Source organism: Anolis sagrei, chromosome 2 (genome assembly GCF_037176765.1).
Source record: "Anolis sagrei isolate rAnoSag1 chromosome 2, rAnoSag1.mat, whole genome shotgun sequence".
Lineage (NCBI taxonomy): Eukaryota > Metazoa > Chordata > Lepidosauria > Squamata > Dactyloidae > Anolis > Anolis sagrei.
In genome coordinates this window covers 206735330-206807418 of record NC_090022.1, presented here as the reverse complement: position 1 = coordinate 206807418, position 72089 = coordinate 206735330, and the positions used below count along the sequence as shown (strand labels likewise).

Here is a 72089-nt window from a genome sequence, read left to right as displayed (position 1 = left end):
GGAATAGATTGGCTTAGTAATGAATCAGGAAAAGTGGAAGATGAAACTTGGAATATATTTTTTAAACAACTTACTAGAAAAGAACTGAGGGAAATTAGAAACCCAATGCTGAGCAACATACTGAAAGTATGGAATAAATACAAGGGGAGGTTAATAAAGGAAGGATCAATTATAACCCCAATAGTGATGGAAAAGAAATTCCCAAAAAATTTAAAAAAAGCAATGGATAAAAAGGTAAGGGAAATAAATTTAGATAGAATAGGGGATTGGATGAAGGCGGAAATGAAGAGGGAAAGGATGTTGGAAGAGTTTAAAGAAATAAAATTATCATGGTTTCATTGTATACAACTAGAACAATGGTTAATAAACTGGAAAAAAAAATAGAAACGGAAACCAACTCAATCAATTTGAACAAATAATACAGAAGGGAAGGGCAGTAGAAGAGCACGAAAACTTGAGAGGTATAATTAGCAAAATCTATAAGATACTAATTGAAATGAAGGATGGGAAAACGAAAAAGAGTACCCTTAAGGAGATTTGGGAAGAGGATTTAGGGATAAAAATAAGTGAAATAGAGTGGCAACAGTTATGGGGACAAAGACATTTAAAAAACCTATCGATACGTGTTAAAGAAAATTATTACAAGTTAATATGGAAGTGGTACTTAACACCGGTAAGAATAGCATATATGAATAAAAACAATTCAACAAATTGTTGGAGAGGATGTAAAGAACCAGGAACATATATACATATGTGGTGGCAATGTAAATATGTAAATAATTTTTGGGAGAAAGTATTTAGAGAAATAGAAAGCATAATGAATATGAAAATAGACAAAAGTCCTAGTATAGCCTTATTATCATTATATACCAATAAGCAACTGAAAAAGGAGGATAAAGAAGCGATAACAAACTTACTAACTATAGCAAGACTGCTCATAGCAAGGAATTGGAAAAAAGAAATGAATATACGAATAGAGGAGTGGTACAAGGAAGCATGGAAAATGGCATTAAATGATAAACTGACATGTATATTAAAGGTTAAAAAAGGTATATGGAAACAAAGTGATTTTGATGCTATATGGGGTAAATTTGTGGTAAATGGATTAAAAAATAAGGAAGGAAAATTACCGTCACAAGAAGAAATGAAATTTTGGACAGATGAAATGTAAAAAATGTGGCTTGAGACGGGTGGAGGGGAGCACAGAGGTGAAAAAAGGGGGAAAAAAAGAGAAAAGGGGAGGAAATGTCAAAGCAAAACAACAAAACAATATGTTAAAGAGGTTGATGTATAAAATGCAACAGTATGTAATAATTGTGATAAATCAATAAAAAAAATTAAAAAAAAAATTCTATGAAATTTATTGGGCTGCCATAAATTGGCAAGTAAGTTGAAGGTATGTACCCACACCCATGCCGAAACCACTCACTTTTTGGTCAACAAGACTGTTTCATTCCACGCTCTAGATCAGGGGTCCTCAAACTTTTTAAACAGGCCAGGTCACAGTCCCTCAAACTGTTGGAGGGCTGGATTATAATTTGAAAAAAAGTATGAATGAATTCCTATGCACACTGCACATATCTTGTAAGTACTGCAAAAAACATTTAAAAACAATATAATAATTAAAATGAAGAACAATTTTAACAAATATAAACTTATTAGTATTTCAATGGGAAGTGTGGGCTGGATGAGATATGACTGTTGTTGTTGTTGTTGTGTGCTTTCAAGTCGTTTCAGACTTAGGTTGACCCTGAAGGAGGGCCAGTTAAATGATCTTGGAGGGCCGTATCCGGCCCTCGGGCCTTAGTTTGAGCACCCCTGCTCTAGATTGTTATATGCACATCTCTCACTTGCCATAGCTTGAAAAGAAATGAAGAAACAGAAAAGTGCCATTGGACCAAAACTCTCAAGATATTATTTTTGTTGACATGTTTCTTGGCATTTTTTTTTTGTCCAGAAAGAGCATTCTCATCTCTCAATGGGGCTATTTTGCTCAAAACAAATGGAAGATGTTCACCCCAATGTCTTTTCCAAGGGCCCAGTTATGTAAGGCTTTGATTGTCACCTCTGGCAAGGATCTAAGATTTGTTTGTTCTAGCTTCCATTAGCAGAAAGGTGAAGAATGAATTTGTCAGTGATGTCGAAACTCCAGCCTGCAGAAATACCGACTGACTTGAGTTCAGCAACCCTTTTGTTCACCTTGGGCTACCAGACATCCTTGCCGATCCTCGCATCTTATATATCCATGGAAACTGCAGTGTGTCCTCCATTAATGGCTAATTCATAAAAAACAAAATACATCTCCAAAGTAAACCATTTACTTTACAGCTAACCAATTATTTGAACATACTGTTAGGAAAGAGCTCAACACACTGCTTTATAAAGAGCACTGCACTGAAAATATCAGGAAAACAGCCTGAAGCTAATTTGAGGGATTATTAAAAGTCCAAATGTATTGTGGAGAAGTGCTGCACTTCCTGTTCAGATTTCATTTGCCACTGTGGTATTTTGTTTAGTTTTTATTTGCTGCTTGAAAGATGCACCTATTTAATTTATTTTAGGGTTTTGTTATGTAGTTGCCTTCTTAGTTTTTTTGATCTGCTTGGTAGAGCAGGAGATTTTAGTAAGAGCAATAATCTATACACATATTAAAAGTGAAAATGTGTGTGTGTGTGGCTGTGGTGTCCACTTACACAGACAAGCTCCTACCTCCACAAACAGCTAATGCTCTCACTACACAGGAGACACCAATGGTCCTCCCTCCAATGGCATTGTATGTTATAGCGAGCAGCATGAACATGTCCAAGAGCCCTGCCATTGTCTCCTCCAACACTATACTGCCCACCACCCAAGTGAAGCATTTCATTTGGGAACAATTTGATCCTGGATTTTCCGTTTTTCCTCCACCACAGACATCCCAGTATTTCTTACACTCTCCATTAGTGTGGAATTTGCACACCCCCCCCCCCCCCCCCGCCTTTCCCTTAACCATTTCCTATTCTTTTCTATGTCACACAGCAAACAGAGGAATTGATCGGCAACCAAACATACTAGAGAAGTTTGGGGAGAATTCACCATGATTTCTAGGAGTTGTAGGTACTGGGATGTATAGTTCTCCTGCAGTCTAATAGCACTCTGAACTCCACCAAAGATGGATCTGGAACTAACTTGGCATACAGAACCCCCATAACCAACCAAAAATATAGGAGGTCTTTGGAGAGATTTAAGGGAGTTGTAGTTCACCTACATCCAGAGTGCACTATGAATGCTATCAATGATGGATCTGGTCCAAACTTCGCATGCATACCCGATATGCCCAAATTTAAATACTACTGGGTTTTGAAGGGAATTGGCCTGGATATTTTGAATTTGTAGATACTGGGATTTATAGTTCACCTGTAATCAATGAACACTCTGAACCCCGGCAAGGATGGAATTGGACCTAACTTGGCACACAGAGCTCCCATGAGCTTCAGAAAAAATTCTGAAGGTCTTTGGGGGAAATTTACATTGATTTGGAGAAGTTCACCTACATCAAGAAAGCACTGTGAACCCAAACACCGATGGACCTGGACCAAACTTGGCTCACATACCTGATATGCCAGCATTTGATTACTGGAGGGGTTTGGAGGGAACTCACCTTCCTTTTTGGGAGTTGTAGTTCACCTGTAGCCAGAGAAATTGTGATCTCCACCGATGATGGACCTGGACCAAACCTGGCACACAGAACCCCTATGACTAACTCAAGCTACTGGAGGGGTTTGAGGGGACTGACTTCCATAGTGGGAGTTGTAGTTTACCCAACAGCTAGAGAGCACACTGAACCCCACCGATGATGCATTTAGAGCATCTTGCCCAACATAACAAACTTGAAGTACTGATGGAGCTTTTTGAGGTTAACTTGGAATGATGTGAATTGTAGTTCACCCACAACCTTAGGCATTTTGTACAATTACAAAAAAAAAAAAATTCAAATAACCTGGGCAACGCTGGGTACTCGAGCTAATTGTTAATAAAGTTTATTCCCTGTAAGTAGAGGTAAATGTACATTCTATTAATTACATCAGTGACCGCTGAAAAGAGAGCTAGTAGAGAACTAACTATGACGTTTGGTGGATTGTACAGTATGGCTCTCGTAGCCATGGGGGAACCATGGAAGTGCAAAACTGCAAGTAATAGCTAACCCTATCGCAATGAACAACTTCTGGCAAAAGCCTACCATAGAATTGCATTGAAGGGCCTAGAAAATGCACAGCAAGAACACCTTTCTAGCATTTCTAGTTCCTCCAGCATTAGTAACACCCAGAAGACCACAGCTTCCCAAACAAAGTTAGCCGAAAGGTCTGGTTTCATAAATGGCAGAGGTCAGTTCACCTGTTGTGAAGGGGGAAATGAATTCACTCTAGTTTTATGTTCACTTCTCCCACAGCAGCTCCAGGTTGTCTAGGACTTCCCTTTGTGCCTGACCTCTGTCAAGAGTAGCATCCAGCACCTGGATGGCAAGAACATAGAGCAACTGAGAGAACAACAGCCATGGAAATGAAAATAAATGTATAAGATCCAGCAATGCCGAAAATACACATTACCATAAGGGGTTTTTGTGTGTGTATGTGTGTTAGGAGTGACTTAAGAAACTGCAAGTCGCTTCTGGTGTGAGAGAATTGGCCGTCTGCAAGGATGTTGCCCAGGGGATGCCCAGATGTTTTTGATGTTTTACCATCCTTGTGGGAGGCTTCTCACATGTCCCTGCATGGGAAGCCAGAGCTGACAGAGGGAGCTCATCTGTGTTCTCCCCAGATTCAAAACTGTGACCTATCAGTCTTCAGTCCCGCCGGTACAAGGGTTTTACCCACTGCGCCACCAGGGGCCCTGCCATAAGGGGGTGAGGACCAGTAAGGCAATGTTGTCTTTCTTCATATAGTTAAGGGATTTTAGACTGAATCTAGACTGAGAAATAGAAACGGATATTGGTCTGCTGATGTCTCGTGGTTTAACATTTAGACATTATCAGATGTTGTGGGATGGGGAATTTGTAGGAGTTTGTCATTCTAAAATGATATATTGGTGGGTGTTTGTTCACATTTGTGACAAATATTTAAACCGCTCAAAAACGTAAGCATTTTTTGAAAGGTTTGAGATCAAATGAACCTAGTGAACCCTTGACTCTATATCACATCCTGGCCTTCAAAAAGTCACTGGCTTTCCCACTTCTTTCTTGTTAAGATCTCCTACCTTCTATGCTGGGCATCAGATCCAGTTTCCTTGGTCTTTTCTCCACCTTTCCATCTATAATATGTTTCCTTTAGCCATCTGCCCTCCTGGACATCACGCCTAGCCATCTTGTTCTCCAGATTTCCAGTAATGTTTTTTATTCAAACCCTCTTATCTTCTAAGTCCTTTACATGAGTGGTGGGTAGACCAATAAGCATAGTGACTTTATTTCAAACCATTGCACCCTTGGTGGTGCAATGGCTTAAACCCTTGTGCTGGCAGGACTGAAGACCAATAGGTCGGAGATTCGAATCTGGGGAGAGTGTGGATGAGCTCCCTCTGTCAGCTCCAGCTCCCCATGCAGGGATGTGAGAGAATCCTCCCATAAGGATGGTAAAACATGAAAATATCCAGGCGTCCCCTGGGCAACATCCTTGCATACAGTCAATTCTCTCACAACAGAAGCGACTTGCAGTTTCTCAAGTCTCTCCTGACACAAAAAAATAAAAATCTCAAATCAAATTATTTTTGCTGGTCATGCAGAGAAAAGGCCACCATTACCATCCTCAGCACCAAGGTGGGTTGGGAACTAGTACTTTTACTTAAGTCAAATTTTACTTCTGAAAATGTGATTTGGCTTAAAAATAAAATATGCAATTTGTGTGCTTTTAAAGTCAAAATATGAGGGTTTGGGCTACAATGTCACTTACTATCAAAATTTAGCATAGGGTGGCAGGGTGGTGTGTGTCTGTTTATCATGTCAGAAGCGAGTTGAGGGTGTGTCTGTGTGTAAATACAGGAAAGAGCTACAAAGCTTTGCAATGGTAATCAAGGAGATAAATTGCAACATTCACATTTGCCTCCAGCAGACAAGAGTCCTTTCTCCCACCCTGGACCTTCCACAGATATATAAACCTCACATGTCTAGTTTCCAACAGACCTCACAAACTCTGAGGATACCTGCCATAGATGTGGGTGAAACATCAGGAGAGAATGCTTCTGGAACATGACCACACAGCCTGGAAAACTCACAGCAAACCATAGGAAAGACAGTTGTTAAACTTCCTCCACCTCTGCTCTAGAGCCCTTTCTGCAAAGTATCATTATTCAGTCACCTTAACTTTCCTGTCTCCTAGGAACTTCCTAACCCTCACTCTTCTCAATGAAACATTTATCTGTCCCTAAGATTTGTGTGAGGTTGTAATCCCAGCCAAACTCTCAATTTTCTCATCCCGCACACAAACGTGACAGCAGACCCTGATAGCAATGTTCCCTAGGAAGACCAAATGCTCGCACTCTTTCTAAGATCTACAGAGATACTTGCAGGAACACCTCAGCAAGCAAGAGTCCAAAAGTGGCAGGCTGATTCTGGAACCTCAACCAGTGGCTGATGCCAGGTGAGAAGCTCCCCCATGGGCATATAGAAGATTGGGTGACTTGGAAGGCGCTGAACAGACTGTGCTCTGGCACCAAGAGATGCAGAGACAACCTTAAGAAATGGGGCTACAAAGTGGAGCCACAACATGCGAGTATGGAGAAGAGACCAAGAGAACCAAGAATGGAAAACCTGAGCCCTGCCACATGCACAATGGTGGACCTTCTCATAGCGACACCAGAGGCACTCCAAGTGGCCAGCTTCTGGTCAAAGGATATTTAGTATAATGTCAAATTTTTAACTTTGTGGGTTTTTTTAATTCATTATAATGTAGTCTTAATTCCCTTCTGACATGATAAATACTCTGAATATGCAGAATACCACACCACATAACCACCACAAGGATAATATGATATAGAAATGTATTGAGTTCCTGTTATGGGCCATGCAGCTGAAGTGCCAAGGGCATATCAGTCATTTCCTTCGGTTTTACTGATAATTTGGCAGCCTTACTTGCACGCACATTACTGTAAAATCAGCTTGCTACAGTGAGCCTCTCTTCATTTTAAGGAGTTTCCATGTGACTTTTCTCTAGCAGCTTCTAAGCAAGTGTTATGGCCCTCCAATGTAGTCCCCCAGCTCCTAAAATTCCTGGCCAACATAGCCAGGATAATAGGGAGTTGTCGTAAATAAAATTTGGCGGGCAAAAAAGGGAATTCCTACATCTATTTAAAGAAATGGCCATAGAAGAAGACTAAAATTCTCCTAGCTTCCTTTTCAGTCAGCTGTGAACCTTCATTAGCCAGTTTCAGAATGCTTCATGCCCAGGAGGGGTATCCTCAATTGCACCCACCATGCACTCGCAGGCACATACGCACGCACACAGCCAGGTGGTTTTAAGCCACCTGTTTCATGGTGATGAATGAATCATTCTCTCCACCGAAGCTGAAATAACTGGGTTGTATTTACTAAGCTCCTACTGACTTCCAAGCAAGCTTTTCTCACAGGTGTCTCAGTGGGCAGGACAAACACAGTGTAGTGTCTCTTATGCAATCTTGACTCAGGGCGGGATCGGCATCCAACATGGCTAGCATAAACAGTTTCTTTAGCTTTCAAAAGAGGAGGAGGAACTGGTATCAACAGTCGGGGAGGACAGGTTTTGTCTGCTTATGGGAGTGGACAGCAGGGCCAACCATAAGACTCAACTTCTTGGCTTTCCTGGCCAAAATGTGGAATGCATACTCCCAAGCACTGTTTCATCCCTGGAATAACCCGATTTCAGTCTTGTTTCACCTTCCCGATAGTCTTGAGGTGTAAATCCCTGTTATTTTCAGTATGTAATCATGGCCGAGAGATTTGCCTGTGGCAACAAGAATGGGCAAGGTGGAGAAGTAGAGTTCAAAACCTTTGAGCTTCAGGCTAGTTTTCAATCTATGTGTCATAGAAGGTCTATGATTAACTGAATCCTGGAGGAAGCCATGCATTCTGTGGTGCTCTGCTGTGTAAGCAGAGAGTGTATGAGGACCAGGACATCCGTAGGGATTTGTCATGGGCAATCCATGGTTCTAAATGATTCTAAAGTACTTACAAAACTAGGGGGCGCTGGTCCTTTGCTTCTACAGTTTTGCTAAAGTTCTGGTGGTAAAAATTACAGAAATCTAACAAAACTTTCAAAAAGGCGGTTCGTAATTGGTTCTGTCATAAAAATCACCAATAACAAAATAATAATGAAATTTTGAAAGTGTTGTTAGAGTTCTGAAATTTTCACCACTAGAACTTTAGCAACACTGTACCTTGCTTTTCAGCCTTTGCTATTGAGGCAATTGCCTCCCTCTCTTTAATGGCAGGTCTATCTTTGTGGCTCTGACAGTTAACAGCAACCAATGGAAATACTGGGCAGCCTAGTTCTGTTTCTACCCTTGCCGAAAAGTAGAACTGTCTCTTTCCTGTGCTTTGTAGATTATTTATCCCATTTCCACAGTGCTTCTGGAGATATTTGGCCCAATCATTTAATAATAATAATAATAATAATAATAATAGTAATAATAATAATAATAATAATAGGGACCCTGGTGGTGCAGTGGATTAAACCGCTGAGCTGCTGATCTTGTTCAGCAGCTAGGCAAGGGTGCAAATAGCTGTAATTAGTCCTCCTCCTCCTCCTTCTCCTCCTCCTCCTCCTCCTCAGCTTTTATTTACCACGCTGTCACCAAACTATGGGATCAACATGCACAACTTTACTAGAGCTCATTCCCCTTTTAGACCATGAGAGGCAGATCTTTGTGATACGTTAGTAGAAATGAGTGTTGTTCCATGCTCTGGGTTCAAGAAAAAATGATCGAAAAAGGCAAGAACCACAACAAGCAATAAACTCTTCCCAAGAGAAATTGTGCAGCTGCCTCACACCATGCTAGCATAGACATTGGTATTTCATAGATGAAACTAGGAAGTTGCAGTGTAGTTGCAACTCCATTTTTATACTCAAAGCTGCCTCTGTCCCACCCACATGACACACATTGTTAAAGCCTGTTCTCACTGCTGTGCACCTGTAGTACACTGTTTGCACTGCCTTCTAAGTAAGCAATTCCAGGATTAAATCAGCTTACTTTTAAAAATGTGTTTGTTTAAGGGCATGTACAGGGTTACAAGAACGCGTAATCTCATGCCACAATCCCGGTTGCACAATGTCGTAGCTGCAACTCACACACAACCCACAGCCCGCCTCTGAGAAGCTAGATCCATCTAAACATGGCACGTCTCAGAGGGAAGTGGCTATGTGTTCACCCAAGCGGCAGCTATTATATATTGGGCAATAGTATTGTTGGGACGAGGCTGAAAGGGAAACTGCACTGGCGTTTTGTGGCTGCCTGGTGCATGCGCGGTAGAGCCGAGGTGCAACAAATGGTTCCCAAGAGAAATTGTACATTCAAATCACAAAGGAATGAACAATTCCCCAGAGATAATGTACTCTGCAGTCAAAATGTAATTAATGGTCCCCAAGAGAATCTGTGCAACAGAGGCAATGAATTACTCCCATCTAAAGATATTATGACTACTGGCATCAAGATGTATCTCCAGCTACCACTGTCATTTATGTTACCCCTAGAACAAGGAGGCAGCAGGCCGAGGCCTCACCTACATTACCATATAAAGCAATTTAGGAATGTAGTTTTACTGCATTGAACTGCATACTACGGCTGCTCACATAATCCAGTTCTATGGAGTTAAACATTCTGAAATATGGCAGTGTAGATGGGGCTTCTATGTGATATTGGGGCCCATTTTGCAGTTTCTGAAGCCCCCTTTCCCACCAAATACCACTAAAGCACTTGCCTCCATTTTTTCAAAGGGGAAAAAACTCCATAAAATCGCCTAAGCCATTGTCCTGTGAGGTCCCGCAGGGCTCAGTATTGTCCCCCATGTTGTTTAACATCTACATGAAGCCACTGGGTGAGATCATCTGGAGTTCGATGCCATCTGTACTCAGATGATGTCCAACTCTATCACTCATTTCCACCAGATGCTAAGGAGGCTGTCCAAGTCCTGTGTCGGTGCCTGGCCACTGTGATGGTCTGGATGAGGCTGAGCAAACTGAAGTTGAATCCAGACAAGACAGAGGTCCTCCTGTTCTGTCGCACGGCCGAACAGGGTATAGGGTCACAACCTGTGCTGGAAGGGGTTACACTCCCCTTGAAGGCACAGGTTTATTTATTTATTTACTTCATTTATATACCGCTTTTTTCAGCCCTTGGGTGACTCAAAGCAACTATAAAGCCCTAAACGGCCCCAGCCCAATTTACTTGTCCGAATGCATCTCGCCCTATGAACCATCGTGGAGATTACAATCCTCACCTACATCCAGAGAGCACTGTGGACTCAAGCAATGATGGATCTGGACCAAACTTGTCACGAATGCTCAATATGCCTAAATGTGAATACTGGTGGAGTTTGGGGAAAATAGATCTTGACATTTGGGAGTTGTAGTTGCTGGGATTTATAGTTCACCCACAATCAAAGAAATTCTGAACCCCACCAATGATAGAATTGGGGCAACCTTCCAACACAGAACCCCCATGATCTGAAGGGACTCGTTGGTGCAAGCCTCCCTCCAGCCTCACACACTCTCCCTCGCCTGTGCATGTGCACCATGCTGCCATGTGCCAAGCATGCCCGCTCTCCCCTCCCTGCTTGGAGTCTCGGGAAAAGCCCTCCCCTTGCCTGAGAGGCTGGCTGAGAGGCTGGCCAATTCCAGGGGAGGAGGGCTTTTGGTGGGATGATTCCCCATCTGTTTCCAAAAAGGATGAGAAGGACAGGCAGAGAGATCTTCGGTCTTCTCTGCCAAAAGGGTTCCTAAGAGAAGTCAGACAATTAAGAAATGTTTATCATTGAATTCCAGATGGACAGGGCCAACAGGAATGTCCAGAGGGCATAACTGACTCCTGACCTGTGGTTTTGAGAAGGAAATTCCCCTTGGCCCCAACTGGCCGACTGGTGACTCCAGGTGGTTTTTCGTGTTCTTCTGCAGTACAAGGTAAGCCCAGTTGGCCTGTCAGAGCACATTCCTTGGCCTGCATAGGGTCCTTGCCCAGCCCTCCCTACCCTCTAGCAACAAATGAGGGTGGCTGGTAAACGTTCACCACCATTGACATATTTCCGGAAAAGTTCTGAAGAAGTTATCCAAAGCACTGGCAGGACCCATTCTGGTATATGTAGGGGTGTGGTGGCACAGATTCCTTTCTTCCCCTTTCAGTTTGCTTCCCCTTTCACTGATTTTCTCATTTGTGAGACTGGTTCTGGGTACTTCTGCCAAATAAAATGGGGAAGTCCAATAACAGTCAATTTATTGTATTCACTAGTAAAGGTAGCAATTATTGATGGGTTTCTTGTGTCCTTTTGTCTTCGCTATGTGTATGGCTTATGTCTCATCTACACAGCCGTATAATGCAGTTTGAAACTGCTTTGTATGGTCATTGTAGACTGAACATGGGCAAACTTGGGCCTTCCAGTTGTTTTGAACTTCAACTTCTACAATTCCTAACAGCCAGTAGGCTGTTAGGAATTGTGGAAATTGAAGTCCAAAACACCCGGAGGGCCCAAGTTTGCCCATGCCTTGTGTAAACTCATGCAATATAGTTCAATGCAGTTAAACTGCATTATATGGCAGTGTAGATGGGGACTCAGTTTCATAGAGAAGACACAAATGCTGTGTAGAAGATTTACTTTCACTATAATCTAGGAATATAATTTCTCACTAAGTACTGATGAGCAATTCCAGTTATTTTCTTCCTGCTATAAGAAAGCAGTTCCCAAGTTATGAAAAAGATAGGTTCTATAGGTTTGTTCTTAAGCTGAATTTGTTTGTAAGTCAGCAGATAGATAGATAGATAGCATAGTGAAGGGTGAACACCCCTATGGTATTGGTTTTGCTTTCTCTTCCCCTATTCAGATGATTTCATCTCACTTTCCGTTCCTGTGACCATTGGATTTTGGAAAAAGTGGCTTGTTGTAAAAACAAGGATTAGTGATATAACTTCAGTGGACACACCTTTTCCCCATGATAACCCTTTCAGGAGTGGGTTGTTGTAGGCTTTTCCGGGCTATATAGCCATGCCTCTTGAGCATGGCCATATAGCCCGGAAAAATCTACAACAACCCAGTGATTCCGGCCATGAAAGCCTTCGACAATACATCTTTCAGGAGTGATTTTCCCTTCCAAGGGATAGATTTCTCTCACTTCCTGTTGTCTCGCCCACGTTCCTAACTATAAGTATATTGTAATTCAGATGTTTGTAACTTGAGGATTGCCTGTACTATTCACAATTCAGGATTTATTCTTCACCACATTTGCATGTGGTTGTGCTGTAAAGAAAACTGCATTTTCTGCATATAAAAAAGCATTTTGTGCATGTAAAATAAACTTTCAGTGTAGAAATATCAATTCTTGCACTTTATTTTTTTGGTACAGGAAATTCTGTTTTCTATGAAAGTGGCACAGTGGGTTAAACCCCTGTGCCGGCAGGACTGAAGACTGACACGTTGCAGGTTTGAATCCGGGGAGAGCGCGGATGAGCTCCCTCTATCAGCTCCAGCTCCTCATGCGGGGACATGAGAGAAGCCTCGCACAAGGATGATAACACATCAAAAACATCTGGGCGCCCCCTGGGCAACGTCCTTGCAGACGGCCAATTCTCTCACACTAGAAGCGACTTGCAGTTTCTCAAGTCACTCCTGACACGACAAAAAAAGTGAATTTAACACATGATAATTCCAAAATTATAGCATTTTTGGTGCGAAAAACAGCATTTTCTCCATGATAAATGTTTCAATGCTGGGGGGGGGGGGGGGGACACATTTTATGCCAAAAATATTTTCTGCACAGAAAATGCTGTTTCCTAACAATTCTCACTTTTCAAGATTTTGACCTTATGATATATGACTTCCTTATTTGTTGGGTCAAAGCAAGGAATAGCAAGACCATTGTGTAAACAACAACAATGGTGAAAGTGCACAAGCCCCTTAAGCAGCAGACACACCTGTTAAGATGCTGTATGCAGCCCTCTGGGAGCCTTCTGTTGCGCTAAGCGTATTTCAGTCAAGTTCAGTGCCGAAGACACAATAACATTGCACCCAGGCAAGAGGAAAAACAACAGAAAAACTTTACTCTTATCAGCAGAGTTAAAACATAAACTTGCAATGTTACAAACAGTGAAACAAACTTACATAGTCTTTGTAAGCAATACAGAATAAGGCTTCTTCATCTTCATCCAAATGAGAGAGCAGTAGAAATGGTTGAGCAAAATGCTTGTGCAAAGGCTCCTCAGAGCAACAGCTGAACTGTATTCTAAGAACCATACAGTTATACCCCACCAGGTATGCTCCAAACTTACTAGTTGACCTTCATTAGCAGCTGCACATAATAATTAACAGCATAAGGTTTTCTTTAACACACACACACATACTAGATCCTGTTACAACTTACTGTAACACCTTCCACACAGAATATCAAGGCAGAAATCCCACAATATCTGCTTTGAAGTGGGTTATTGAGTCTACACTGCCACATATTCCAGTTCAAAGCAGATAATGTTGGATTTTATTCAGCTGCATGGAAGGGGCCTAGGTTCACTACTCCCAAGTCATGTCCCTTATTTGAGGATTGAAAAGCTTTCCCCTTAATATAGTCTGAACCAGCTTCCTTATATTTTGGGATGTGTGCTCTCTGTAAAGACAGAAAAGATGCATATTAAAATTGATGAGCAATATGTTAATTTTATAGAGAAACATATGGCTAAGCTAACCAAGATCATTACATGCAATTGATATCTAGGCAGAACACAAACTTGCTAATAGTTACTTCTTGATTGTCAACACTCCATGCCATGTATTTTTTATTGTTCCTCGTTGCTGTTTTGAAAACCTGCCAATGCTATTTTCAACTATTCTTTGTTTTTGCTAGTGGGAAAGAACTGTAAATTCAGCTACTAAATGAATTCCCCTGTACATGAGAGCCAGGTTAATTGGAGACTGTATCATGCCTCTGGTACTGATAATAGCATATTAAAGTGTTGAGGGATATTGACTCGGTAATCTCAGTAATCCTTATAATACCTTGTAATCTAAGTCTGGATTGATTGATTGCATCCCACCCTTTAGCAAATGAGCCCAAGATAATTAACCTACATAAGGCAAAAGCTGTAAAGTCACAGACCATCTATATATATAAATTTGTTAGGGGCATCCAACAAGGAAACAAAACTCAAAAACCCCCAACGAAACTTAACCAAAATTCCCATGCCCATAACACAACCCACAAGGTACAAACATATCTACTCAAAATGAAAAACAACACAACAACACACTCACAAAACGGCAAAACAACAAAACTCAAAAATCCCCCAACGAAACTTAACTAAAATCCCCGTGCCCATAACACAACCCACAAGAAACAAACATACCTACTCAAAATGAAAAACAACACAACACACTCACTAAACGGCAAAACAACAAAACTCAAAAATCCCCCAACGAAACTTAACCAAAATCCCCGTACCCATAACACAACCCACAAGGTATAAACATATCTACTCAAAATGAAAAACAACACAACAACACACTCACAAAACGGCAAAACAACAAAACTCAAAAATCCCCCAACGAAACTTAACTAAAATCCCCGTGCCCATAACACAACCCACAAGGTACAAACATATCTACTCAAAATGAAAAACAACACAGCAACACACTCACAAAACGGCAAAACAACAAAACTCAAAAATCCCCCAACAAAACTTAACCAAAATTCCCATGCCCATAACACAACCCACAAGGTACAAACATATCTACTCAAAATGAAAAACAACACAACAACACACTCACAAAACGGCAAAACAACAAAACTCAAAAATCCCCCAACGAAACTTAACTAAAATCCCCGTGCCCATAACACAACCCACAAGAAACAAACATACCTACTCAAAATGAAAAACAACACAACACACTCACTAAACGGCAAAACAACAAAACTCAAAAATCCCCCAACGAAACTTAACCAAAATCCCCGTACCCATAACACAACCCACAAGGTATAAACATATCTACTCAAAATGAAAAACAACACAACAACACACTCACAAAACGGCAAAACAACAAAACTCAAAAATCCCCCAACGAAACTTAACTAAAATCCCCGTGCCCATAACACAACCCACAAGGTATAAACATATCTACTCAAAATGAAAAACAACACAACAACACACTCACAAAACGGCAAAACAACAAAACTCAAAAATCCCCCAACGAAACTTAACTAAAATCCCCGTTCCCATAACACAACCCACAAGGTACAAACATATCTACTCAAAATGAAAAACAACACAACACACTCACTAAACGGCAAAACAACAAAACTCAAAAATCCCCCAACGAAACTTAACCAAAATCCCCGTGCCCATAACACAACCCACAAGGTACAAACATATCTACTCAAAATGAAAAACAACACAACAACACACTCACAAAACGGCAAAACAACAAAACTCAAAAATCCCCCAACGAAACTTAACTAAAATCCCCGTGCCCATAACACAACCCACAAGGTACAAACATATCTACTCAAAATGAAAAACAACACAGCAACACACTCACAAAACGGCAAAAGAACAAAACTCAAAAAACTCCCAACGAAACTTAACCAAAATTCCCATGCCCATAACACAACCCACAAGGTACAAACATATCTACTCAAAATGAAAAACAACACAACACACTCACAAAACGGCAAAACAACTGAGCATGCGCATTGGCGCCCAGCCGCAAGTTCCATCGTGCGCACACATGGCCTTCCGGCCAACGTTCCCTCTGCAGAAACCATGCCCACTCCAAGCCCCGCCGCTTCCCGCACACACCCCCTGCCGCACACACACACGCAACCCCACGCTCCATCACTCCCCCCGCCGCTGCACACACACACGCAACCCCACTCCTCCCGCCACCGCACACACACACGCAACCCCACGCTCCATCACTCCCCTGCCCCAATCTTACCTCCTTTTACTTCAGGCCACCTCCAAACCCCACCCCGCCCCTTTCCGCCCTGTCAAAATCTAGGAAAGACAGGAAGGAAGGAAAGAAGGAAGAAAGAGAAAGGGAGGTAAAGAAAAAGGGGGAAGGAAGGAAAGTTAGAGGAAGAAGAAAAGGAAAGAAAAGGAAAGATGGAAGGAAAGAAAAGAGAGACAGCAGAAGAGAAAGAAAAAGGGGGAAGGAAGGAAAGAGATAAAGAAAGAAGAGGAGAAGGAAAGATGGGAAGAAGGAAGGAGGGAGGGAGGGAGGGAAAGAAGGAGAGAAAGAGGGAAGATTGGCCACAGCAACACGTGGCGGCTAAAGGTTGTTATTTCTATTATTATTATGATGATGCTATTGTTCCTATGAGACCCTTTTAGGGGGAATGGGAGAGGTGTCAGGTCCCAGAGGCAATGCATTGCGTTATTGTTATTGTTATGATGGTGGTGAAATAAAAGGAAATAAAAAGTGAAAGAAGGAAGCAAACAGGGAGGGAAGAAAGGCAAAGGAAGAAAGGGGGAGGGAATGAAGGAAAGAGAGAAGGATGAAACCAAGTAGTGAAAGAAGGAAAGAAAGAAAGAGGGAGAGAAGGAAGAAAGTAGAGAAAGGGGGAGGAAAAGGGGGAAGGAATAGGTAGGTACCTCTCTTTCATAATAGTCCAGATATCTACCTCAACTTTGATAAGTTTTACTATAGGCCACAGCAACGCGTGGCAGGGCACAGCTAGTGTGTAACTAAAACAGGAAACCCAATGGAAGCAAAAATAAAAACAGCAGTACAAGCAAGCAGCAGTATGTATTTGCCCTATCTCCAGGCTGCCCAAAACTGAGTCAGTGGAATGCCTCATTGACTGCATGTCTTCCTACCTTTTCCAGCTCACCTGAGAACAGGAGAGGCAAGAAACTCCATCCAACCTATTTTAACACAATCTCGTAGACTATGACAGGGTCCCTGTAAGTTTTTCAGGCTGTATGGCCATGTTCCAGGAGGATTCTCTCCTAACATTTCACCTGCATCTGTGGCTGGCATCTTCAGAGATTCTGTTGGCAGTGAGGCAAGTGGAGTGTGTGTGTGTGTGTGTGTGTATGTATGTATGTGTGTGTATATATATATATATATATATATATATATATATATATATATATATCCCCGTGGAATGCCCACGGTGAGAGACACCAGAATCTAGGCAGTAAATAATGAACACCACTCAGAAAAAGGAGAACTCCAGACAACAAGCAATCAAGGGCCAGTTAACACCTCCCAAACAGAGGATGCCTCCAGGCAACAAAAGCCAGGCTACCTCTGTGCAAATACCCTCATTGATTGACATTGCAAAGTTCATGGCTACTCAAATGTTAATTCAAGCTGGCTAACCGCAACATTCACACTTGCTGTGAACCTGTGGTTCCCAACCTTTTTTTGACCACATACCTCTTTGACCAGGGACCACTTGAACAGGGAATACTTTGACCAGGGACCACTCTCCAACATTAGTACCAAAAGGGTTACGAATCAGTTTTTGGTCAACTTTAGTTTTGGTTTGGTTATTTGGAGTGTTGATTCAGAAAATTGAATTGGATAGACCACATCAGCTCTAGTTTCTGATACAGAACATATGACATCCAGTTCCAGAAAACCATATTTAATAATCCTTGGTACTAGTAGAGGGTTTTGTGAGGCCAGTCACTCTTGTTGCAACAGTGTAGCAATGGTGAGGCTGTGTACCATATTTTAGTTGTTGCAGACCACTGGTGGTCCACAGACCACAGGTTGGGAACCACTGTGTAAACAAACAAGGGTTCTTTCTTGTTTGTCATGCATCCTCCATCTTGGTTTTTGCAAACTACAACTCCCAAATGTCAAGGTCTATTTCCCCCAAAATCCATCAGTGTCCACATTTGGGTATATTGAGTATCTGTGCCAAGTTTGGTCCAGATACATCATTGTTTGAGTTCACAGTGCTCTCTGGATGTCGGTGAACTACAACTCCAAAACTCAAGGCCAATCCCCACCAAACCCTTCCAGTATTTTCTGTTGGTCATGGGAGTTCTGTGTGCCAAGTTCGGTCCAGTTCCATCATTTGTGGAGTTGCTCTTTGATTGTAGGTCAACTATAAATCCCAGCAACTACAACTCCCAAATGACAAAATCAACCCCCCCTCCCAACCCCACCAGTGTTCAGATTTGGGCATATTGGGTATTTGTGCCAAACTTGGTCCATCCTGCATATTAGATATTTACATTATGATTCATAACAGCAGCAAAATTACAGTTATGAAGTAGCAACAAAAATAATTTTATGGTTGGGGATCACCACAACATGAGGAACTGTATTAAGGGGTTGTGGCATTAGGAAGGTTGAAAAACTCTGTTCGAGATGTTTCACACCCATTTTTATTCTTTTGCATGCCTTTAAAATGATTTCTTCCCCTTCCTTTTCCTTTAATGCTGCCTTCCCTTAAGTGCAGGGCAGGAACAAGCAACTCTGAAAAATCTGTCTTTCCAAATACTCAGTCCCTATAGTTTTTGTCTTCCCTGTACATCAACTTAAAAAAAAAAGGTTGGCTAAATGAGCAGATGTCATGAGTCACTGTATAGCGCTGTCAGTAAGAACAAATCAAAAATAACTGGGTCAAGAAACTGCAGGTATTCCTCTTCAGAGTATCTTCCTTTGCAGAATAATGGTGGGTAACCACTGAGATGTTTGACAATAATTTGATATGATTGTCATTTCTTTAAACAAAACAATCATGCCATTCTTGCACTAATTTTTATAATTCTTGATACAGTCTACAACTTATACCAAAACAAAATGGGAAAGGAAATTGGATGCCAATATCCCAAATTAGAATTGCTGAATTGAAAACTGTTATCCTCTACCTTTAATGGTCGTCCAACCAGGTAACAAGCAACACTGACTGAGATTCTCTCTTCTTCACAACTGTAAACATTCAAGAGGTGGATCCATTTTTCATCCTGGCAATCCTATTCTAAGCAAAATTTGAAACTGCTATAACTGTGCCCTAAAATTACAACATGAACCAATGTCAGAAAGTTTTTTTTTATTTAATTCCTTAACGCAGGTGTTCTATATTATAAACTTGAATAAAATACACAAACTCATTTGAAATAACTAATGGAGATGTAGGGGAAATTTTGCTCACGTCTGTTGAGGACAATTGGAATCTGCAGTTTGATTGAGTTTTTGTTGATGTTTTTATATGTACACGTGTTTTATTTTAATGTATTTTATATTGTGCTCACTCTTATGTTTTGTTTTTAAGCACTTTGTGCTGTCTGTAAGCTGCTCCGAGTCCCTTCGGGGAGATGGTGGTGGAATATAGAATCATGGAATCCTAGAGTTGGGCCATCCAACCCCCTGCCAAGAAGCAGGAAAATCGGATTCAAAGCACTCCCAACAGATGGCCACCCAGCCTCTGCTTAAAAGCCTCCAAAGAAGGAGCCTCCACCACACTCTGGGCAGAGAGTTCCACTGCTGGACAGCTCTCACTGTCAGGGAGTTCTTCCTAATGTTCAGATGGGATCACCTTTTCGCGTCCTAGTCTCCAGAGCAACAGAAAACAAGTTTGCTCCCTCTTCCCTATGACTTCCCCTCACATATTTATACATGGTCTTCATCTTGTCTCCTCTCAGCCTTCTCTTTTGCAGTCTAAGCATGCCCAGCTCTTTAAGCCGCTCTTCATAGGGCTTGTTCTCCAAACTCTTGATCATTTTAGTCGCCCTCCTCTGGACACATTCCAGCTTGTCAACATCTCCATTAAATTGCAGTGCCCAGAATTGGACACAGTATTCTAGGTGTGGTATATAAGAATAAAATTGTTGTTGTTGTTGTTATCTTGTATCAGTTTATAATTAACTCAGTAATTTCTCCCAGCCCAATCCCCATCCAAATTTGATGGAAACATAATTCAGCCTTGCTCTGCAATAGCAGCATGAACTTCCTTTTCCCTATACAACCATTTACCAGTAAAGAAGGTTGAGTGGATGGGTTACAATTACAATGGTATCAAAATTGTGACAAAGTAGTGATCACCAACATAAAACAGTTATGATTAGTTCACAGATGAATGATAACTAGTATCATCACCACTAGCCTGAGAGTCTGTGGCTTCTGTTCCATATTACAAAGATATTTCCACTTCCATAAAGATGGCAACAAAAACATTTCTGCAAGTATCAGTCTCCTGTACCATATATAAAGTTGCCACAAAGTTAGAATGAGGTCAGTTGGCTTAGATGGAAACAGGAAGTGAAAAAGCTTTTGCATACAAAGAGGAAAGTTATATGCATTGCCACCTTTTCATGTCCGCCCCCTCCTGCCCTATCAGCTATCAGAAGCAGTGACTTCATTCTGCTTAGGTCTGGCTTCTAAAGAGGTCATAGTATATTTTTCTGAAGTTCTTCTTTAATGTGGTTTCTTTGTCTCTGTAATCATACAAATGCCTATACTTAGCTTACAAAATGACTGTGTTGTGCTTATTATACCATCATTTGGTGCCTATTTGAGAACCAAGTCAGATAGTACCCAACTTCCATCTCTGGAAAGCCTTCTCACCCATCTGAATGAGTTTACTCCTCCGCAATTTTTCTATGCACATTCTAGTTTCCGTTTACTGAATAATATTCATTTCTGGCCCAGACTACTTGTCCGCAAGTATCTCCTGCTATGAACCATCATGAAGTTTAAGATCGTCAGGAGAGGCTCTGCTCTTGATCCCACCACTCTTGCAAATGCGGTTGGTGGGGGCGAGAGACAGGGCCTTCTCGGCAGTGCCCCCCCCCCCCCCCCTGTCTGTGGAACTGGCATGCTAATATTATTGTTAAATGAATTTATTGGTTGGTTTGTACAATGTTTTAAAATGTTTTTACTGTTTTAAGTGTTATTCTTATGATATATATGTTGTAAGCATCACTGATGCCTATGTGAGGCCGCCCTGAGTCTCCCTTGTGGGGAGAAAGGCGGGATAGAAGCGTATGAAATAAATAAATAATAAATATTCAGGATTTAGGGTGAGAGAGATCTTACAGAGATTAGCAATGTAAAGTTCAGTATAAAGGTTTTTAAAAGTCCTCTCCTGGTTCTAAAACAGGCTGGAAAGAGCCAAAAATCATGAGGGAAACTTCCATATACCCCTAGAGCAGGACTGCTCAAAGTAGGACTCCATGAACTGGTGCTACCAGATGCCGGTATTTGATGAGTTTAAAAGCTAGAGAGAAATTATTGTAGCCAATGGGCACAAATATGGTACTCATCCCTGAAATACATGAAGTGGTGTGGGCTTTGTACTGCGCAGCAGATAGCTTGATGCTCGTCACCCTACATGGCTATTGGGTGCAAACAAACAAACAAAAAAACCCCCAAAAACCCCAAACAAAAACATAACAAAACAATCCAGATCTTTTTCAAAAGGGGTATGTGGCATAGCAGAAATGAAGCGGGGTCTAATTTAGTTTGAGCCAAGAGTCAAATTGTCCAGTAAGGAATGACATGATAACTCTCTTTGTCATCATCTTCAGAATGGTGCCTAGACAATAAGGTGAGTTTACTTCCATTGTATTCATGCCATGTGTTATTCACTCCATATATTGCTTTGTGTCTTTATTTGGATTGTTGAAAAAGGCTCAACAACAGAGAAGATTTATTGTGTTGGGTTGTTGGGTTGGGGTTGAAAAGGGCTCAACAACAGAGTGTTGCCGGACTGTGTCTCCAAATAGCCCTAATCAGCACAGCCAGCTGTGAGCACTAATGGGAGTTGTAGTACTACAACATATGGAGGCCACAAGTTGTCCCTTGTTGTGGTACAGAAATTAGAGTTCATTTACACAGTGGAATTAATTCAGTTTGACCCCACTTTAACTGCCATGGCTCAGTGCTATGGAATCCCGGGGTTTTCTATTTTGGAGAAGAATCAGTACCCTTTGGCAGAGAAGGCCAACGAACAAGCTAAAGACTTTGTTAAACTACAACTCCCTTAGCATTGAGTCATGATAAAGTGGGATCAAATTGTCTATCTGTCAGGGGTGCTTTGACTGCAATTCTCCTGCTTCTTGGCAGGGGGTTGGACTGGATGGCCCATGAGAATCTCTTCCAACTCTATGATCCTATGATTCTGCTTCTACAGTGTAGGTCCACTCCTGGACATAGACATGAAAGATATAGGATCTAGACTTGAGCAATGAACTTCACAGTGTGATCTTGGAGGCATTCATTCCCTCACATCTTCTGCTACCTCAAAGTGTTATTGTGAGTATAACATAAGAAAGACAACCACTTTCTCTGCCTCGTGCTCTTTGGAGAAAGTTACAATATAAACATAACAAGCAAATAAGAGAAATATCACATTCATTTGCATTGAAATGGGAAAGGAAGACACGTAGACCACAGTAAGGCCATTTGAGTCATCCTAGCCCCAGTCATACAACTACACCTGGACTGTGACACATTAGCTCTCCTATTGGAATTACAGGTCACCGCTGTGAACTTCTGAGGCATATTTAATACCGAACTTCCAGAAATGCTTCCAACAGACTGAAGGACTCTGGAGCGTAGAGGACGCTGGAAAGCAGCCCAGAGCCTCCATCTGCCTCTCTAATTTACAGCTGGGAGGGCGGAGCAGAGAGTGAGGAATCAGCAGCAATACTTGTAGTCTCTGCATAATGAAATGACAGCCAGAGTGAGCTGACTGCCCGCCAGTTCCCTAACTCCAATCTATGAATTGCTAATCTTTTTTAAAGTAGCTGCTTATTTATTTGTTTATTTCCTCCATGTTACTATCTGGCTAATGTTTGAAAAGGGCATGGTCCAAGCTAAAAACACCCCTTAAAGTCCCATTTTCTCCATTGAGAATGTGTTATGCAGCATGCAGAACTCTGAAATGGAAACGAACCGGATTTATAAGTACTAAATACTGTGCTGAGGATGCTATCAATCACATATGAGTAGCATGTTAATACAACAATTCCATTGCTTTATATTATAAATGTGTTTTTATTCTGTGTTCCCTTAACTTTATATTAATCCTGTTGCAAGTCGTTGGGAACTTATTGGCTGGACTGTAACACAGGGAAGATATGGATAATAAATCAGAGAACAATCTAGTTAAATGTAAGCAGTTTTATCTAGGGCAAAGGAATGTGTGGCCTTCTTTGCTGTGGTTTCATTAAGGTTGGTGACACCCACCATGGTTCATTATTATGTCACCTCCATGGACTTTCTCCCATACTAGACCATACTAAAATATTATAGCTAAAATATCGGAAAATTTGACAAAAAGCAGAGGTTATAAAATTAGCCACAATGAAATTAACATTGTGGCTGTTATCAAGGAATTGACCTCCTCCCTCCTTTAATAATAATTATTATAAATTTATATTTTTACAGCCGGCTGGGTCTCAGCCAAGCTCAGCCCCAGCCCAACCCCAAACATTCCTGGGAGGATTAATATGATCAACTCCCCTTTTGTGATTCTGATGAAACCCTGGAACCAGGATTAGGTTATGGCTCTCAACACCTTAAGATTGTCCTTTCCCTCACCTCAAAAGGCTCACCTTCTCGGCCTCAAGATGAACTAAAATAGATAAAATTGCCTTAATCACGTCACCCCAAAAACCACCTACACATGCAAATATATGAAATCATAAATTTCTTTAATTAACAAAACAAGCCCAGCTCTTTTCCACCAGGTGTTTCTTTCATATTTATTCATTTCTTCATTGTTGCAAAACTTTACACAATCGAACTGCCAGCTCCAATATGTGATTGTCTGCTTTCAAGTCATTTCAGACGTAGAGCAACCCTAAGTGTAAAGTTTAGGGTGAGGGTGGTAAATGACCTTGGAGGGCCACATCCGCCTTGTGGGGCTTAGTTTGGGGACCCCTGGTTCAGGGTATAAATTTAGAATGGTCGGAAGAGCAGGTTGTCAAAAAGCAAATAGCTGAAAATCAGGGATTGCTGCTTTTACACTCAACAACAATTCGAATGCTCTTCATTGATGGGACAGAATGTACAAGAAATCAACAGAGATTGAAATGAAGGCTTGTTTGCACAGCCTTCACTTCTTTAAAAAATGAAAAATTCCCTGCTGTTAGTATTACAGATGAGTACACATTTCTTTAGCACAACCCTTAAAGCAAGGGGAGTAAAAAAAATCTGCCACTTTATCTTGACCTATTCTAGGTTGCCACCCCTTTTACCACAGAAGAATTAAAGCCACCAATTTCTAATGGGGAAATAATAAGGAAGCCTTTCAGAAGGGTTGTCATAAAACCATGGGAGAAGTAATCCAAGGCTTCTATGTGTTTGCTTTGCTCTGGGGTAGGAACAGCAAATCCTTTGATAAACAGGGAGGGAGAGGTGGTGTCATTCACAAAGAGCAGTGGGAAGGGCCTTTACCGTCTCTGCAGAGACACTATCCTGGTGTTGGCATTCAGGAGTGACTCACCACAGATTTGCTAGAGACCTTCCACTGCTTTTCAGGGTGCAGAGCAGTTCATTTTAATCTGCCTATCTGCTAGGTCGCACAATACATTTTAGAGCAACGGTAGACAAAGTATGGCAGCACCCCCAAAATGATTTTTTTAATAGAATGACATGATTTGTGGGCAAACCATATAGAAAGCCCTTGGGGGCATAAAGACATATGAACATAGCCCTCTTATTAAGTCCAGAGGCTTCAAACATGGCTGATAGGCTATTATTAATTTTGCCTGGTTACAGGTACTAACTCTTCCCATCCAGTGCTATTGAAACCTCCTCCATTTATTCAGGATAACTTACTGTTATATAAACATATATAACGCAGGTTCCAGGCAACCTTTCTTACTGGATTCTATGGCAGTGTAGATGGGGTCTTGGTTACACAAAAACCGTGTTGATTCAATTTTACTAGATCAAAGGGTGCAACGATACTGTATAATAAATGTAGTTTGATACCACTGGCTCAATGCTATGGGATGATGGGAATTGTAATTTTACAAAGTCTGTAGATTTTTATGCCAAAGAGTACTGGTGCCTCACCAAACTATAACTCCTAGGTCTCCTAGGTCTCCATAGTATTGAAACATTTCTCGGGGACCAAAGTTATATTTGCTGTTATTATTGAATAATGATAATTGCTTCTCAGCCCCTAGGGCAGTGGGTCACGAGAACAAAAATCTGGTCCATTATTTTATTTTATTTTATTTTATTTTATTTTATTTCCGCTCCTTTCCAAAGAGCTGACCAGCCCCACTCCTTTTGGTACTAATGTTGAAGAGTGGTCCCTAGTCAAAGTGGTCCCCGGTCAAGTGGTTCATCATCAAAATGGTCCCTGGTCAAAATGGTCCCTGTTCAAGTGGTCCATGTTTAAGTGCTCCCTGGTCAAAAAAAGGTTGGGAACCACTGCCCTAGGGCAATGTGAAATATGTAAATACTGACAACCCCCCCCCCCCCTATAAAATGGCACAAACCCCTATTAAATTATTTAAACATTTGAAGTACTTCTTCAAAAATACTTCTAAAAACAATTAGTTGAATAACCAACAGCTAAGCAGGGTCATTCTTTTGGTTAATATCTGGATAGGAGATTGGTGCTGCAGGATATGTGTCAGAGGAAGGAGCTGACAAAACCACCTTTGAGTATTCCTCTCCTAAGGAAACTTTATGAAATTCATTGGGTCACCACAAATCAACAGGAAAATTCAAGGCTTGCACAGACACACAGTATTATGCAAATCCTCCTCCTTTTGGGTCCACTCCTTCTTCCTCTCCTTCTGGTAATGCATACATTGTCACCTAGACTATAGATCAGTTGCTCCTCAACCTTTTTCTGACCAGGGAGCACTTTGACCAGGAACCACATTGACCAGGGACCACTCTCCAACATTAGTACCAAAAGGGTTATAAACCAGTGTTTGGTCAACTTTAGATTTGGTTTGGTTATTTGGGATGCTGATTCAGAAAATGGCATTGGATAGACTACATCAGCTCTGGTTTCTGATACAGAATATATGCCATCCAGTAGTCGCCATCTGCTTGCCCACAGAAAACCGTATTTGCTAAGCACTATAAGAGGGTCACTCTCGTTGCAATGGTGTAGTAATGGTGAGGCCGCAGACCATCTTTTAGCTCTTGTGGACCACTGGTGGTCATGGACCACAGGTTGGGAACCACTGCCATAGATGGTGAGGGGAATAGATGGTGATGGGTAGTGCCCTGATTCTTCACAGTGTTTTTCTTCCATGCCATCTGTGAATATAGAAATGACAGCTCAGCTGTTCCCAAGAGGTTAGTTTCTAGTATGCTATGAGAAACAGATTAAACTGATGGCTCTTATGAGCCAAACACAGATTGTCCTTTGCTTCACTGCTCAGGTCTTGACTTCTCCTCTGACTCAGAGGGCAAACATGCCTTAGGCTGCATCTTATACTGCGGAATGAATGCATTTTGACACCACTTTAACTGCCATGGCGCAATGCTATGGAATCATGGTACTTGGAGTTTGAGAAGGTTTTTACCCATCTCTGCCAAAGAGTTGTAGAACCTCACCCAACATCAAAGATCTCATCGCATTTGGCCATGACAGTTAAAGTGGTGTCAGATTGCATCAATTCTGCTGTGCCGGTGGACTCCTAACCGGGCTTTATTAAAAGCATAAGAGTAAAGCTATTTCACCAAGGAGCCCTTGGTGGCGCAGTGGGTTAAAGCGCTGAGCTACTGAACTTGCTGATCAAAAGGTTGCAGATTCAAATCCGGGGAGCGGTGTGAGCTCCTGCTGTTAGCCCCAGCTTCTACCAACCTAGCAGTTTGAAAACATGCAATGTGAGTAGATCAATAGGTACTGCTCTGGCAGGAAGGTAATGGTGCTGCATGCAGTCATGCTGGCCACATGTCTGTGGAGGTGTCTATGAACAATGCCGGCTCTTCGACTTAGAAATGGAGATGAGCACCAACCTCCTTAATGTCAGGGGAAAACCGTTACCTACTTTTTTCAAAAAAAGGATTACAACCTTGTTAAATGCAGATAAACTAACAAGTGAGCAAAATAGCACACTGTGATTTGGGTATTTGTTGTTGTGTGCCTTTGAGTCATTTTTGACTTTTGGCAACCCTGAGGAAATCTGGCACAAGAGCTTCCTAGCATAATTTGCCCAGAAAGAATTTGCCCCTGCAGGCAAAAAATGTCAACATTAAAGCATTGCCAACTGTGATTTACATGGAAGTTGTGGGTTGGGAAGTAGGAGTCACAGGTGAGCTTTGAAATCCACGTAACCCAGATCACTGTGTGCTCACTAGGCCAATACATTTTGGCTTACTTCTAATACGGGTTGGGTTCAAAGTGTTGATCCAGAGAGGAAAAGCTAAGTAGGCCACTGGTATAAATCTGACAGCCCATTCATTTTCCTTTGGAAACACAAAGTGACATGGGAGCAGGGTTTTTTGACACCCAACGTCAACTCTGTGGGGATTTATGGGAACAGTTCTGTCTTTCTTAAGCAAAGGTTTTTAGCGATTCTCTCGGGAATACTTGTAAGGATCACATTTCATTAGCTAGGTGTGTTATGTGACACAAAGCTCCAATGAGTTCAAGGAAGCTTACTAGAGCAGCAGTCTTAGGGAGCACCTACACTGTAGATTTAATACAGTTTGACACCACTTTTAACTGCCATGGCGCAATGCTATGGAATCATGTGATTTGTAGTTTGGTGTGGCACCAGCATTCTTTGACAGAGAAAGCTAAAGACCTTGTAAAACAGAAACTCCTATGATTCCATAGTATTGAACCATATCAGCTAAAGTGGCAGCAAATAATATTAATTTTACAATTTTAATCCACCACTAGTTTTAGTTTTCTATGCATGTTAATTTGGAAGCAATCCTGTGGTGTTCAGTTGTGCTCAGCCCGAGCACAGGATTGCATCTTAAATCAAATCAAATCTCTTAAAAAGTAGTATTAGAAGAAAGCAGTAAAATAGTGGCATAAACTCAAATGCACCTTCCTAATGCCACAATCCCTTAATACAGATCCTTGTGTTGTGGTGACCCCTCAACCATAACATTATTTTTGTTGCTACTTCACAACTGTGAATTTGCTGCTGTTATGAATCACAATGTAAATATTTGATATGCAGGATGCATTCTCATTCACTGGACCAAATTTGGCACAAATACTTGAAATGCCCAAATTTGAATACTGGTGGGGGGGGGGGAGTATTTATTTTGTCAATTGGTAGTTGTAGTTTCTGGGATTTATAGTTCACCTACGATCAAAGAGCATTCTGAACTCCACCAATGCTAGAATTGAACCAAACTTGGTACATAGAACTCCCATGACCAACAGAAGGGCTTGGTGGGCATTGATCTTGAGTTTGGGAGTTGTAGTTCAACTCCCAAACTGTGGACTCAAACAGTGATGGATCTGGACCAAACTTGGCATGAATACTCAATATGCCCAAATGTGAACACTGGTGGAGTTTGGGGGAAAATAGACCTTGACATTTGGGAGTTGTAGTTGCTTGGATTTATAGTTTACCTACAATCAAAGAGCATTCTGAACCCCACCAACGATAGAATTGGGCCAGACCTCTGTCACTCCTTATGAAATCTTTTGATCAGGAGCACAAATAGCCAAACAAATATTACAGGGGTGTCAACTCTCTTTTAATGCTATCCAAAACAAACAAATATTTTTGGTTGGACTTACACTTTAAACCTGTTCTGACTTACATACAAATTCAACTTAAGAACAAACCTACAGAACCTATCTTGTTCGTCACCTGGGAACTGTCTGTATTTCAGACTCATTGATAAATCCCAGACTGAAATTCTACAGGCAGACTGAGTTGGCAATTGTGTCTTTTCTGAACTTGGAGGACAGTGTTGTTGCCAGAAGCATTAAAGCATGTCACTTGCACACAATCATGTGGGTGTTGCAGAAAGGGAAGTGTGAATGGAGAAACCTGGCCGGGGCTGGGGGAGGCGGCACACAGCTGGTCATATTGTGGCCAGTGAGTCAGCAGCTAGACCCAGGTTTGTGAATTGACTAGGAAAAACAACACCTTGGCTGGCTCGCTCTTCTGCTTTTAACAGCTTGATCTATAGAAATAATCATCCTTTCCCACAGCCAGATGAGAAGCACTGCAGTCTGCTAATCTTTGCAGACAAACCTGCGGCAGAGTAATAAGGCCAAGGGAAAAATAAAAAGAGGCAATTGGGTTGAGAGCAAGCACAACACCGCAGAAAGTCAGAGGGAGAGAAAGAAATCGTCCTCCAAATAGGTAATCAAAGACATATTAGCAAAAGAGTGACTACCATATATAAAGTTTAGATATTTTAGTGAAAAAGTCAACCTCCAAAACCCAAGTTGATTTATCCATAAGTCAACGTGAGTACTGTACTTTAACTCCTATTTTAAAAATAAGACTATTCCCTTTGAGAGGCAAGAACGTAGTCCATCCTGGGAGTACCTAGGAGAATCATCACATCTATCTACTCTCTCCTCTATGATGGCAATTTGGGCCTTTTTGAATCCTCGGGTGAAGAAATGATGGTGGCCGATAGAGACGGAGGGCATTGCTTCTTTTCCCTCTCTACAGATGACCATCTAGTTATCTGCAGTCATACCGGAATCCTTCATTTTTGCCCCCAAACCTATGAGATCAACTTATTCATGAGTATATATGGTAATATTGTAAGACGCATGGGTAGGGAGACACAGAAACCCCTAGGCAATGCAACATAACAGAGTATCACATTCTATAATATCACATGTAAGCAAATGACAACTACCGTATTTTCCGGTGTAGTAGATGACTGGGAGTATAAGACGACCCCCAACGTTTCCGACTAAAATAGGATATACTCGCCATATAAGACCACTCCTCTTTTTTGTAGTAGATTGAGAGAGCTTTCTTCTCTCCGGGCTTGAAGGTTGTCTTCTGCTGGAGGCTCATGGCGAGGGAAAACCAGCATAGGCCTGTGGTGGTGACAGGGGCAACCCAGCAGTCTCCATGGCAATGCAGCTTGCTGCTCCTCCTCCCTGCACCCTCCCTCCCTCTTTCCTTCCTACCTTTCCTCCTCCTCCTCCTTCTCCTCCTGCCACAACTGAGGAGGAGGAGAGCTTTCTTCACTCCAGGGTTGAGGGTCCTCTTCTGCCGGAGACTCATGGCGAGGCAGAGCCACTAGGCTGGTGGCGGGACAGCCCAGTGGTCTCCATGGCAATGCGGCTTGCCGCTCCTCCTCCCCACGTGCTCCCTCCCTCTGCTCTCCTCCCCCTCCCCTCCCCTTCCCTCTTCCTCCTTCTCCTCCTCAGGTCATGTTGCTCAGGACGCCAAGGGTGGAGGAGGCAGACAGCTGCCCTCCCGCTGGAGCAGGGCACTCGAAGTAGCTACTGCTGTTGCATCCCTCCGGCACTGCTTGGCATCTCTGTTGGGCTTCAGTCTCCCTGAGACGCTCCTCCACTTCATACCCGCCTCGGTGGAGGAGGAGGAGGAGCCGTGAGGGAGCCACTGGGTGACAGAGAGGAGGAAGAGGAGAAGCTACCTGGAAGACTTGAGGCTTTTGCTTGGCACCTTTGCCGAAATAAGCACTCACCCTTTAAGCAACATTTACTCATCCCTTCCAAAATATTTAACATAATAAGTTTTAGTTGTAGTTTGTTGAGGCACAGAAACCTAAAAGGCACGTGAAACAGCAATTGTCGTGATTCTAAAGCAGGTAAAATGGTGTCAAACTACATTAATCCTATAGTGTTGATGAATTTTGGAGATGCTGCAGCAGTTTGCTTTCCCCAGAATCTACTAGGGAAGGCAGGATGCTGTTTCTTCTTGTCTGCCCTTTTGAGTAAACGAAGTACAAATTGCCTTTTGAATTCTGTTTGCAGTAATTGGAGCAAGCTCAGGACAAAGGGGGAAAGTGGAAACAAGGGAAAGAAACTGGGACATTTAAAAGGCAGTTGAAAAAGTGGGATGACAGAGGGTTAATTGGGACTTTCCCTGCCAAACTTGGACAGTTGGAAGATACCTTGCTGATCTAACTACTGTACCAAAGTTGTCATGGAGATATCTTTAGCTGCATCTTTGCTGTTACAGCAGCCTCCACAATCAAGCTGTGATTGCTGTCATAGGCGTGCATAGATTAGCATATGTATTTTCCCATGTCTTTCATTGGAATGTAAAGCCCACGCAGAGGCTTAAAATTACATCTGATTACTACAAATTGGCTGTACCAATTACACTGTTCCCAATCACTGTGGCTACAATATATATGTGCATAAGAGTCTGCAGTTTTGGAAGAGAAAGGAGGGGAATTTTTTTCCCTCTCCCGCCAACACTCCCTTCAGTATTTTCCTTCTGTAGCTTATCACCGAGCTAGCTCACTTCTGTTTGCAGGTTCAGCAGAACAAGCATTGGGAAAAGAAAGAAAACTGCTGCCCAGAAAAAAAAATTGTTCCTGTAGGTTCTGGCAGCATTTGACAGAGCACATTGTTTCGCTTGTGTGGAAAACTTGGGATTGGAACAGAAGCCATGTGTAATATAAAACCCAGAGAGATTATTCAGCCTCTGAAGGAAAAAAATGCAGTCAGCAAAGACTCCCTTCCTTGTTTCACCTGGATTGTTATGTCCTTCAAACCCACACAATGGCATTGCATAACACAAGGTTCACCAAATCAAATTGTTATATTTGCCACACAAGGGGAAAGTCTTTGCTCTCGCCTTTATAAACATGCCTGCCATGTCAGCCTCTGCTGAATCAGCAGCTCCGGCAGCCAGGTAACCATGGAAGAGAGGATGTCTCAAAGGTCTTACTTACTGTGTATACATTTCTGCTCTCATCATATCAGGACACACGGCTAGCCCCAAATGTTGTTGTTGTTGCTACTGTTATTGTTGTTTATTTCTATCCCGTTTTTCTCCCAGATCGGGACTCAAAAAGGTGCACAACATATAAACAAAAGAAAAATTTGTTTTTATCCGTTCAGTCACTTCCTACTCTTTGTGACCTCAAGAACCAGCCCACGCCAGAGTTCCCTGTCACTGGGGCCAGCCCCAGCTCCTTCAAGGTCAAGCTAGTCACTTCAAGGATACCATCCATTCATCTTGCCCTTGGTCGGCCCCTCTTCCAGGAAGCAAGGAGCAAAACGTCACCATTCTCACCCACCCACAAACTTGTGACCTAACTCCACATACAAAAGCTTAACCAGACATTGAAGAACTTTGGCCCCAGGTCAAAACCCTGAGGTATTCCACCTGAGACTTCCATCCAATTCAAAGTGCTGGTCTTGGCCTATAAACTGCAAGTCACTTTCTAGTGTGCAAGTTGCTTTCTGGTGAGAGAATTGACCGTCTGCAAGGACGTTGCCCAGGGATGCCCAGATGTTTGATATTTTACCATCCTTGTGGGAGGCTTCTCTTATGTCCCCGCAAGGGGAGCTGGAGCTGACAGAGGAAGCTCATCCACACTCTCCCTAGATTTGAACCTCCAACCTGTCAGTCTTCAGTCCGGCATAAGGGTTTAACCTACAGTGCCACCGGGAGCTCCAACACAGCCAATGCAGGCAGTACTTTGAACTCAGTTTTCCAACTAATTACACTTTGTAACACAACTTTTGTTCCTGGGTTATAAATGTTTTTTTCCTAATTGGTCCATCATAAAAACATAGAAAAGGTTAATGAACTTGCAAAAAATGTAGTTTTTGCAGGACATCTTGCAGCTATAGTTTTTCAATGAATATCTCCTCGAATCTCAAGCAATTCAACATAGTTTGTGGCAGCCGCAAAAATGAAGTATCTGGAATATAAGAACTACATTCAAAGTAAGTACACAGGAAATAATACTTCCAAACCAGGAACAGATTTTTTTTTCAAATTTTGTTACATAGTGTATGAATCTTTCTGATAGTGTTTCCATCTACTTCATATAAAAACCACTTTGCAAATCAAAATATCATGGGAGACCTTATCAAATCCAGATAAATAGCATCCACAGCATTTCTGCTAAACTGCTGATAATAAAAAAAGGTATAAGGTTAGTTTGGCAGGATTTGTTCTTGTCTCTTAAGAGCTAGCTGCAGCATATGTTTGACATTCTCTGGGTTGTATTATATTGTCATCAGGATACTTGCAGACACACTCCTCTTTAATTTGGTCCTCTGGCACCTCTCATTCCCCAAGATTTGTTGAAAACAATGATATGAGATTCTTTGAGTATGTCAGCAAGTTCCTTCAATACTCTGTCATGCCGTTTATCCAGCCCTGCAGATTTAACTCATTTAGGTTAACTAGGTGATTCCTGACTAACTCCTTATCCATCTTAATTTGCAATCTGAATTCCTTGCCAAGGTTTCTGCTGATGTATGGAAGCACACAGTTCTTTAGGGGAAAGTGAAGCAAAGTAAACACAAAGCAGTTCTATCTTTTCATTATAATCATTTACCATTCTACCATCCTTGCTGAGAATTGGGTTCTGGCATAGACTTCATTGTTCTCTTGATTCAAAAATATTTGAAAATGCTTTAGATTTCTAGACATCAATGCACAGATTTTTGGGAAATAAGATGAAGTCCTAGTGCAGGAAGATGAATATGACTTTATAACAGAGCCTTGGCAAGATGACTCTCATGATAGAGCTATAACCACTGAAGGACATAATCTGTTCAAAAAGAATAGAAGGGGAAGAAATGAAGAGGGAAGCATGATATGGCCATCACTCATTACACCACCAAAAAACAGCGGATGAGACTTAAAAAGCCAAAAAAGCAAAAAGATGCTACAGAGCATGCACAAAAACGACTCCCCCTGGCAAACAAAACACACAACAGTATATCCACACACTCTTCTGGACTACAGCTCCCAGCATCCCCTAGACCAGGCCCTTTAGGAGAGGAGGATGATCCAAATGCTCTGCTTCCAAGCTGCAAGCTTTCTTCTCCTTTGATTTCTTTGAGAGCAGCCCAATCCCTGCATATTTCCAATTTCCTACTCCTGGGCTGCAACTCCCAGCAATCCTCCAGATAGATAGATTAGATAGAGATAGACAGTAGGTAGGTAGATCAATCAGGAGGACTGCTGGGAGTTGAAGTCCAAGAATAGGTAGAAAAGGAAGAAAGGGGAGAAAGAGAAAGGGAAAGAAAAGTTGGGGGCGATGGAAGAGAAGAAGAACGGAAGGAAGGAAGGAGGGAAAGAAAGAAAGAAAAAAGGGAAGGAAGGTCAGAAAGAGGAATGGAAGGAAGGAAGGAGAGAAAGAAGAGGGAGAGAAGGTTGGCCACAGCAACGAGTGGCAGGCCCTCCCACTGGTTTTCTAGAGCTATAGCTCCCTTTAGCCACAAATATATTTGTGTGTGTGCGTGCACGCGCATGCTTCAGCCACATCCTGGGAATATTTTCTCACTATCCATGGAGTCAATATTGAACAAGCGATGGAGACATTGGTTTCGTAATTGTTTGAATAAGAAGTACAAAGTCTTAATCTATGGCATCTAATCACACAAAAATACAAGGGAGGGGGAAGCAGGCAGTTAGGAAAAAATAAGACTAAGGGAAACTGCCCCAACGATAAATCAGATAAGAAAGAGAAAGCAAAACTGGCACATTGTTTTGTATTTAAAGAAATAATGATCTGGCAGCACAATTATGGAATTCATTAAAGTGGCTAACAGGGTAATCCAATGTCTATTTTGCAGCAAGCAATGCTATTTTAAGAAAAAGTTGTGGGGCCTAGTGTCTGAGTCAGTAACGATAATTGGGTATACACAATTAAGCAATCCAAATGTAAAAGAAGCTTTCACTCACAAACCATTTAAATAAGAAAATGGACGCCCAGGAGCAGTGTTTTTAAAAATGCCCTGGACTAAAGGCCAATGGAATTAATTAAAGTAAATGGGCATAGGACTGGCCTTGGAAACTTCAAAGGCAGAATCAACGGGGCAGGGAGAAATAAACAAGGAAAGAGACAGAAATACATTATTCTGATTTGGCATACTTGTTAAAAGATTTGGATGTGTGTAAATGCAAATTTAGAAATAATAAAGATCGGTTACTGAGAAATGCAATATATCTTCCCTCAGTGGGAAATCCTGTGGCCACGATCTTTGTGTCTTCGCTGACTGCTGTTCTAGTGTTTAGTGCTGAAAGGTTGGAAATGACAACCTTGGGTTGTTGCAAGTTTTTCAGGCTGTATGACCATGTTCTAGAAGCATTTTCTCCTGATGTTTCACCTGCATCTGTGGCAAGCATCTTCAGATGTTGTGGGGTTTGTTGGAAATTAGGAACATCCTCCTTCAAGCCTTCTCTAGTAATGTTTTCCTATGATCCGGTTGCTTACTGTTTCCTGTATCTATGTTCTGGTGTGCAGCTTCTTTTACTCTATGGCTCCTGAGAAGTTATAAAAGGGACTGCAGACCACATGCTCTCTGTAATAAAATTATTATTTAAAATTCGACTTAATCTTTGGAGGCTGCAGAGACTTTGCCACCAATACACAATATTCTGAGGAATCTTTAATGTGAAAACTGGCTACCACCCAATTTAAAAAGAGATTTTCAGTTATTGTTTGACCAGAGCTTTAAAGTAAGCTGGAATGTGCTGAATTCACACTCAGGGCTCAAAATACTGAGGTGAATAACATGGAGATTCTTTTAAGTAGTCGCTGCCACCAATCTGGGAACTCTGTCTCCCTAATCTGCTATGGAACTTCTTCACACAGAGGCACTCTGAGACAGTTGTTGATTAACAAAGAACAAAATTGTTTATTTGTGTAGTTTTCAAAAACACTAAAGCTCTACTGTTTTTATGCACTGGCAAATCTCTGTTTTCCTAACAGATCAGAGATAACAGGTTATTCAGTCTAACAACGGAAACCATTGCCTTGCATAATTATATTTGGTTGTATACCACATGAGACGATTCTACTCTAAAGGGTTTTTGGCTCTACTCTGAAAGTTCATGCTTGTCTAAAAATTTTTTATTTATTTATTTACAACATTTCTACCCCGCCCTTCTCAACCTCCGAGAGGGGACTCAGAGCGGCTAACACTGGCAACAATTTGATGCTGCAATATCACAATATAACAATAATATAAAACTGAAATACACAATAGATTAAAAACAATAACATTAATCATACAGTCATATAGCCATTTCCATTATCATAACAATCATATGGTCCAGTTCAATGTCCAAATATCGCTGGGGAGCGAATTCCACAAGCAGGGGGCCACCATCGAGAAGGCCCTGTCCCTCGTTCCCATCAGACGCATTTGCGAGGCCACTGGAACCGAGAGCAGGGCCTCCCCTGTGGATCTTAAACTACAAGGCGGAACGTAGAGGGAGATACAAGTAACAAGTAAGCCAGACCGGAGCCGTATAGGGCTTTATAGGCCAAGACCAGCACTTTGAATTGTGTTATGATCTCTAAAAGGTGTTCTCCAAAAATGTATTATGAAGGCTTTCATGGCCAGAATCACTGGGTTGTTGTGAGTTTTCTAGGCTGTATGGCCATGTTCCAGAAGCATTCTCTCCTGACGTTTCGCCTGCATCTATGGCAGGTATCCACAGAGGTAGTAAGGTGTGTTGAAAATTAGAAAAATGGGGTTTATATATTTATGGAATGTCCATGGTGGGAGAAAGAACTCTTGTCTGTAACATTCACACCTACCTCAAACAGACAAGAGTTCTTTCTCCCACTCTGGACATTCCACAGCCCAGAAAACTCACAACAACTCACTGTTCTTGACTTTTTGCCTTTTACCTTCCTTAGAAGATGGGGTTTAATAAGTTAGTGCGCTCCAAGACCTTTTCTATCTAGAATGTATTTCTTTTACTTCAATAAATATTTCTGAACTTAAAGTTCTGACTCTGCAATCCTGTGCCATCCTAAGATATAGAAGCTTATCCCAGCTCATCACATGTGAGTTTCTGCTGGTTATGAAGTTTGCTTCTGGTATTCTGCTATATTTATGATAGAATCACCCCAACTGAGGGTTATTCTTTTAACCTAACAGCTCAGATTCCCCAACACTCTGGAGTATCCCTTAACTTTACTTACTAGAGTAAAGTTGGGGGAAAGGCAAAGAATTTGGGATATTTACTCGAAGCTGCCACACATTATGTAAGTGCTTCTATATCTGGAGCCCATCTAGCCATACCTTGGTGTTTTGCAAAGGTGAAGTATACTTTTGAATGCTAAATCTTGTTTTTGGCTGCAGGGCTTGCACAAGCAGAAACTTTAGCAAAACAGAAGTCAATGGTCTTGCAAACAGTAAGAAAATGCATAATCAACAAAGGAATCCATATAAGTGCCAGGAATTACTTGTAAGTTGTGCAGTTACCTTTGCCTTGCTCTGAGAGAATGTGACTTGCCCAAGGTCACCCAGTGGATTTCCATGGCTAAGTGGAAATTCAAACCCTCAAGTCAAGAATTGTAGTCCAACACTGAAGTCATTACATCATGCTGGCTATGTGTAATAAATGAAGCCAAGGCTTAAATATAGTGGAAGGAAAAATGCAAGTATTAATGTGCTGAGTGTGCAGAATTAAAATACAAATTAATTTGCAAAATTGTAATAGTCTCCAGAAGGATTTGAGGAAATGGGATATTGGAACTTGAACTGGCAGGGAACAAAAAAAATGACTATTTAAAGGGTCAATTCGTTAATGCAGAACCCGAGAGTGAACGCCATCCAACTAATGGGCAGTAAAAATAGCTCATGTCAGTTGGAAGCAATGCCTTATGGAAGAAACAACTGTTATATCTATTGAATTTTTTAGTGTTGATTTGGTACATTTCCTATGAAATCCATATAAAGTCCATAAATAGTAATAATCAATTTGTTGTCGAAGGCATCCAAGGCCGGAATCACTGGGTCGCTGTGAGTTTTCTGGGCTGTATCGCCATGTTCCAGAAGCATTATATCCTGACATTTCACCGACATCTGTGGCAGACATCCTCAGAGGTTGTGAGGTCTGTTGGAAACTAGGCAAATGAGGTTTATATATCTGTGGAATGCCCAAGGTGGGAGAACTACTGAACGCATAGGGAAGCTGATGAAGTTTCCCTAAGCGGTCAATGGTTCCCCTTCAAACTATCTACAGACACACTAAGAAAATTCAACAAATGCTACATTAAGCAAAGGATCCTCTCACCTCTACAGGAGTCTACCGTATACCATGCAGCTGTGGACAAGTCGACATAGAGATCACCAAACGCAGCCATGCCCAAACACAAATCAAGGAACATGAGAGGCACTGCAGACTAACTCAACCAGAGAAATCAGCCATAGCAGAGCACCTGATGAACCAACCTGGACACAGCATATTATTTGAGAACACAGAAATGCTGGACCACTTTAACAACCACCATGTCAGACTACACAGAGAACCCATTGAAAACCACAAGCATGTGCACAATTTCAACAGAAAGGAGGAAACCATGAAAATGAACAAAATCTGGCTACCGGTGTATTAAAAACTCTAAAATCAGGACAGTAAACAAAGAGCAACACTCAAACAACAGGAATTCCTGACAATCTAACCAGCTAACACCTCCCAACACAGGATTTCCTCAGGCAGTAACCAGCCAGGCTTTGAAGCTGCAAGGCCATTCAATACCAATCAATGTGGCCAATTGCAACATCTACTCTTGCTTTTAACAGACAAGGGTTCTTTCTCCCACCCTGGACATTCCACAGATATATAAACCCCACTTGCCTAATTTCCAACAGACCCCTCAACCTCTGAGGATGCCTCCCATAGATAGGGTCGAAACGTCAGGAGAGAATGCTTCTGGAACAAGGCCATATAGCCCCAAAAACTCACAGCAACTCAATAATCAGTTTGTGAGCTTTCCTTGGGAAAGTTTAGATTAAAGGAAAAGTGGCTTGCCAATATGATTTTGTATGTAGTTTATAAGCGCTTTTTAGCCTTTGGCCCATTTTGCTTCCAATTTTCTTTTGTGAGTTTTGTACTTTTCCAAGGTCAGCCAATGGTGATTAACTAATTGGAAACTGAAAATGACAAATTCTCAATTTTTTTAAACATAAATAATCATTTATTCTTTTAAAGAATTACAACTTTTTTTCAAAAGAATTCAAAATGTCAACCAAAATGTAAAAATGGAAACATTATAAAATACCAACAGTATTAAAATTTAACTGGCAAGCAGTGGAAAATAAACAAAGAAAATCCCAAACCCATCTCAGCAGAATCCCTAGGTTCAATATATAACTATATACACACACAAACACACACACATACACACACACACAACTGCTAACCATGCCTAAAACCCCTTGTAAAAGCTATGATATAGTAAAAACAGAATGAACGAGAAACAATAGGCAGTTGAGAACACCTATGTTGTCAAGCAATTTAGAATGGCTGTGGATTAGACCCAAGCCATTGTGGGTAGCCTGGTGAGAAAAGAGAAGGCAATATTCCAAAACAAATCTCACCAAGTTGAAGAGAAAGCCACCGAGATGTTTATTTCATTCCAGCTGGAAAAGATGACGATTGCAGTAATTCTGCCAAACAAATTGACATGCCTGCTAGGCAGGTAAATACAGAATATATAGATTTCAGATTCAAAAGTTTCCATGCCCACGCCCTGAGCCAGCTTCGTTGTGATTGGCTGTGACGTCAGCAAGCCAGCAGGAGAGCCAATGGCGGCCTGAGCCCTGCTTTGGCCTCTCAGCCAATGGGGTGGAAGGGAGGCGGGCAACAGAAAAACAATGAAGAAATGTATTGTCGAAGGCTTTCGTGGCCAGAATCACTGGGTTGTTGTAGGTTTTTTTCGGGCTAATGCCTCTAGACCATGGCCATATAGCCCGAAAAAACCTAAAACAACCCAATGAAGTAATGTCTAGTTGACTGGATTAAGATTACCAGGGTGTTTGCTAAATGGCGGAGCGAAATCCTTTTAGGTTCTCCAGCCTAGCCTAGCTTATGGTTTTGGTCCTTTGTTTCAACATTGTGGTCCTTTGTCCTTACAGTCCTGCGATATGGGTTTCATTGATGAAGCGGAGATTGGTTTCAGAGATTGGGACATGACACATCAGGAGAGGTGGTGACAAATTCCCGGTTCCTCGCAGATGGGGAGATGTCCTTTGTGTTGAGTGATTCAGTATGTCCATAGACTCCCATTATCCTGGATGGCCTAGCTGTTGGGGTCCTCCGGGTCCAGGAAAAGGGGGCCATTTACTGATTGTCCATGCAAATGGTCCTGGTTAAGTCCTTTGTCTAGGGGATTATTGGCTCAGAAAGTTTGGAAACTCCAAGAGCCATGAGTTGCTGGTTCATGAAAAGGTCGCTTTGCTTCATATTTTCTTATATAGACATACCTACCTACCTATCTACCTACCTACCTACATACATACAGGGACTGAGAAATGGGGCAAAGGAGCATACACAGATAAATTATATAAAGGCAAAGGGGAACCATGTGCCCCCCCCCCCACTCCAAAGTTAATACAAACACATTTGTCTCATGGTCATTTGAAGGGGCTTCAACCCTCCCTTTGCATATCCATGAGGGAATAGATGGGGACCCCAGGGTTTTTTCATTTGCCCAGGCAGGCAAGGAGCCAGCTGGGGTACACCCTGGAACTAAGGGGCGACGCAAGGAATACATGGGGTTCATGCAGGGAAGTGGGGAGAGGGGTCCCTGATACCTAAAAGTTCATAAAAGTGGAATTGAATGGCAAGGGAAAGATATAAAGCATAATGTTTCTCTTGGCTAACCTTTAGCCTAGATATGTAAATGTTTCTCAGCTCAAAAGAGAGTCCCTTTTGTTTGTGAGTCGTTGACTGAGATGGGGAACCATTAGGAGAGTCGTTAATTCTCTAGCCCAGGTGTGTCTCGGATGGAAAAAGTCAAATAACTTTTGTGGCATGGTTTTCAGTAATAAATTTGTTACCTTTTGCTATAAATATATGAAAATAGGGCATAAAACTTTGATTAAATGTAGACACTATCTAATATGGGAAGGCTCCTTGTTGTTGTTGTTAGTGTGTTTGCAAATTGACCAAGACATAACCCTTATTATCCAGTCTGATGTCCTTGGCAAAACTATGAATTCCCTGATTTTGAATTATCTTTTAGAGTCCTAAAAGGGGGGGGGGGGTCATCTCCGATATCACGCATGCAGAAGTACATCATTTTCAAACTATGTAATAGTTAAGCTGGGAGGGAAATTGTGAAGGAATAATTTAGTTTGTTTGAATCCTGAACAATTTATAGTATTGTAGAACAGGGCAAAACTGGCTGGAAGACCAATCTGTAACTCTCCTGTTGAGAAGCTAGAATTTATAATAAGATTTTGTTGCAAATCCCAGTTGGCTCTATTCAAAACTGGGATATCCAGTTGAAAAATATTGACTTTCAGGTCAGTGTTCTGTATTTCCTGGGCATCTCCCGCTTTAAGAAAAGCTCAGTCTTTTTCAACAAATTTGGTAAATAAATATAATGTATGATATCAAGAGACTTATATCTCACTGGAAGATGACACATTGGAGAGTTGTTGGAGAGTGGTCTCTGGTCAAAGTGGTCCCTTGTCAAGTGATCCCTGGCCAAAGTGGTCCCTGGTCAAGTGGTCCCTGGTCAAAAAAAGGTTGGGAATCACTGTTCTAAAGAGAGGAAGCCATAATAGATGGTGCTGCAGAAACTAAAATTCAAGACCATAGCAAAATTCTCTTTTAGATTTTAGAACAAGGTATGGCTATAGGAGAAGCCAAGATACGCGTTTCCTTCCATATTCATGGGAATGACATCCAAAACTACCAAAACTTCACATGTGGTCAAAGAGTGAAAGTGGGTTCTGACAACCACATAATATTAGCTGAATTGCAAAGACTAAATCCAAGTATAAGTTATAAATAGATGTTATAACCATTGTAGGACATGGTTTGATTCTTACGGCCCCAGCAATGGACAAAATAGGTCTCTCCAAATATTGGCTTGCAATATTTGGAGCTAATGGTGACGGATGATGGGAGCAGAATATACTACATTATGTTTCCAGATATGCTTATATCAGGCAGAAGACCTTAACAAGTGTCCTAATGGGTCACACCAAAGATCCATCTACTTCAGCATTCTACATTTTCAAGTCATGTGCCTTTGAGACAGAAAGCTACAAGCCTGTTGTGAAAGTATTACAAACAATAGTCCTCTTCTTGTTCCAAGAAAACTGGTCCTTACAATGACCAGTATTTCTGTATATACTATCAGACTGAAGCCAGATCTTCTGTGTTATTCTTCAATAAAAAGCTCTTTATGGCCTCGCGTCTCTCTTTCTGTGGGAACTGAGTTCAACATCTTGAGCTGTTATTTAAACAAAATCTGCCAGAGTGAATTAAGCAAACCACAAGATATATTGGAAAGGCACATATTTTAAGTTCATAATATGTGTCAGCCTATATAAATACGACTTGAGTGCAGGAACAGGACTGCAAACACTAGCACCTTTCTTCCCTTCTTTTCAACAAAAATCCTTCAATGTGTGTGGTAGCACCACGAGTCAGAAAAGCCATGAGCCAGTTTTGCCTCTCTCCCTGCTAGAATCTGTGAGGAAGGGGAAAGGGTATATAGGAAAGAGTATGGAAAATCTGCTTTTGTGAGACTAAGTCCTATAAAGTGTAGGAATCTTTAAATCCTCCAGTGCCAGGTGTTGACTATAGATCTGTGGTGGGGAACCTAAAGAGGTGTTCTTATTGGAAATATTTAGGTCTTCTAATACAATTTTATAGTGAACTGTACCATATAGTTACTCTGGAGGACATAGCAATTTCCCAGAGAGTTAACATTTGGGTAATTCAATGGCTGGGACTAAAAGTTGGGTAATTCAATGGTGTTTAATCATATTTGTGGTTTTGGGGTAACTGCAATCAGATCAGGAATATATCTTCCACATATATGGGGTTGTAACATATACAGTATAGGAGCCCCAGTGGCGCAGCAAGTTAAACTGCTGAGCTGCTGAACTTGCTGACTGGAAGGCTGGTGATTCAAATCTGGGGAGTGGAGTGAGCTCCCGCTGTTAGGCCCAGCTTCTGCCAACCTAGCAGTTCGAAAACATGCAAATGTGAGTAGGTCAATAGGTACCACTTTGGGGGAAGGTAACGGCGCTCCATGCAGGCATACTGGCCACATGACCTAGGAGGTATCTATGGACAACGCCGAGATGAGCACCACCCTCCAGAGTCGGACAGAGTTTCCCCTTGACTTAATGTCAAGGGGAAATCTTTACCTTTTAACTGTGTAGAATACTAACACAAATACTAGAATAGAATACTAAAACAAATACTAAAACAAACACCTTCAATTTTGCTTGCCTTTAATTTGCAATGAGCTAAGCTGAATGAAGGGAAGCATTTAACAGGCTTAGTCTACATTGTGCAAAGAAGTGGAGAAAGTATCTGTCACTACCTATTGGAAAGAATATGCATGTATAACTGTATAGGTTGATCAAAGGGTACACAAATAGATACAAATTGCAATAATAATAATAATAATAATAATAATAATAATAATCGTTATGTATATTTGGCCCTCTCTCCCCAAGGGGACTCAGGGCGGGTTACAACAAAAGATGGCAAACATTCAGTGCAAGATTCCATACATAAATAGAAAAATAAACAATTAATTAATCCACATCCAACATAATAGACATTAAACATAAAATATATAAACAACACTTAACATCCATTTAAAATCAATATTAAAAAGTAATACAGCCAATGAAGCCAGCGAGGTCAGCAGAGTCAACAAAGCCAAAAACCAACAGAGTCAGAGTATGATGACATATTCAGAACAGGACTATTGAGTGAATATAAACTTCTACTCATCCTCCTCTCCATATGCCAGTACACAGAAATAAGTTTTTAAAAACAAACTGAGAGAAAAAACTGTTCAATACACGGTAATGTTATGTAGTAAATACTGTATTTACGAATTTAGCACCAAAACATCACAATGTATTGAAATAGCTGTGGATCCAGGCGGGAGGCAGACTGCGTTGGATAATACAGAACGTTGGATGAGTGAAGGTTCGATAAGCGAGACTCTACTGCAGTTATAAAAACAATCTAACATTGGCTGATAATAAATCATTGTTTGCAAAACTTGCTAAGCGGAGTGATATTTCTTTTTGTGGTGTGCAGGTGAAGCATTTTCTGCAGAGTCCACTGTACACACAGCATGTTGTTGTTGCTTACAGATCCATGGTATTCAGAAACCTTTTACTGTTGCCAAATTTTTCATGACCCCAACATTAAGCTAAAAGGACCCCATTTGGGATTAGGACCCACAGTGTAAGAAGCAGCGATTTAGCGCAGCCTGAATCATCAAAGAAACAACAGACAGCGGCAGAGAATCTGGCTCAGAACAGCACTAAGCAAAGAGGGAGTTTCCATCTATAAAGTGACATGTTTGTACACATGATCATTTTATAATTGTTCCTTTGAATTGAGATTGGTTTGCTCAATATTTGTCTTTAAACACTCTTGACAAGATGCAGTACACCTGTGGGAACGTTTATTTAATAAGCACGGGTTGCTCTTCATGAATAAAACAACATCCAGGGGCAACAGCGTACCAGGGACGCACACTGCATTCAAGAAGCAGAAAGCCTCCCAGGTAACAAAATGCCCAGGATCCTTAGGAGTGTCGCTTCTTATCCATATGTTCTTGTTTTGTCTTCAACAGGGGAAATGCGATGACAGAAAGCAAGACGAGACATGTCCGGAGAGACAGGGGTTTCCAAGGGCAACCACCACCTAAAAGGGGACCAAGACAAAGAGAGAAACAAAGGATCAATCAGGTGGAAGGCAGGGTAGCAAATAAAAGGAGATATGATGCTGGAAAAAGAGTGAAAACAATCTCATTCAGCAAAAGTGGGGGCTTCTTGGGCAGGGATGCACAGCAGGGATGCACAGCTAGTTGGGCAAGGGTGCACAGCATTATTTGACTTTATGAAGGCTTTCTCAGTTCCCACATGTTCCATTAATGTTAATATTTAATGACTTGATTTTAGCCTCTATTAGATAAATTCACTTCATTGTAAATATTAAGTACCAGTTCACTGATACTTATGCTTGTTAATCTGTCACACAATTGAGGCTTATCAAGAGTTGGTCATCATTTATTTTCTAGTGAGAGGTTTTATACCTCCTTCATGATAATAGCCAAGTCAGTCTCGATGCTCAGTTGTGAAGCAATGCTTTTTCTTAACAATCTGTTACCAATTGTTTGGCCATTGCTTATCTTATTTATTAAATTTGCTCTGAGATTTAGATTTTATATATCATTTTTCCTAGGCAAAAACTATCATCACAAAGCAGTTTATGGTGCTGCATTGGCATAAATACTGTTTTTGGAACAATAACAACTAGGTAATATTTATTTATTTATTTATTTGGAACATTTGTATCCCGTCCTTCTCAACCTCCAAAGAGGGACTCAGGACGGCTACCAACAGGCACTATTCAGTGCCAACACAAAGTAAAACATAGCATAAAATATTATTAACACAAATTAACCCTAAATATACATTAAAACAATTCACCAGTTCAAATCACCGACCTAAACACTCCATTGTAGTCCATTAAAAATATTATCTCTCCCACATCCAGGATTTGAGTTTTTTCCGGAAGGTTAAGAGTGAGGGGGCGAATCTGATCTCATTAGGGAGAGAGTTCCAGAGACGAGGGGCCACTGTGGAGAAGGCCCTGTGTCTTGTCCCCAACAAACGTGATTGCAATGGTGGTGAGATCGAGAGCCGGGCATCCCCGGATGATCTTAAGGTCCTTGGTGGTTCGTAAAGGGAGATATATTCAGACAGGTAAACTGGGCTGGAACTGTTTAGGGCTTTATAGGCTAAAGCCAGCACTTTGAATTGTGCTCAGAAGCAAATAGGCAGCCAGTGGATCTGGTGTAGCAAGGGAGTTGTACTCTTTCTGTACCCCACGCTGGTGAACAACCTGGACTAGCTGGAGATTCCAAACAGTCTTCAGAGGCAACTCCACATAGAGTAACATAAAAAAGCAAGATTATGGCAACCAGACTGATTGATGACTGGAAAATAGAGTGAGAAAACGTGGAGGCAGTGACAGACTTTGTATTTCTAGGCGCAAAGATTACTGCAGACGCAGACTGCAGCCAGGAAATCAGAAGACGCTTACTTCTTGGGAGGAGAGCAATGACCAATTTCAATAAAATAGTGAAGAGTAGAGACATCACGTTGGCAACAAAGATCCGCATACTTAAAGCATTGGTATTCCCCATAGTAATCTATGGATGCAAGAGCTAGGCTGAGCGAAGGAAGATAAACAATTTTGAAGTGTGGTGTTGGAGGAAAATTCTGAGAGTGCCTTGCATTGCGAGAAGATCAAACCAGTCCACACTCCAGGAAATAAAGCCTGGCTGCTCACTGGAGGGAAGGTTATAAAAGGCAAAGATGAAGTACTCTGGCCACATAATGAGAAGACAGGAAAGCTTGGAGATGATAATTTGGGGGGAAAGGAAGGAAAAAGGAAGAGGGCAAGGACAAGATGGATGGATGTTATCCTTGAAGTGACTGGCTTGACCCTGAAGGAGGGGATGGTGACAGCCAATAGAAAGCTCTGGCATGGGTAATCCATGAGGTCATGAAGAATCGGAAGCAACTGAAGGAATGAACAGCAACAAAACAACTTGGTATAACACACAATGCAATAAAAAATTTAATGCTTTGGAATGCAATGCTAATGATACCAAAAACACCAGAAACCTCCCAAAAAATCCCAAACCCTCTGAGGCTGCCCAGACACGGATCCTGCAAATAACCTTTACCCCCAGAAACCCAGTAGCAGGAGACTGCCTTTCTCACAGTTAATCTGTTCGATTTCGCCCCACTTTAGAATTTGACTGTGATGCCTAATATCACAACATGAGTATGCTTATAGCTGTGATGAAAATAGATCAAATATTTTTCTCTCTCCAAGAGCTGTTTCCTTTGCCAAAAAGGAGCATTGATGGCTATGACAGTGAAAGCCTAATCTTTATTTGGAGACGGACAAAATGGATTGTCTGAAAAATGGGGACGTGATCCCATACAACACTTTTACAAAGCCTCATGACATGTGATGTCAGTTCTGTCCCTGTAATGAGCAGTGTTTGGACACATGACTGAAATCCACTTCATGTTGATGGATGGAAGAAAGACAGATCGCCAGTGCAAATTGCTTTTGACAGTTCATCTAGTGAATTATTTCATTTTTGACAGATCATCTGGTAAGTCTCTATAACAGATGCTATTCCCCCTCAAATGCACAGCAATTCCTTTCAAATATTTTGAACTATAAGCATGGCCGGGACTGGGCATTTGGGGAACTGTGGTCCAGCAATAGAGGAAGGCTGCTACATTGGAAAGACTATAATAAATGGATATGGTGCTGTTTTCCAGGCTGTATGGCCATGTTCCAGAAGCATTCTCTCCTGACATTTTGCTCACATCTATGGCAGGCATCCTCAGAAGTTGTGAGATATGTTGGAAACTAGGTAAGTGGGGTTTATATATCTGTGGAATGTCCAGAGTGGGAGAAAGAACTTTTGCCTGTTTGAGGCAAGTGTGAATGTTGCAATTGGCCAGCTTGATGTGGGCAAAACGTCAGGAGAGAATGCTTCTGGAACATGCAATACAGCCTGGAAAACTCACAGCAACCCAGTGATTCTGGCCATGAAAACCTTCGACAACACATTGAATATGGTACACTTTGCATTTTCAGTTTTCTTTGGGTGCAAGGAAAATATTATTGTTTGCAATCCTATAAATGACCTCACTACTTCTGAGGATGCATGCCATAGATGCAGGCGAAACGTCAGGAGAGAATGTCTCTAGACCATGGCCATATAGCCAAAAAAAACCCCTACAACAACCCAGTGATTCCGGCCATGAAAGCCTTCGACGACTATATATTTGTTAGATAAACCCAGTGACAATTATTCAAAAACAGAAGACAGCACTCTCTCTTACAATGGAGCAGTTACTGAAATTTCCCAATGTTTTGTGGTGGAAATTAATAAATATAATGCAAATCAGAAAAGAGGAGTGCTATTCTTGGCAGAAAACATTTTTGGCAGAAAGGTTTGCTTGTTTATTTGTTTGCTTAGACAATTTGTTTATTGGACAATGATAAATCTTTTAATAATAACCAATACGTGTAGCCAGTGTTAAAATACAAATGAATAATTAGCAATATGTATTAATCTTGTGGTATTGGTGCCAAAGGGTCTTTCTTTTCCTTCAATGCACAATTGTATGCATGTGCCTTGGGCATTCTATGTAAACTTTATTTCTTTCACTCTCGTGCGCAAGAACGAAACATCTCAAAAGTTGAAAACATTTTAAATATTTCAAAAGGTGACATGACAGCCTTTTGTACATTTTTGAATGTTTTTATCAGTTGACAGATTTTTTTCTATCCATATTTCTTACAATTTTGCGTCAATACATTCTTTTTTACTGAAGACAAGAATATGTGCAAATCTTTACAACCCCAAGAGAGACAGTCAGGCGGACAGACACAGAATAAAACATATGTCTAAATACTGTTGATATAAATTTGTATTAATTGACCACATTTCCCATAGTGATTATGTATGTATGTATGCATGCATGCATATATATTAAACACACTACTTTTCTTCCATATGGAATCCAATGACAAGCATCCAATCGTCTGATTCCTAGTATCAGAAATATGTCTTTTTCCAAAAAACAGTTGGGCTTATTCTGTTTTTTTTCCACCATGAAGAGCTTGTTTTTGTTTTCGGTTGTTGCCGCTCTCAACAGCAAAGCTTGCTCACAGAGGTACTCATTATCTTCCCCATCTTTCGAAGTTTATGTGCAAAACATATAGAAATTTCACTGGTGAAAAATCAAGGATAAAGAAAAATATCACAGTTGTGACAATGGCCCCTTCCACACAGCTGAATAAAATCCCACATTTTCTGCTTTGAACTGGAATATATAGCAGTGTGGACTCTGATAACCCAGTTCAAAGCAGATATTGTGGGATTTTCTGCTTCGATATTCTGGGTCATATGGCTGTGTGGAAGGGCCCAATGTTTGCTTCTTTTGTTCTGTTTTTGCGGTTACTTCTGTCCTTCCCATGTGAGTTCATGGAAACCAGATTCTTTTAAAGGGGGAAGTACTGGGCACAAGTGCTGTCACTAGTGATCTGAATATTTACAATCTGGAAAGGTACCAAACCGGTACTACAAGTGTACAGAACAAGCAAAAGTTGGCCAATATAAACAGTTCTTGTTGTATGAATTCCAACTACTTGGATTTCAGTTCTCTTTATGGTTATATATTTCTGCTAAACATCAAACACCATATTTAGCATTAATACACGATTGATTGATTGATTGATTGATTGATTGAAAGAGATCCTTTTAGGGATTTTCTTTGGAGACTTGGGGTAAAGAAGCGTCTATCTTGTCCTATGAGGGAAATGAATGGCATCATTGATCAATCCATCCATTAACTGATTGATTGATCAATCCATCAATCAATCAATGGATCAGTCCATTGATTGATTGATTCATCGATTGACTGAAAGAGTGTTTTGTATTGGGAGACTCTTGTCCTATGATTCTTATTGAAGAGATAGGACAAGGGATCAATCAGTGGATCGATTGATTGGAAGAGTTTCAGAGAGGATTGAAAGAGGAAGGGGCCAAACTTTGGCTTGGCTTATTGACAAAGAGGGCTTTATGGGTATTATTTATATAAACAATTTATCCATTTGAAGTAAAATTTCAAATCTTTTCAATTTAGTATATTTATCTTAATAAAATAAAATATTGTTGAAGGCCATGAAAGCCTTCAACAATACAACTCCCCCAAAATTATCCCCTTTCAAATGAAATTATTCATAGCTTTTCTTAACTTATTTGGATTTCAGTTCTACAGACCAAAGTTAGATGCTTAATAACTAGCTATCTTGTATTTGGGTATGGTCCTGGTGATTCTTTTCCATCAACAGAAAACTTTCCCCTCTATATTTCTAGCTCTATATTTCCTGCATATGTTGGGGGGGGAAAGGTAAAGGTTGTCCCCTGACATTAAGTCCAGCTGTGTTTGACTCTGGGGTGTGGTGCTCATCTCCATTTCTAAGATGAAGAGACGGCATTGTCTGTAGACACCTCCAAGGTCATGTGGTCGGCATGACTACATGGAGCGCCGTTACCTTCCCACCAGAGCGGTACCTATTGATCTACTCACATTTACATGTTTTCGAACTGCTAGGTTGACAGAAGCTGGGGATGACAGTGAAAGCTCACCCCGCTCCCCAGATTCGAAACTGTGACCTTTCGGTCAACAAGCTCAGCAGCTCAGCACTTTAACCTATTGTGTCACTGGGGGCTCCTATGTTGGGGGGGGGGTAAATTTGGAGTTCAGTCATGTCGAAGACGAACAAGATCAGAGATTCTAAAAATTCAAAGTTTAAACTAAAAATTATATATTGTGTTCCTTTTTTCTTTAGCTCAGGTCTTCATAAAAAAGAGCAGCTGTCTCCCCAGGGTCTGGCATATCAGGCACACAAGTATCAGTTCTCCCCAGAGAGTAACAGGTGTTCAGTACCCAAGAACAGGAAATAAATACTGACCAACTTACATGAAATTTCCTAGACTCGGGAGACTCACATTACAAGTCTGGGGATAAGCCTGGTGTAGCACAGAGGCTTCCGTATGGCCCGGTCTTCTTTTTCCATTACAAAACTATACCAGTATATTCCACTTTTACGGTCATGGCATCCTATGGAATCTGGAGATTGGTAGTTTGTAGTTCAGGGAGGGATATTTAGAATGCTCACCCAAAGAGCTCTCGTGCTCCACCAAACAACAGCCATGGTACTGAAGACTGAAGACATGGTACTGAAGGACTGAAGACCAACAAGTCAGAGGTTCAAGTCCGAGAAGAGCATGGATGAGCTCCCTCTATCGGCTCCAGCTCCCCATGCGGGGGCATGAGACAAGCCTCCCACAAGGATGGTAAAACATCAAAATATCCTGGCGTCCCTTGGACAATGTCCTTGCAGGCAACCAACTGCTGCTCTGGGCCAGAGTGAAGAGAGAGGGGAACAGAAAGACAGTTCCACCTTGTGTCCTGTGCTAAGCTAATAATATAATATAATATAATATAATATAATATAATATAATATAATATAATATAATATATATACATATATTTATAATATTATAATGTAATACAATATAAAACTAATAATGCAATATTATAATTATATATTTTATATTACATGTAATATTACTAATAATATTACAATATAATGGTATAGTACAATATAGTAATATATAATACTGATATTGTGCTATGTTAATAATGTAATTTATTGTATTTATATATATCTTGTAAGCTGTTCTGAGTCCCCTTCAGGGTGAGAAGGGCGGCTTATAAATGCTGTAAATAAATAAATAAATTCTCTCACACCAGAAGCGACTTGCAGTTTCCCCAGTTGCTCCTGACACACAAAAAAGTCATGGTCGTTCAAATGGAATCATAGTTCTACAATTGTGTAGTCTGAAAGGGCCCCAATCCTCATTGGCAGATATCACAAGGTGGGGAAGACAGAACAGACAGTATCAGCAATAGGATTGGAGTCACTTCAGTGCGTTAACTCAGTGTGTCACTCCCAGGCAGGCAGCTACTCTGTAACTCCAATGAGAGGGAGCTGCCAGTAGAGGGAAAGATCCAGTCTTGGCTCCTGGAGCAACAAGAGTGGCAGGATGTGGCCCAGACCAGGCTCTCCAAGGATCCCCGTGGCCCTGCAGAAGTAGGATAGGGAGGAGATAGATGGAATAGTTGTTTATCAGAAGCCCACTCCAAAACAAACAACAGAAAGGAATAAGCAAATCAAAGCCAATTGTCCAAAATCAAGAAGTCAGATACAGGAATCCTTGAAGGTCAAGCTGGGATGTCCACAAATCAAGTTCAAAATCAGAAGCTTGAAATCAAAACAAACCAATCCAGGTGGGCTAATGCCAAGTTTCAAAGTCTAATTAGTGGAAGTCAAGCCAGAGAAGCAACAAAGGTCCCTTCTACACTGCCATATAAAACCCACATTATCTGCTTTGAACTGGATTATATGGCAATGTAGACCCATATACTCCAGTTCAAAGCAGATAATGTGGATTATCTGCTTTGATCCACATTAGATAATCCATATTATCTGCTTTGAACTGGATTATATGAGTCTACATTGCCACTAATGTGGATTATCTGCTTTGATGGAGCCCCCGCTGGCGCAGTGGATTAAACCCTCGTGCTGGCACAACTGCTGACCAGTAGATCAGCGATTCGAATCCAGGGAGAGTGGGTTGAGCTCCATCTGTCAGCTCCAGCTCCTCATGTGGGGACACGAGAGAAGCCTCCCACAGCATGGTAAAACATCAAACATGTGGGCATCCCCTGGGCAATGTCCTTGCCAAATCTCGGCCAAATCTCTCACACCAGGAGAGACTTGCAGTTTCTCACGTTGCTCCTGACATGAAAAAGAAATGATAATCTGGATTATATGGCAAAGTAGATCCAACAAAAGTCAAGCCATGAACAAATGAAAGCCAAGATCAGACATTACAGTAGTCTAAAAAACTGAAGAAATAGTGACCTTAGCCAAGCTCACAGTCCAGAGTCAGAAGAGCAGCAGAGTCAGTATTCAAGACAAGGGTAACAACAAGCTAGGGTTGGAGTCCAGAAGTGAAACACCAGGAGTTCTTGGAAACAAACCAAAGGACAGCAGAGCCAAAATCCAGAGAATAAATACAACATTGCCTGCTACCCAGAGCTCCTCCACTTTTTATCATGCGGCCTCAGCTGGTTTTTTGTTTCGTTCTGATTTCTATGTTAATCTCACAGACCTGAGATACTCTGCATGGCCTTTCTTGCATTTCAAAGGTTGGGATATGTTTCACCTCTTGCTAGCCTCTTCTGATTTACTTGTTTCAGCTTCCTTTTGAGGGGCCTGCTCAGAATGCTGGGGAGTGATTGTTACGGCTGAAGGCTCATCTTCAACAGTGGGTGAGTTATGCTGGACAGACTGCTTGGAGCTACTGACCTCCATAATAATAATAATAATAATCATCATCATCATCATCATCATCATCATCACTTTATTTTTATATCCCACCTCCATCTCCCCGAAGGGACTCGGGGCGGCTTACAAAGGGACACGCCCAACAAAACAGGTTAAAATAAGCATTGCAAAACAAGCAATATCAAACATCAATAAACATAAAATCAGACAACATTATAAAAACAATTAAAAGCTATCATGAGTGCTGGGTTTGGTTCATAATTACTATGTGCAATGAATCCTAAGTAGAGCCAGGGAAAGTGAGATAATCGGAGGGCTGGGCTAGGAGGCAAATGTCCTTAGGCTATTAAAGTGCCAGAAAGGGACCGTGTTAAAGTGCTGGATAGGTCGGGAAATTCTGTGGTGAGCTGCTTAATCAAAGGCAAAACAGAACAGCCAAGTTTTTAATTCCTTGCGGAAAATGGAGAGAGTGGGAGCCTGTCTGATCTCCCTGGGGAGGGAGTTCCAGAGCCAAGGGGCCACCACAGAGAAGGCCTTTTCCCTTGTCACCACCAACCGAGCTTGGCCTTTCCAACAACTCCTTTCCCTCATTGTTGGAACTGGCAATGGAGAAAGAGGAGAATATCACTGCTGACAAACATTGGGGCACAGCAAGAGTTCAGGGGGCCACTAAAGGACATGTGGCAACAGGTGGGAAAAAGTACTTGCCCTCCAGCATCTCCCTCCTTCCTGCTTCAACACCTCCCTTCATGGCCTTACACTGCTCTGTGCTCCCTTCTCCCCTACAGCTACTGCCTTCCCTTCCTGGTCTGGACAGCAACCCTTCCAGACCGAGAAAGAGTTGCCAGAAGGCACCAGAACCTCCACCACTGGCCACAACAGATCAACACCAGGGGTGCCCTGGCTGGGAGGCTTGAGACAGTCAGTGGACACCCTATCTCGTGTCCCACCACACTCACCGAGTGATGCCACTGAGAGCAGGTTGTTCAAGAGACTGCTGCATAAGTCTTATACAAATCCATCCCCACTCCCACACATATGTATGGACATTCCACCCACTACCCCACCCAGTCGTTACAAGGAATAGCTTTAATCAGAAGACAAAGCCGGTGTGGTGAGTCAAAGAAAAAGGATGACAGTAAGAAAAAACACAGAAAGAACATGACATCTGCTTTCATACTAACCCTGTAAAATGATCACAGCTGCAAAGCATTTCTGTGCAGCCATGAATCCTCTGTGTTACCACACACACATGCCAGAGTCCCTGATAGTATTGCAAATGTCCTGGGCTGCCATTACTGGAATACAACGAAAATAGGAGTAATGGCATTGCTATGCACTCTCTCTCCCTCTGGTTTTCTCAGCTGGCTTGCAACAGCTGAACCATCAGGGAGACTTTCTGCCAAGACACACAGGCCCCTTCTACATGGCCATAGAAAATCCAGATTATCTGCTTTGACCTTGATTATACTGCTGTGTAGATGCATATCATCCAGCTCAAAGCAGATAATGTGGATTTGATAATCTGGATTATATGGCAGTGTAGAAGGGGCCCACAGAGTGGGTTCTTGGATCACTGCAAGTGTTAGAGTAGCTTTTGGTGCATGATTTGTCTGTATGTACACCACAGGCTAAGCAAACCTCTACAGCTATGTGACCTCCCCTGCTATATGGCAGTGTAGACTCATATAATCCTGTTCAAAGCAGATAATGTGGATTATCTTCTTTGACAATCTGTATTATATGGCATTTTAGAAGGGTCCTAAATCTACACTATCCTATATCCCAGGATCTGAGCCCATATTATTTGCTTTGAACCAGATTGTATGAGTTTACACTGCCATATAATTTGGCATTAGCAAATAATCTGGGATCACTGGGTTGCTTCAACAAAACATTTCTGGGATCAGATTCTGGGATATAGGGCAATGTAGATCAAGCCTGAGGGCCCTTCTACACATGCTGTAAAACCCAGAAGTAACTGGGCTAAAAGGGAGGGGGTTGTGGCTAAATGACGTTTAACCAAAGTGTGGGAGGGATTGGATTAAGAGCTAAAAATCAGGTGTTTAAAATGTGATCTTATAACCCAATTCCACCTGGAAAATGTGCATTTTTGCAATACTGTATATACCTGGCCACCATAAGTTCCCTCCTCGTGCCCTCCTGGCACGAGGAAATGGTGCACCAGGAGACTGGGGGCCGAGGGTGAGGAGCAGATAATCTGGATTTTATTTGGCAGTGTAGAAGGGATCTCTGATCCACCAAAGCTGCTACATTGAGGAGTTCTTCCCCATTTCCCTCACAGTGTTGGCTGTCATGGCTCTGAGCCATCAGGCATTATTATGGCCTCACTGAAGAGGTGGGTTGCACCATGATGGGCTCTGACTTCAGAACGCCGGCTTCTGCATTTGTTTCTAGTTATTGGGCACTATCCCCAAGCAACTGTCTCTAAATAGAAGTAACACTTGAAAAGTCTATTATGTTCACCATCCAATACCCAGCAGGGTACAATTGATATTGAGAAATCACACCCCCAAAGTATAAAATAAATTAAATATATGAAATCCTGGATGTAACTTCACCAGATCTGGCAAATGCATGCACTATTTCTCCAAAATAACCTTTTGTCATGAATTTCCCTTTAGAATGCTGCTCCAACACTCCCAACCCCCTTCTTCCATTTCCATAATCCTCTCACAATGAACTGGGAGACATGAGAGGAAACAATCAACAAATTCATCTCAGAGTCTCTGGGTCTCTGACATTAATAAGATCGGGACTACCTGAGGTATGTGTGCTGGAAAGATCAGGCACCTGTGCATCAAGTCAGCTTCACCTATTGATATGGTCATCATCCCCAAGTATCCATTGTGTACACTGGATCAGCTTTATTGTGTTAACACATTAAACCCATCAAGGACTCATTACATATTGCCAGACCACATTCCTTTGTGACTGCGCTTTCAGAGGCCAATCATTAGAATGACTGACACTTCAAATGATCCAATGACAATTTATTGAATTACCCGCTATACGAAGGGCCAATCAGCAAAGACATCCAACAGGTCCTGAGACACTCTTTTTCGATCAATCAGGAACTGGTGTGGATTTCTTGAATAGCTGTCAAAAGAAATAAAAATGCTCTATGTTCACAGTTGTGGTATGTCAGTACTTTGGAGTGCTTTCTCTACTGACATCCTCTTTGACCATTGAGAAAAAACCTCTGGTTTTGCCTTCTAGCCTGTCTGTGTCTGATTTGGCCTTCTAGATTAGCTAAACACATTGGGATTCCAAACCTGCAGTTCTTGTGGTAGCTGAAATTAGTCAACACAATCACTTCTTGTTATAACATATATTATTTTTACAGCTAATTCTAAGTGCCAGAAGCTGGCAACATCTAATGGCTAGCCTATACCAAAACAAATAAAGGTATTTTTTTTCATTTGAGGAACCATGCTGTGACATTATCAGTTAGTAGTACCAGTATATTTCAGTTCATGTTGAACATACCTTGAATGACAACCAAACAGTGTTGATTTTCCAGTTCACATTGGATGGCTGCTAGTTTTCACAAAAATCAATGTGAAGTTTTGTTCTGTTGATATATTCTATTCCTTCTGCTGTAGTCACAATCCCTATGCCATTTGCATTATTAGTCACTACTCTGCCTACTCAGCTTGCTTGTGGCTAGCTGCTAGCCTTTCATGTCCTGGCAAAGAAGGTCACAGATTTATTTCCTCATAGATTATGGTCCAATACTAAATTTCTCACTACAATCTCTCTCTCTTTTTTTTAGACATTTCAGTTAACTTGGTTATCTATGCTGTACTTTCTAGTCATTTCTGAAACATTACTAAGATGTTGAAGCCACCTCAAGCAAAATACACATACAAAATATTTGAAATCAATTCAGATTATTTTCATCCCTAATACTCAGTGTTTGAAAACCACTTAGACACTTTCTTTCATGCACAAAATTATTAAAATATATTTGTATATATAAAAGGTGGAGCCCCCGGTGGCGCAGTGGGTTAAAGCACTGAGCTGCTGCTCTTGTTGATCGAAAGGTCGCAGGTTCGATTCCGGGGAGCGGCGTGAGCTTCCGCTGTCAGCCCTAGCTTCTGCCAACCTAGCAGTTCAAAAACATGCAAATGTGAGTAGATCAATAGGTACCGCTCCGGTGGGAAGGTAACGACGCTCCATGCAGTCATGCCGGCCACATGACCTTGGAGGTGTCTACGGACAACGCTGGCTCTTCGGCTTAGAAATGGAGATGAGCACCACATCCCAGAGTCAGACATGACTGGACTTAATGTCAGGGGACTACCTTTACCCTTTACCTTAAAGGTAAAGGTTTCCCTTTGACATTAATTCTAGTTGTGCCTGACTCTGGGGGTTGGTGCTCATCTCCATTTCTAAGCTGAAGAGCCGGTTTTGTCCATAGACACCTCTAAGGTCATGTGGTCAGCATGATCGCATGGAGTGCCATTATCTTCCCGCTGGAGATACTGACATTTGCATGTTTTTGAACGGTTAGGTTGGCAGAAGCTGGGAGCTCATCCTGCTCCCCAGATTTGAACCACCGACCTTTTGGTCAGCAAGTTTAGCAGTTCAGTGATTTAACCTGCTGTGATTTTACATTTAGACTTGGAGCTGAACTCCACGATATCTCATTACATACATATATGCAAACACAGGTATTCCAAAATCCAAAAAACCCACCAAAATTCAAAACATTCTGATCCCAAGCATTTCAGATAAGGAATACTCAACCTTGGCCTAAAACCCATTAAAATCAGGCCAAATTCCTGATTAAATAACCTGATAATTAGCCAGAGCAGGCATCTGTATTTTTAGTACTCCAATGCCATGCAAAATATCATAGTTTTCACTGGCCAGCAGAAAAACAGAACAGATAGAGACAACTGTACCTCCCATGGGAAGCATCGCCACAATTGAGATGCTTCTATAGAGAAAACCCTGTCCTGTGTACCTAACATCCAAGTCTCATGGGGTTGTAGGATAAATAACATGGCCTCCATTGGTGATCTTAGATTCCAGGCAGCCTGATATGGAGTAACGGTATGAAATAATTCTACAACATAGATGCATTTTTGGTTACATTTATGTAGTTAACCGTTAAATTTCCACTTTTTTTCCATACTTAATTTTAAAACCATTGAAAAGTGTTGATTACTTCTCTGTTGCCTCCTGAGGATCTTACATTGGTATTTTCAGGTCTAAATATTTCCAAGCAACACACATGGTATTCCTTTGGATTTGGAAGATATGTTAGTTCTGAGATGAGCTCTACTTGGTAGATTGTATGTTAGAAGGAGGAGAGCCAGTGTTTTGGCATGTTCAAGCAAAATTCCTATTAGGCATTGATTTTCTGAAATCATTTCTTTCCTGAAAATGGAGAAGTGGTCTTCAGACATCTATAGGAACATATACCCTAATACGAAGGGTAAACACTTACTTGAACTAGTTGAAAAATCCTGTTTAGAAGTACAAAAGCTTCCCAGAAAGAAAGAGTTTGTATAAACACATCTTGTATTGCACAACAGAAATAGTGGGTGGGAAAAGCTCATGTCCAAAGCTGGTAGTGTAACCTGTTTTATTCATTGTGACTTATATCAAATGCCAACAGCAGTTGCTCAACTGAACACATTTTCAATGTATGGCTATAAAGATAAAAGACGGAGAATGAAAATACACAGGAAGCGCAGCTATAAAACTGTGTCACTCTGGGTTTGTTTAAACAGAAAGGTTGTGATCTTGTGTTCCTTTCATGGATTCTTTATGGCTACCTTTCACTCTGCAATAGATACTGCTTCTCCACAGTTGATAATTGGGCTTTAGGTGCAGTTAAAAAAAACACAATTTACTTAATTATACTTAAATTTGTACTTTTGGCAATAGTCTGATTCAATGCCACCTTGAACAGCACACTTACTTTTTTCAGAAAGACTAAAAGGGTTCACCCTTATAGTTTGGCTCCGGATCATTTTTATTAATGTGCTTGAGTAGATGCTACACCAAATATGGCCTGAACTTTAAAAGAACTGCTAAGGTGCTGAATCCTATAACCAAAATAGGCTTAGCACTTCAGATAGCTAAGTTCAAGATAAAGCCTGGATCAGATCTGCAATCCAATGAAATGGGACCCAGTACAGTGTGCTACTGGTGAGGGTCATGGAGGTTAACCTTCTCAATATCTGGAAACACCAAGTTGCCTACTCCTGAGGAGTACTCCTGAGGAGACACCAAGTTGCCTACTCTTGAGAAGAAAAATCAGCCTCAAGCAAAGGAGTTCCAGGTTCAAATACAGTAAACTCATTAGATCAGTGGTTCCTAACCTTTTTTGACCAGGGGCCACTTGACCAGAGACCCTGTTAACCAGGGAACACTTGAACAGGGACCACTCTCCAACATTAGTACCAAAAGGAGTTACAAATCAGTTTTTGGTCAACTTTACATTTGGTTTGGTTATTTGGGTTGCTGATTCGGAAAATTGCATTGGATAGACCACATCAGCTTTAGTTTCTGATACAGAACATATGCCATCCAGTAGTCGCGATCTGCTTCTCCACAGAAAACCATATTTAATAATCTAGAGCTGATGTGGTAGTAGTAATATTTCAAGGGTAATAAGCCTCTCCCATCCTGACATTCCCGTAGCCTCCGCACTATAAGAGGGCTTCACAAGATCAGTCCCTCTTTTTGCAGTGTGCAATGGTGTAGTAATGGTGAGGTTGCATACCATATTTTTGTTCCACAGACCACAGGTAGGGAACCACTGCACTAGATGAACATGGGCAAGTGCCACTAGTGCATGGACACTAAGATTAATCTACCTTACAGGATTGTTGAGAGGGTTATATGGAGAGGAACCTGATTTTAAAGAAAGTAATCCCAAATTATTTTTCTATGTGAGTTTTAAAAAAAGAAACAGAAGTGACCCTGATTGACAGTTGAATCTTGATTTATGGCTGGAAACCGACTAGCATCTCCCATAAGTTCTAAGGTCAGAAAGATAATTTAGGAGAGCCATAGTTTAAGGCACCTTAAGACACTGATTGTGGAAGCTAAGCAGAATTGATCTTTGATGGGACACCATCAACAAATGCCAGGTGCTATGGACTACAAATCAAAAGGAGGAAGTGGCAAAACCATCTCTGGGTATTCCTTGCCTAAGAAAACCCAGTGAAATTAATGGGATGGCTATAAGTTGGAAGGTGACTGGGAGGCACATACAGACACAAATTTAATGGTAACTAGTTACACTTGGAACTGATAATGAATTACCTTTTCAAATTAACTATTTAGTTTGAGCAGTGTAAAGGAAGAGAGTCTGTTCTTCTTCTCATCATGCCTCAAATCATATGTGTGCATTGGATTAAAAAGTCAGGCATACCCCCATCCATCAGAGCTAAATTGTGGTTTAAGGAGGTATGGTAATTTCAATTGAGTAAATAGTTCATGGGGAATTGACTAAGGACTTCATCAGACGGGCAGGAAGGAAGTGGGGGAAATCTGGGGAAAAAGTTGGGAAGAGTGGGGAAACTGTTTTACGCCATTCTCCCCCAGCAAGGTCCATCGTTGGGGGTGACCAGCCATCTCACAACATTTCCCTGTCTTATTCCTGCTTCCCTTGCTTCTCCCCACTCTCTGAAATCCTAAAAATAGAGTCTTCTCTCCATTGTAGCTCGCTGGTAAGACGGATTCCCATAGATGTCCATCAGAAATGGCTGTGCACCATGGGATGTCCTTTGTGCGACTCTGTTTTTCCAGCATGTGAAAATGGAGAGACAATGGGTGAAACACCCATGTGATGAGGCCCTTAAATGCTTTTTCTTCAGACCCACCATACCGTTATGCTAAATATTTTTTTATTTGGGCAATCCAGATTCTCCAAATTATTTACTATTTTGACTTCAAAGGTATTATATATCTCCAATTTTAGATCAGAAGGAAAGTGTTTACACTAATTGAAGCTTTGGACACAACAATCCAAATTTCTTCCATCTAAGGTCAAGTCTGTCATCTGTTGTCTAATTCAAGGGCAACGGTTTGATCCAAGTTAAATGGCATGTGTTTTAATGATGTCTCCAAATAGTCAATGTCAAAAAGAGAACATTTAAAAAATGAACATTTTTTGTGAAGATGCCAAAATTACATTTAATCAATCCCTCCCAACAAAACACATGTGCCAAGGGAACACTATCAGTTCAGAGCCTGACATTTATAATATTGCTTTTTATATTTTTACTTCATATTAATGACATTTTGAAATGTGAATTAAAAAGAGAAAAAAGAGGGAGCAAAGTACATAAGTTGATTACTTTGTTCCCCCAAGAGTATTGCATTGCTGCTGTGTATCTTCAAGACATTTTCAACTTATAGTAACCTAAGAAGAACCCGTCATGGGGTTTTCTTGGCATGATTAATTCAGCCTTCTTCTGAGGCTGACAGTGTGTGATTTGCCCAAGGACACTCAGTGGGTTCCCACAGGGATTCAAACCCTGGTCTTCTGGAGATCTAGTGTAACACTCAGACCACTCACTTCATCCTCCTGGCTCAAATATTCCATGGACAAATTCACTCAAATTGACTTCAGTTCCCTGAAAATTTCACTTGGCTTTAAAGAGGTTGGAAAAGCAAGTTCTAGTAGCCATGCTCTCATGGGGATTGTGGGAGATATAGCACAAAGGTAACTTCCTAAGATCTAACTTTATGCATTTGTTCTTGCAAAGGATACACCACTCATCTCAAGCTCAATTTCCAATGAATGCAAAGATCCAAATGCAGAATAACCACTTGCATTCAATATGGACAATGCTGAAACTTCTCAGTAACCTGTCTTGGGTGCTTTAATAAAAAGATTAGTAATGGAGGATAAGATTATTCAGAATGCATTTTGCTTATTGCTGCAGAATTTGGATGCATTTGGGATTGTTTTGGAGAATATAAATAGTGAAAATAGTGTAAAATGACATCCAATGTATTATTCAAGCTTCCAAAATCTGGTGTCCTCCAGAACATTATCATATTGGGATATACTCCGGTTTTGAGACTTTTCAAACACGAATCTGAACAGGTCCTATCACAGGATTTTTGCCACATTCCATCAGTAATCCATTGGAATCCATCTGCAAAACATTACAGAAACAGAGTAATTGCACACAGGATTCTAATAGTGTTTTTTAATATTTACTACAATTTTATACATTGTTAAAGTGCTGTTTTTACGTGTGATAGGAAAGTCAGCATGCATTCCATCAGTTGCAATCTCATGAGGATGGTAGTTCTAGACACCCAGGCTATGTCACAGTGTAATATTAGAAAATAATAACAATAAAAAGTGATGTAGGAAGGCATTTGAACATATTGGGAGGAGCCAGCCATTTTTGGTGTGATGAGTCAAAGTGCAGTATTTTCAAATCATAATAATAAGGTGTGATTGGGAGAGTATGCATCCCATCTAAATATAATATGCATATAGTCCTAAAAAAATTGGAAAGCATACTAATATAAATGGATTATATCCCAGTGTGATAAGGCACCCAGAAGTGTTAGACCAACTCCCATCCTTCTTGATCAGATTCAGCACAGACTATGGTGGCTGGCAAAGATGGAGAAGATAGCCTAAGCCATCAGAAACTCACCAGGTTGGGGAAGACTTAGTTATTGTCATACAGTGTTCTCTCACTTATTGCAGGGGTTCTGTTCCAGTGAAAATCCGTGAAGTAGAGACGCCATATTAATGTTAATATTTATACATTATTTTATCTATTATTTTCGTATCCGTGCTTCCTTACCCACCTCTGAGCCCATCCCAATGGCGCCTGCCTGCCTCCCTGGCCTCTGCAGACCCCTGCAGAGCCTCCAGAGCCACGCAGGCAGCAGGAGGCCAGGGAGGCAGGCCTTCCCCGCCGCACCTCAGGCTGCTGCACTTCCAGGGTCTGTGGAGGCCAGAGAGGCAGACCTTCCCTGCTGAACCTCAGACCGCCGTGCTTCCGGGTTCCCTGGCCTCCACTGGACGTAAATATTTTATATTTTATATTAATATTTCAAAAACCCGCAAAACAATGAGTCTGCTAAAAGCGAACCATGAAGTAGCGAGGGAACACTGTAATTTACTTTTTCCTCCAAGAGGGAAAGAGCTATTGTGCACAATAAGGAAACCCTTTCAAATAGCAAATACCAGCATTCATAAGTGACAGCCTCCTCGGCCTTTTCTCCTAAGCCCTGAAAACATTACCCTTTCATGCAGGATAGAATTGTGTAAGCGTTTCACAAGCTCTCTCCAACCCCTAACCTATGTGTATATACATACCTATAAGTCACCTGTCCTCCCATGACAACCCCATGGATTTTGTGTGTGGATTTCTTATAGTTACAATGTCAAAAAAAGAGTTCTCTGTTTTCCCATATTTCCGAAGAAAGTAATATTGTTACAGTTGAATGTGACAAGTTATTGGTTTGTGGTGAAAAATACACCTTTCCTGTGTTCACTGTGTTGTCCCCTCAACACGAACGAACAGAGAATAAGGCAACAGTATGAGTCAGTACTTCTGCAATGTGATGTTGTTCCTCTCTCATTCAGCAAAGCCACATTTACAGCCTTGTAAAAGTAGATTAAAATTTAAAGTTATACTGCAAAAAGAGTGATCTCTTGTGAAGTCACATTAGAAATGTAATTTTGATATGCCCCAGTTATCACAAGGGAATTGTTCCAAATACCTAGTTATTTGTAACTAGTTACTTCCAGGCTCTGCCACTCTCCAGTTCACAGTTCTTCTTTTTCAAACAACCAGGAGACCGTTTCATAATGTTTCTTGAATTTACACATATATGTGTGCATCTCTCTCTCTCTCTCTCTCTCTCTCTCTCAATTTCTCTCCATGTGTATATAAATATATATGTATATATATTTGTTGTTGTTAAGACCATTTCAATTTATGGTCACCCTTAGAGATCTCCAAGTCATTCCTTGATTGAGTCTATCAATCTGTAATAAAGCCTTTCTCTTACCATCTCATCACATATGAAAAATTGCCCCTCCTATGACAGTTTCATCTCAGTTCAGGAATGGAGTCCACTGGATCTCATCAGTTGGTGTAGATCTACTTCTAGCAGGGCTCTGTCCCTGAACTGAGGTGAAACTGTCATAAGTGTAAGCAGCAAGAACATGGGAAAGCAAGGGGCTTCCCATGTTCTCATTGAGAAGAACGGGGGAAGCCAGGCAGTGACTTCCCCCCATGGGATAAGGAAAATTGCAATGCAGAGCATAGGGCACTGGGTTCTCCATGCCCCATGCCGGATTTGCCACAATCCATGGCGGGAAACACCACCACCCCGCTATCACCCGCAAATTTGAACTCAATGTGATGAAGTCCTTTAACTACTGCCTTCAATCTTATTAAGCAGTCTTTGGGTCATGTCTTCTCATGAGATGTCCAAAGTACAACACCCAATCCAGTCATTTTTGTCTTTTAGGGAGAGCTCAGACTTAATTTTTCCTTGGGCCCATTTATTTGTCTTTTTGGAAGTCCTCAGAATCTGCAGAACTTTTTTCCAGAACCACATTTCAAATGGGTTTACACTCTTTCACACCACACCATCATAGCAGCATGAATCCAGTTGATCTGTTATGGCTGCATCCAATGCAATCTTTATGTTTGTATTTTGGGGAGGCACTTGAGATCGCTGGCTCAGAGCTCTAATGTTCCTTTCTAAACTTTAAATCTAAGGATTCCATAGGCTGAAATCCAGCTAAGCGCCTCCCCAGTAGAGCATCTCTATAAAATCATTTGCTCTGAGGTCAGAACAAAGCACCCAGATATGAGATCAAATGTGAAGTGTTAGTCCAGTAGTTCTCAACCTCTAGGTCACCAGATGTTTTGGCCTTCAACTCCCAGAAATCCTAACAGCTGGTAAACTGGCTGAGATTTGTGGGAGTTGTCGGCCAAAACACCTGGGGACTCACAGGTTGAGAACCACTGTGTTAGTCCAACTGATCCCCTCATGGCTGGTTGCCCCATTCTGACCTCAAAACAGATGATTTCACAAGTGGGGCTCTGCTGGTCAGATGTTTGGCCGGGAGGACAGTAGTGGTAGTTAAGTGGCCCAACGCCCCTACCACACAGTTATATAAAATCCACATTGAACTGGATTATATGGCAGTGTAGACTTGGATAATCCAGTTCAGAGCAGATATTGTGGATTATCTGCCTTGATGTTCCGGGTTATATGGCTGTGTGGAAGGGTCCTAAGGAGATTATTACACTATACTGTTAAAGCACTATTATCTCATTTTAACTACTATGGCTATTTCATGTGGAAATCCCGGGATTTACAGTCCTTTAACATTCTCAACTAGAAAGGTCCTCGGTGAAAAGAGGTTTCCGTTCTGGGTGTGAATTTAGATTAAAAACAAGAATGCATATGTATAATGGATGGATTCCCTAATCCTAGCCATGTAAAAATATTGAGACTTAACAGAAAAAGAAGCACAATTCCATCACAGATGCTCTCAGGCATGTGGCAACCATCAACTCTGTGGATGCAACAAGAAGGCGTTACACAAAGCCTAGCAACAGCTCAAAGTGACTTGTTAATGTGGCAGCAAAGGCACAACAACACATCTACTTGTCTCCAAGCAGCTGGCTCCATCATTAATAAAACGTATTCTCCTACTTTTGTCTGCAAATCCTGACAACCTTGAAGCGTTTGTGGGCAAGATGATTGAAGGTGAAAGTGGAATGGCTTATTTGCAGTCGCACATAAAGCACATCAGGATGCCTAATGTTGCATTTAATCTTGGCGGTGCCTTTCATTATAATGTTCTTGCCAGTTTGTTGAATTTATTTTTAAATTTGCATTATGATTCATTATGTAGCAGCGCCTTGGCCAGAGGCTTCCCATTAGGCGCTTCAAGCTTACAACATCCCCGAATTTTCTTAATGGCTCATTTATCTGGATGTTTCTCCTCCAGTGTCTTCTTTTGGGATTTATTGCCAATTATTGCACTGCATGCTCATCTGGCCAGAATAAGCCTTTACATAACTTAGATGTTTTACTCTATGGCAAAAAAATACAAATATTTTTCTCCAACAAAAGTATATATGAAAACTGTAGTCAGGGCTGGCCCTGCCATTAGGCAGAAGGAGGAAAGTGCTTCAGTCAGCAGATGCTGGGGGGCAGCAGTAGTCTGCTGGATGCTTCTTCTCAGTTTTCTGTCCATTTCCTCTGCTGGGAAGATAGAGGTATGTGTGTGCTGCTGTATACGTTTTGCAAGTGTTTAATTGTAATCTTTTAAATGTGTAAGCTGTCTTGAGTCATGGTCTTGTGGAAAACGAGGGATATACCGCTGACTCCCATATCTACAGTTCTGTATTCACAGATTCAACCACTCATTTACTTATTTACTTCCAAAGACTAAAGCTTGACACCAGTTTATTGTGCCACTTGATATAATGGGAATTTGGTTGTCTACAGATTTTGATATCCACAGAGGGTCTTGGAAACTCTTGGGGCTCAGCAAGATGCTGGAGATTTCTCAGAGGATGAGGAGGATCATGAGTCTCCTACAAAGTGTAGGAGCTCAGCCTGTGATTGTCTCTTTGCCACAGGATTCAAAGGAGAATGATCATGAACCTGCAGAGGTTCCAATGTCTGAGTTAAATGATCAGGTTTCTGCTGACACCCAGGTGTGTGAGAGCATGTTCTCATTGTTTCTTGGTTGGGCTTAGGTTTAAATTAAGTGATGGTTACTTAGTGTCTCTCAGAGCAGACAACGTTGCCAAAAGATTCAAATTTCTGTTTTAGCCCTCAAGTTCATGATTGAAGTTTCCTGTTTTTGCCCATGTTCCTGAAAGAGTTTTGCCTTGGAAAAGTTCCTGCTTTCATGCTTATGGATTTATGCCTGTGTTCTTGACTTCCTTGATTTATTGTACTTTGCCATTTTTTTTTTACTACTGTTCTTTTGTATATGGACTACTGCTATTTTATAGCTCCTCTCTTACTGTGCTTTTGGAAAATGTCCTTTTCCCCCTTTGTATCCATGTTTCTTAATAAACTGTTGTAGTTAATACTACTGGACTCTATTACGGTGCTGGGTGAAAAGGTGTCTCCAAACTAGAGTGCAACAGAACCAAACCCCATGCACATCCCAAGGTCATACAGCAAATAAAGGAGGTGATGATGAAGATGATCATGTTAACAATATTGGGGGTAATTTCAAAAAAGGAAAAAGCATTCAAAAAAGTAAAGAGGCAAGAACAGCAGTAGCAGCAGTGCAGTAAATTAAAAGCTTCTAATGCCAACAGTAGAACAATACAGGTGTCGAGTCAAGCTTAAAAGTTATCAAATACTTTATTAAAAAACTATATACCTAGATAGGAAAGTTAACAGGGCCTTGCTATCCCTGTGGGATGGGGCCCACAAGAACTAAAATATGGTCTGCAACTTCACAATTACTACATTGTTGTAATGAGAATTACTGGTCTCGAGAAACCCTCTGATAGTACTGAAGCTTATTAAATACGGTTTTCTGTGGCAGAGCAGATGACAATTACTGGATAGCATATGTTCTGTATCAGAAACTAGAGCTGATGTGGTCTATCCAATGCAATTTTCTGAATCAGATAATAACCAAACCGGATCTAAAGTTGACCAAAAACCAATTTGTAATCCTTTTGGTACTAATGTTGGAGAGTGGTCCCTGGTCAAAGTGGTACTGGTCAAAATGGCCTCTGATAAAAAAAAAGGTTGGGAACCATTGGTGAAACTGCTTCATTATCTCTGTCCATTCTCACAGGAGAACAAAAGGTAGAACAAAATGGAAGATTCAAGCTTGCCATGTGCTCAGATAAAAAGGTGTGTTTCTAAAAACATGAAAGGCGATAGAAGGAGAGAAAGGAAGACAGACACATTATTCATCTTGAGAGAGCATTTCCATGACAGAGATATATAAATGTTGTCCCACCACTTTAACTGGCATGGCTTCCAATAATTCTCCAAAGAGGTAAAGAAAATTTGCTTTATGTTGTAGATACCTCACATATTTATCGGAGAAGTCACAAAAACAACTCTGGGGACTATGTATAGCCCATGGGTCACACTGTGCCCAACTCTGCTTTACATTAACATTTGAAAATGGGTCCATTGCCCCTGTTTGGCTCTTTAAAAATACTCTATTGGATTATTTTATGTTTATGGTCTAAAATCATTCTCCAAGCCCAGCTTACATTGCAAAATCACATCGCAGGATTGTGCCTGCAGGTACACACAATGCAAAGAGTGTGAGTCAGCCCGTACGTGCAACGAGCCAACAGTTGCCATGTCTCTGATTGTTGCTTGCTGAAAAATTTGCTACAAATGGCTAAATCAATTATTTATCCTTCCCTTGATTCTATAATAGGATTCCAGAGTCAAAAGTGTAGACTTAGGGCCTCAGTATTAAGATGTCTATTTTTAGCCCTCTTGTCGGTTAAGAAGGCTCTTAGGTATTGACTGCCTTACATTACTTATGCCTTTTAATTTCTCTTCAGCCTCATGATTATGCCCTGCAATTACTGCACATTCTCTAGAGTGCTTCCTAGCAAGCAGAAATGACCATGGGAAATTTCAGAGTCAGGTCTTATTACCGGTTCATTATGCAACTGCAAATAAGTTACTTGCTCTCGTCTCTTGCTGCTTGTGTTTCCCATGCAAAAGTGAGAGCTAACTCATGTTTTTTCTTTGTTTTTTTCAAAGTGTAATAGAGATGCTGTTGATTTTGTGTGCCTTCAAGTTGTTTCTGATTTACCGTGACCTTATCACAAGTTTTGAACAAGATTTGTTCAGAGGGATTTCACCTTTACCTTCCTTTGAAGTTGAGAAAGGATGACCTGCCCAAAGTTACCAGGTAGGTTTCCATGACTCAGTGGGGATTCAAACTGTGTTCTCCAGAGGCAGAGTCCATTTTTCAAAACACTACACCACACTGTTCTTGTGATGGAAATACTGATAAGGCATTCATAAGAACTCTTTCTTATCTAGTCATAATGTTTTCATGAGCCAGTGTGACATAATGGTTTGAACATTAGACTATTTACTCTAGAGAGGAGGGATCGAGTCCCGACCTGGTCATGGAAAGCCACTGAGTGACCCTGGGCAATCCACATTATTTCAAGCTCAAAGGATGGCAAAAGCAAAGGCCTCTGAGTATATCTTGTCAAGTAAACCCTGTGGTAGGTTGCCTTGGGGGTCATCATAACTCAGAAATTATTGAAAGGCACAGAACAAATATATTCATAATTGCAGAGTGTGATGTTAAATATAAGAATGGATCTGTTTAAACAGAATTTTCAGAAAGTCAAAACAGGGAAGCAGTCTTTTGTGGTAGCATCGGCACTGAGGCTGGATCTATACTGCCATAAAATCCAGTTTCTGAATCCAGATTACCTGCATTGAACTGGATTATATGAGTCCACACTGTGTTTCTACATACAATCCAGTTCAAAGCAGAGTATCTCGATTTAGAAATTGGATTCTATGGCAGTGTTGATGGAACCTCAGACTGGATCTACACTGTCAAGTAAAATCCAGATTATCTGCTATGAAGTGGATTATATGGCAGTGTAGACTCTGATAATCCGATTCAAAGCAGATAATCTGGATTATCTGCCTTGATAATCTGAATTATATGGTAGTGTAGTTTCAGCCTCTACACTGCCATATAAAATCTAGATTATCTGCTTTAAACTGGATTACATAGCAGTATAGATCCAGTTTCAGTCAGAATGTAGTGAAACTCAAGTTTAAATCTCTAGTCAACCTTTTCAGTTTAACCTGTCTGATAGTATATAGCTATACTGCATATGCGAACGATCACTCCCATATCCCTGCAACCTCTCTAGAGACCTCATCATACTTACCAATGTAAATGTCCTAGGATGCATGCCAGCCAGTAGAGGGATGGAAGAGCATGCAGCCCATGACACAACATTTCTCATCTTCTGGCAGAGCCCCTGCCCGTAATCAGTATGGAAGCATCCTAGGATGCTTCCTCGTCAACACAGGAAGACTCCGGTTTTGTGCTTCTGTCCCATTTTGACGATGCTTCCCCTGTGACAGAGCCACCCCACATGCCTGCCATTTTGGCATGCTTGATGGCAAAATGGCACTGGGAAGTGGCATGCGATAAGGTCCTAGGCATTTCCTAGACCCTCTAGTGTGACTCTATGGCAGAGCTGTCCAAACATTTGATGTTACTGACACGATATTTAGACATGGATCATTACTTAACAGTTGTTCAGTTTTACTAGCAAACCAGAGGTTAAACCAATCCCTTATAAGAGATACAGAAACATACATAAATTGTAATAATAAAATGTATGGGGACACAACATATCTCATGAAAACCTTCCATTTATAGATTTTAAATGTATAATTTGTAGGGTTAATAACATACATTTTCAATATTTTTGCCATTTCTCATTATCTTTATGTGACACACCTATACATTGCAGCCGACACACATCTTTCTTGTGTACACTAACATGTCACAATGAACCATTTAGAAAGCTCTGCTCTGAAGAATGGAAGTCATTTATTCAATGGAGTTTGCTATTACCCACAATTTCACATATCCACATGAAGCCCTGTAATATACTCCCTGTGGATGCAGGGGCATACTGTGAATTACTTCCAGATAATAAGAACTTCTTGTATTTAAGAAGTATTTAAAATATACTGTACTTCTGCACTAAAATGCACATTTTTGAAAAATACTCACAAACAAATGGTCATCAAGGAGGTGAATAAATAAAAAAACCAATTTTTTAAAAAATGCATTAAAATGTACACAAGAAAGGTGTGTGTCAAAAATACGTAAACACCCATACAGGAAGAATGCAATAATCTCACAAATGAATTCAGGACTTCAGACTGAATGTGAGTGCTGTTGGTATTCTGAGAAAACAAGCTGACAGATTTTCACATTCCTAACAAGTGACTGTGCAAGCAAGATACTTGGAGACAGCCAGGAAGAGAAACTTCCTAGTGCTAATATGTGAAATAACCACATCTGATGTGTCAAAAAATCATGGGCTGTGTCTTCTCCCTTGATAGTATTTAGAGGTGTTGCCTTCAGGTGAGCATATAAGCAATGGGAATGCCAGAAAAATGCAAATGCTTTGCATTTAAAGTTGATCTTTAACAATAGGGAATATGGCCCAATACTTAATAGTCTTCAGCTCCAAAAAGCCTCCACAATATCCAGTTTTGTATATCTCTGTCTTTGTGAGGCACCGACATAACCAATCACAGATCTTCAGGGTCCTTGTGGTATCCTTTGTTTGAGAAATCTTCACTGTCTTGTCCATGACTCGTGTTTCCAGACTAAATGCTTTTCCCTGTTTGATTTACAACATATTGCATTGCCCTAGACCGGTGGTTGTCAATCTGTGGGTCCCCAGATGTTTTAGCCTTCAACAGCTGGCAAACGCTAGGATTTCTGGGAGTTTTAGGCCAAAACATCTGGTGACCCACAGGTTGAGAATCACTGCTCTAGACAGAGCTTCAACTGATGCATTGGAAGCAGTAGATCTGCCCAGGCATACTAGCAAATACGTATATCACCTGCCTTGAAATATTCAAAGAACGCCTATACCATGCCCACAACCCCACTGTCAGGATTATCCACTTTTGCATGTCACTCAGAGACTGTGGAGGGGCAGGAGTACATGTTTCACTTCTTTTGATTCAGATTTAGGCTTTTTTATTTTACTCTCAAGGATTCACCCTTCCTGTGACCATGCAACGAGCACTATACAAAGCACAAAAGCTGTGCTGGATACGACCAAATTCTC

General features: G+C 41.2%; 1 long non-coding RNA gene across 1 annotated transcript; it reads right to left on the bottom strand.

The window, feature by feature from the left end:
- Window positions 1-43449: 43449 nt before the first annotated feature.
- On the bottom strand, window positions 43450-54241 carry LOC137096125 (uncharacterized). Its single transcript, XR_010909300.1, has 2 exons — window positions 54189-54241; window positions 43450-44907 (listed from the first exon to the last, which is right to left on the bottom strand). It is a non-coding gene; the product is annotated as an uncharacterized lncRNA (long non-coding RNA).
- Between the last annotated feature and the right edge of the window lie 17848 nt (window positions 54242-72089).